Raw genomic sequence first — 55822 nt, 5'->3', positions numbered from 1 at the left:
TATGTGATTAACTTTAAATAACAATACAGAAAGATTGTTTATTACTTGATAAAGCATTTATTTAATATTTACTATCATCATTTTTGGAATTACGGCTCTGGAAAAAAATTTTTCATGATTATATTGTAATAAAACAATTCTACTATCCGATTGTTGATCATTTTTAGTTCTGGAAAATTATGATAACTGAATATCATAATAATAAGACAATGATAATGAAATTTTACCATTTAGTTGTTGTTTATTGTTTTGTTTCAAAATAAAAAATTACTTGATATAACATTTATTTAATTTTATCATCCAATTGTTGAGAAAAAAAATTTTATGATAACATTATAATAAAACAACAATCTTATTATCTGATTGTTAATCATTTTTAGAATTACTACCCTGAAAAAATTTTCATGATAGCATTATAACTAAAGTTGCCTGCCAAAACTCTACAGGCTATTGTCGAAATGTCGAAACTAAAACCTGTAGAAATGCCGAAATGCCGAAATAGTTTCGACATGTCAAAATTGTCGAAACCTAAAAATATTACGTTTCACGTAATAACTCGGCGTCCAATGATCGTAGAAAGATACACCATAGCTCGTTGGAATCGTCTCATAACGACGAGTCGAATGGTGGTTAGATCGTCTTTCTACGATCACTGCATGCCGAGATATTGAGCGAAACGTCAAAAATCAACATTTTGTATTTTGCGATACTGCGCCATTTGACGTTTCACTTAATAACTCGGCATCCAATGATCGTAGAAAGATGCACCATAGCTCGTTGGATTCGTCTCATAACGACGAGTCGAATGGTGGTTAAATCATCTTTCTACGATCATTGGATGCCGAGTTATTAAGTGAAACGTCAAATAACGCAGTATCGCAAAATACAAAATGCCGATTTTTGACGTTTCGCTTAATATCTCGGCATCCAGTGATCGTAGAAAGACGATTTAACCACCATTCGACTCGTCGTTATGAGACGATTCCAACGAGCTATGGTGCATCTTTCTATGATCATTGGACGCCGAGTTATTACGTGAAATGTAATATTTTTAGGTTTCGACAATTTTGACATGTCAAAATAGTTTTGACAATTTTGACATGCCGAAACTCCCTAATTTCGGCAGGGAACTTTAATTATAACGATAATGTAATGATGACGATAATGAAAATTTACCATTTGATTATTGTTTATTTTTTGGTTCAAAATAAAAAAAAAATGTATCTATATTTAAATAAGTAATACAAACAAATTGTTTATTTACATAATATTAAAATTTGTCATCCGGTTGTTGATCATTTTTGGCTAACAAAAAAATTATTCAGTTTTCACATGATTTGCTAAAAATTTTATCCCATAATTTTTAAGCAAGAAAGATCATTCTATATAAGTGCAATATCACCCTATGGGTGGGTGGGTGGCGCGTCACGTTATTGTTATGACTTGAAATGATTGACATGTCATGATAGGTTAACGTTAACTTAACGTTAACATAAGATTAGTTTTTGAGTGATTTCCATTTTAAGATGCTGATCCCCCATCTTTGGTATTGATTTGCTGATTATATAAATACATTTCAAATCAAGCTTTTCTATTTTAGTACGATCGGCAACCAACAAATCTTTTAGTGTTTTAATAAGGACCAATATTTGGAGAATTGCTGTGTAAGATGTGAAAAATATTTTACAAATATGAGGTATAAATGGTGTAAACCATGTGAAATAAGTTGGTTAAAAGAAAATTTCACAAAATGGACTAGCGAAAATGAACAAATTGATAATCTAATTAAAAAAATGCAGTTGGGAATTAGTGATCACAAAGATTTAATATTTGAATGGATACCATATTATCAGTTTAATGATATTAAAGAATTAAGTCATACAGCATATTCGGCAAGATGGAAGAATGGTCCATTATTATATAATTGTTACTTTAAAAATGAGTATACAAGAAATTCCACAAATAAAGCAGTTATTTTGAAATATTTAGTTGATTCACAAAATATTTCTGATGAATTTCTAAATGAGGTATGTAAATTTTTTTATGAATTTAATTCAAGTATATTATAATATACTGACATTCATTTTTAATAGATTATAATATATTATAATAAAGTTAAATTATATGGTATATCACAAATTCCTAATACAAAGGATTACATTATAGTGTTTGATGAATATAAATACTTGGAAAATTGCTGTATAAGATGTGAAAAGTATTTAACAAATGCAGATTATAAATGCTGTAGACCATGTCAAATAGATTGGTTAAAAGAAAATTTCACAAACTGGACCAGTGGAAATGAACAAATTGATAATCTAATTCAAAAAATACAATTAGGTATTAATGATTGTAAGGATGTAATATTTGAATGGATACCATACCATCAGTTTAATAATACTGAAGAATTACTAAGCAACAAAACATATTCAGCAATATGGAAAGATGGTCCTTTAATGTATGACCACACATACAAAAGTGAGTACATAAGAAATTCAGAAAATAAATCAGTTATTTTAAAAAATTTACTTGCTGATTCACAAAATATTACTGATGGATTTTTAAATAAAGTATGTAAAATTTTTTAAACTTAATTTCACTTAATTTTATTGTATTTACATTTTTTTTTAATAGATTGTAGCGCATTATAAAGAATTTCAAATCTACGGGATATCACAAAATTCTAGTACAAAAGATTACATTATAGTCCTTAATCAAGATCAATATTTTAAAATTGTTTGCAATAAATGTGCTAATAAATATGTAAATGCAGAATATGAATGGTGTAAGTTATGTCAAAAAAGTTATTTAAAAAACAACTTCACAAATTGGACAAGTAAAAATAAGCAAATTGATAAATTAATTCAAAAAATGCAATTAAAAATTAATGATTATGATGATACAATATTTGAATGGATACCATATAATCAGTTTAATGATATTAAAGAATTAAGTAATACAACACATTCAGCAAGATGGAAGGATGGTCCATTATTATATGACTATCATTCTAAAAATGAGAATATTAGAAATTCAGCAAATAAAGCAGTTATTATAAAATATTTATTTTGTTTTCAAAATATTACTAATGAATTACTAAATAAGGTATGTAAATTTTATTTTTAATTTGGATTATTTTTTATTATATTAACACTTTTTAATAGATTATAGCATATTATAATAAATTTCAAATATACGGAATATCACAGAATCCTAGTACAAAGAACAATTACATTATTGTCCTTAATCAAGATAAATATTTTAAAATTTTTTGTGATAAATGTGGTAATAAATATGCAAATATGGAGTATAAATGGTGTAAAGTATGTCAAAAGAATTATTTGAAAGAAAACTTTGCAAGCTGGACTAGTAATAGTGAACAAATTGATAAATTAATTCAAGAAATGCAACTAAAAATCAATGACTATAAAGACATAATATTTGAATGGATACCATATTATCAATTTAATGACATTAAAGAAATAGGCAAAGGTGGTTTTGCTAAAGTATATTCAGCAAAATGGAGGAATGGCCTATTATATTGGGATAAAAAAGAATACAAAAGGGATTTAAACAAAATAGTGGCTTTAAAATGTTTAAATAATTCTCAAAATATTTCTAATAAATTTTTAAATGAGGTATATAAAATATTTAATTATTTGAATAATTTTCTTAAATATTATAATTAACAGGTTTTCTTTCTTTAGGTTAAAGCATATTCAATTAATGATTTTAATAACTTTGATAATTCTGGTGAAATTCTAAAAATATATGGTATATCTCAAAATCCAAATACAAAAGATTATGTTATGGTTCTTCAATATGCAAGAGGTGGAAATTTTAACAATTGGCTAAATAATAATTGTAAAAACTTTAATTGGCCAAACAAATTAAAAGTGTTAAATAATATTATTAATGGCCTTAATGAAATCCATCAAAAACGGATGGTTCATCGTGATCTTCATACGGGAAATATATTATTTAAGGATACTTATTATTGGGCTACTTCAAACTATATTTCAGACATGGGTTCATGTAGCATAGCGGACATCCCTATTTTATCACAATTTTGATGATCATTTGTCGATCATTTATTCAATTTTATCTCTTCGCTATAATTAAATTGATTGGCTTTGGTTGAAAATTCTACATAATAATATATACTCAAATTCTACAGACAGCTTAATATTCATTTAGATTTACTGCATATTAAATTTTATCAAGATTGCATCATTATTGGGCAACTTTTACTAGTACTAACTTTTTAAATTCTAATAAAATGAGTATTTCTTCACAAAATTTTAAAGACTATTTATAAAAAAATGAACAATATAATTTTTAATGATCAAATTTGTTGTTTAAATAAATAAAACAAAAAATAATTCTTTAAACAGTTCATAAAATTTTGCCAAAATTTTTTCCTAATATTCCTAATATATATTTTAATAATATTCATAAACATTCTTTTAATGATAACTTTTGGTTTATCTAAAATTCTGCTGGTTTATTTTAACCATTGATTCTTGAATACCTAAATAATACATTTTAAAAATTTCAAGTTTTGCCCGTAAATCTGTGGCTTCGCCCGAAGCTTCAAAATCAGATTAGCAGATGATCGGCAAATGATCGGCAATTATCAAATTATTGGAAATTTTGGTTCAAGGCTAACTTTGGAAATACATTTTTTTTTGCCATAATACTTTTATAGTATATTTTTCATAAATTAAACTGACAAAAAAAAACAATTAGTATAATTTGCCCGAGCATTTATGGCTTTACCCGATGCTTCAAAGTAGAAGTGATATGATATATATATATGATCGACAAATGATCGGCAAGGTGATAAAAGCATGTCCGCTATGCTGGTTCATGTGGAGAAGTTGATAATATAGACGAAACAAAAATTTATGGAGTTATGCCTTATGTAGCTCCTGAAGTATTAAGAGGTAGTCCTTATACTAAAGCAGCGGATATATATAGCTTTGGAATGATTATGTATTTTGTAGCAACTGAAAAACAGCCATTTGCAAATTGTGCTCATGATAATTTATTAGCATTAGATATATGTAATAAAAGAATTAGGCCTGAAATAAATGAGCCAGAAGCACCTAAGTGCTATATTGATTTAATGAAGAATTGTTTAGATTCAAATCCTATTAATAGGCCTAATGTTGCTGAAGTGGAAAAACTCATTAAACAATTTTACTCAAATAATGAAGACCAATTCAAGGAAGCAGAAGAATATAGATTAAACAATAATGATAGAATAGGTAAAAATAACTATTCAATAACTCATACTGAAGCTATCTATACATCTAGATTACTTAACCCTTTTACAAAAGACCTTCCAAAATATGCAGATGATAATACTGATTGCTTAGACTGTGCAATCTGAGGTAAACTTATAATTAAATAAAAGTCTAGGTTTTCAAGTGGTTTACAATATGTCACAATTTTTTAAAAAAGTAATTTTTTGATGTTATGATTAACAAAGTGTCATCTATAAAATACAAAAAAACTCTGACACGTTTAGATTATCGTCTGTATAAATAATTAGCTGCCAGAGTTGTGTACTTTCTGTCGAATTTCTAAAATTTTCATTGCTAATACAGTTTAGTGAAATATTTTTCTTTGCAAATTAATGAAAAAAACTTAGTTTGTATTATTAATGATTTTTCATTTTCAGTCATGCGATCTACCAAAAAAATATTATTATTTTGATATCTTTGAACAATATTGATAAAATGTTCATACATTCTTGAATAGTAGTTTTATTAGATAATTGTGACTTTAATTTTAAATGAAGCATCACAAATTGAATCATTGCAACAGATTTAGTGAGGAACTTTTTTGTTCATAATAAATTTATAAATATTAAATCATTTTTAAGGAATGGACCTGGTCCGGTTTCAAGTGCGAAGGACTATATAATTTATGAAAGGTGAAACAAATATCTGGAAACATATTACACACTATTAATCAGCATGAATTGTATGACAATATCGAAATCATATATAATTTACCTATTTCAGATACTTCCCATAAACTTCATTTATACTCGTGCATTTTAGTTAATAAATTAATTAAAATTGATTTATAAATTGATAAAAATAAATTTCTTCATATTAAAATAATATTTTTTATAATTTTAAAATTATTATGTGTTTAAATAAGTCAATAGCAAATTTTAGCAAACCTGTGAAAGAGTTTACGTGCTAACATAAGGAGTTTAGTATCAAATCATAATTAGAACATGAGTTTTCATAATTGTATTACACCTTTTATATTTTATATTTATTGCTTTTTTTTTAGATGAACTTTCATAAAATGTATTTCATATTTGGTGCAAATGCATGTTCTAATTGACTTATTTTTCATTTTTGTTTGATAACCTACCTATAAAATGATTTATAATAATTTAATAAATTTTCAATAAAAATAAACAATAATTTAAGTAAATGTTACATACTCTGTAAAATCAGTAAAATCAGTAACTTCTGCTGAAATATTGTAAGTATCATTATGTTTTGGAAGTTCTTTTGTAAATTGATTGAGTAATCAAGAAGTATAACAAGAATGTGCCCTATAAGAAATATGTATATGGAAAGGATACGTTTTGTATATATTTTATGTACGTTTCTATAGATTCCGTATACAAATTCCGTATATTTAATAAGCAATTCATTTTTGAACATTTTTTAAAAAAACTGATGTATATGAAATATATACAGAAAAAATTAATCATACGAAATGTATACGGAATTTTTAAACTTAATATTTTTAGAAAATAATTTTACAAAAATCTCATATCATAACACGAGATCACGTGATTGTTTATTGTTTTGTTATGATACGTTTTTGTTTTTTATATATAAACCCTTACTTTGATGAGTTTGATCTTCTGATCTTCCTTTCTATCTTTCCCTTCCTTCTCTTTTCTCTTGTCTTATTTTTGTTATTTTTTTTCTTTTTTCATCACCCCCTTTTATAGTGCTTTGATCCGTGCATGGATAAAACTGCGGTATCCGGATATCCAGAAAAAAAAATAGCTATCCGGATACCACGGTTTTTATCCGAATAAATATCTAGATAGAAAATATCTGGTTTGACCCGTTATCCGGATAAAAAAAATTATAAAAAATTTTTTTTGTCATTTAAATTACATATTTATTGACATTATTATCTATTAAATTACCATTTATTAAAATCATAATCTATCTTACTAAAATTACTAGTAGAACATTCGATGGTCAGTATAATTCAGGCCATTTATAATGCCAGCCCGAATTTTGCGAAATTGCTTGATATTTGTCAAGAGGCAGCAGTTTCCAGACCAGCTAAACAAAATTTGGGATTTTTGTAATTATGGCCGCAATTATATGTTTGGCCCAAATTACTGTCGATACATGATTTAAAAAAAAAGATTTTTTTTTTTCTAATAGATAGGTTGAATTGATTAATTTTAAGTACAAAATAGTAAAAATATAATAAAAATAATTAGTTCATGCTAATCTTCCATTATTTTATAATTTTACTGTATTTTTTATATTTGTAATAATGTATTTATTGCAAAATTTTACATTTTTCAAATTTTCAAAAAATTGTCATAATTCAGGCAAAATTCGTAGTGCTAGCTAAAATTAAAATTTATTTTATTTAAAATTAATAAAATATCACTAATTTAGTTAAAAATATCAAGTCAAAATTTAATTAAGTTAATGCGACTGATATTATTTGTTAAGATCGATTAATGAAAAAAAAATTTTATATATAATCTTATCCGGGTTTCAGTTTCTATCCGGATATATCCAGATTTATATCCGAACCGGATAATTTGGATAAAAACTGGATAATTTTTTTAATTTATCCGGATAACGGTTTCTACCCAGATCGAAGCACTACCCTTTTAAAGGTATTGTGTATCACGTGATAGTTTCATATTGATTGACATGGCAAATTTTATATTATATAGTAACACAAATTTCTGTGCAATATAAACTTTTGTTATACTTAATATAAAAGGATAAAAATTATATGGTTAGAAAGCCACATTTTCAAACTTTATCTATTGACTTTAAAAAATTTTATTCCTTAAAAAAAATTTTCAAAAACCCTCATATGAAATTGCGAATAGGCAATCTTAAATTTTATTGGTTGTTTATATTAAATGTAACACGCGGTGATATATAAAATGTAAACAAATGATCGGCAAAAAAATTTGCCATACAATATATATTTAAAAATCACGTGCTACACACTACCTTTAAAAAAAAATTTTTTTTTTTCGTACCTCACTTTAAAATTTTTTTTTTTTTATCACTCTCCTTTAAAAAAAAATTTTTTTTTTGATTTTATTCTTTTATTCCCACTCTTCTTTTTTTTTTAAAAAATTTTCTTCTATTTCCTCTTTATAAAAAATTTTTATTTTTTCTAACTTTGACGTTCTCCCTTTAAAAAAAGAATTTTTTTTAACTTTCCTAACTTTGTTACTCTCTTTTTAAAAAAAAATTTTTTTGATTTATTCTTTATTCCTCTTTCTTTTTTATTTATATTTATCTATTTTTTTATTTCATAGGCCAGCAGATTTTTTTTTGTGAGAAGATTCAGTTTCTTTTTTCTTTTTTGTAGATCAGTTTAGGAGTCCTTTCCTTTTTGTAGGATTGTTTAGGATTTTTTTCTTTTTTTAGGTCAGTTCAAATTTTCTTTTTATATATTCTTTACAATTATATATTATACATTCTTAGATTGAAACAATTATATCTTTTAAATCATTTCACCTCTTGGAACTACTAGAGTAAGAAGCTTAAACTTTTTAGATGAATATTTGCTCTTTAGATGGATTTAGACGTTTGGTATATCGATCATATCCCTTATATTTGGCTATAACAGTATAAGTCGGAGGTGTCAATTGATATCATGTGATTATAAACAAAAACGAAAGTATTTATTTATTTTTTATTTTATATTGATGAATGTTTACTAATTGCTCATTTATTTATTTTTTTCTTTTTAGAGATTCTTTGAAGTACCTTAAGTATACTTTTATTAGAAACATTCTGGATTTATTAGTATGAACAGACTTGAGGTTAAAGGTCATAAGCTATCCCACCAGCTGTCAAAGTGTATGAAATTTCTTTTAATTCACAAAGAAAGCCTCACTAAAGTCATCTTTAGTGTAGGTCTAGTAATACATTGCCTTAATTGAGCGTGGCTACGAAGTTTATGATTCTTAAGTAAGCTCCAACTATATATATATATCAATATATCTTATGTTTAATTACGTTTAATTATACAAACTTTAATAAATTAATGTTATGATAAATGGCAAAGCCAATAATGGATTAATAAAAATTATTGTATTAACATTCTTATTGCTTCTATATTGCTGAGTTGAAGTGAAAGGATAAATTTTTTTTTTAAAAAAGTAGTCATTATTTAAAATTAAAAAAAATTAAGGCTTCCGGACGATCGACCCTATAGTCACATGATAGTCACATGCTAGAAGCATTAAATGTCGCTAAATCTGAGGTTTCAGCAAATAAATATTATAAAACTCACTAATTAAATAATCTTATTAATTTTATATTACTATACAGTATATATATTTGAAAATTCTTTATAATAGAATAATTATTAAGCTTGATATAATAAATGCACTTTATTTCGTCTGAAAAGCCTTAATTATACATAATCCTAAATATAGAATTATAAAATCATATATTAGCAATATAAACGTAATATAATATTTGCATAAATATAATGAAATTTTAACAAAATTTTAAAAAATATTATTTGACTATTATAGACCTTTATTACGACCTATTTTAAGGCTATATTTGTAATTTTATATAATAGATTCCTTTATTATGCTTTTAATAGACTATTATATTAATAGCTTTTAATTAATTTAGCATATTAAAATGCTAATACAAAATTTCAGGATTTTTGCAAAGTTCCATGCAAATTCCATATCCAAATTGTATTTTAGTAATACATAATTGTGCATTTTTCTGTACCCCATCAACGGACCATTATGATACATGTTATTTCTAATGAAAAAAATGAAAAAAAATCATATAAAAACATTATTAAAAATATATCGCTTTTTTATAGAGCTGGAGGCTGACTAACGGGATTTACTAATAGGATTCTTAGACGATTTGAATTGGATTAATGTTTTTTACTTTTATTTCTCAAAGTAAACAGTATTACAGTAAAAATTACAAAGATCCTCATAATATAGGTAATACAATTGATAATTATGAAGTGCAGTATATGACCAGTAGATTTATTTCTGTAAGTCAATCAAACAATCCGCAAATAAATCTATTTTCATAACTCATAACATTTATAAATTAAACTTTGAAATTTATTAAATGATCGCAAAATCATATTCCTGAACTTTCCGGTTATAGAAATTGATCATCATAGAATAATATAAAAATGGTTTGTACTCAAAACTTAAATTTTTTAATTTTTTACCGCATTTTCTGCATTTCTTGCTTATTCTTATTACTACGTTTATAAATTAAAAACAATGTCTTCAAAATTTTGGGCAGAGTTATCTAACGATTACGAAAAACTTTTTGAGACAGAAATTGGATATGATGTTATTATTTACGCTGGTGAAGAGCAATATGTTAAGGAAATTCATGCTCATTCAAATATTTTATCTATAAGGTCTCAATACTTTCGCTCTGCTTTTTCTAATGAATGGGCTGAGAAAAAAGATGGAAAATTTATTTTCAAAAAACCAAATATTTCTCCACAATTATTTAATATTATTCTTAGGTATTTATAATGTTTATAATAAATTAATATATATTATAAAAGGAAAGTTTAATTAATATTATATTATTTAAATTAGATTTATTTATTGTGGAAATATTGAATTAAAGAATTTACAAGGTCCTGATGTATTAAAATTGTTAATTGCAGTTGATGAGCTTAATATTCATCCTTTAGTTTCTCATATTCAAGAATTTTTGATTGAACACGAAACTGAATTTTTATATCAAAATCCAACTGGAATTCTTGAAACTGTTTATCAACATGAAACATTTACAGATTTATGGAATTTTTGTCTTGAAAAAATTTGTGAAGAACCTAAAGTTTTATTTGATTCTGATAAATTTATTGATTTAAAAGCTCCTTTATTAGATTTATTGCTAAAAAGAGATGATTTAAATATGAAAGAAATTGAAATTTGGGAAAATTTGTTAAAATGGTGTTTTTCTCAACAAAATGTGAAGAATGAACCATCAAAATGGAATAAAGAAGATATTACAAAGATTGAGAGGGCATTGTACAGATTTATTCCTTTAATTCGATTTTATGATATTGAACCTACAGATTTTTTCTATAAAGTTTATTGTTATAAAGATATCTTACCACAAGATTTAATTCATAATCTTTTAGAATTTTATGTAGTTCCTAACATGAAACCTAAAACTAATTTAGCACCAAGAAAACCGAATTTTAAATATCAACTTGATTCAACTTTGATTGAATCAGACCATGTTCCCATTTTTGCTTCATGGATTGATAAAAAAGATTCTTCACATAACAATAGAAAAAATATCCCTTATGACTTTAAATTATTATACCGCTCAAGTCAAGATGGAAATGATGCTTTATCTTTTCATAGAAATTGTGATAATAAAGGAGCCACTATTTGGATTGCAAAAATTAAAAATTCTACACAATTAATTGGTGGGTACAATCCACTTGATTGGAAGGGCAATTGTATTTGGAAAACTACAGCAGATAGTTTTTTATTTAATTTTACAAATGGAAAAGATATTTCTACTGCAAAAAGAAGTTATGTTAGTACACAGAATTTGGCTGTTTTTTGTGGCCTTAGATATGGACCAACTATGGGTAATTTATTCTGTGATCAACATGTTTGGACTTATAATGATTATGATAATGGGAATCGTTATCCTAAAATAGGAATCCCAGCAAATTTTGAGGTAGAAGATTATGAAGTATTTCAAGTAATTAAAAAATAGAAAAATCAGTATTTATGCTTTTTGTTAATTAATTAAAATTTTTACAAATAAATTTCTTGACTATGTTGAAGAACTAGTTAAATATAAAATTGGGATGCTTTATTATGAAATTTGTGTGGAAATTTTAAACATTCGAATTTAGTTGTTATAAAGATATCCTACCACAAGATTTAATTCATAATCTTTTAGAATTTTATATAGTTCCTAACATGAAACCTAAAACTAATTTAGCACCAAGAAAACCGAATTTTAAATATCAACTTGATTCAACTTTGATTGAATCAGACTATGTTCCCATTTTTGCTTCATGGATTGATAAAAAAGATTCTTCACATTATAATAGAAAAAATATCCCTTATGATTTTAAATTATTACATCGATCAAGTCAAGATGGAAATAATACTTTATCTTTTCATAGAAATTGTGACAATAAAGGAGCTACTATTTGGATCGCAAGAATTAAAAATTCCACACAATTAATTGGTGGGTATAATCCACTCAATTGAGATCAAAGTTGGTCTTGGAAAAATACAGCAGATAGTTTTTATTTAATTTTACAAATGGAAAAAATGTTTCTACTGCAAAAGTAAGTTATGTTAGTATGCAGAATAGGGCTTTTTTTTGTGGAGATAGTCATGGACCAACTATGGGTAATTTATACTGTCTTAATGATGCTTGGTCTTATAATAATAATGATAATGGAAATCGTTATCCTAAAATAGGGATCCCAGCAAAATTTGAGGTAGAAGATTATGAAGTATTTCAAGTAATTAAAAGATAAAAAAATATCAATATTTGTGCTTTTTGTTAATTAATTAAAATTTTTACAATCAAAATTTTCTTTATGTTAAAAAAAACTAATTAAATCTAAAATTGAGATGCTCCATTATGAAAATTGCGTGAAAATTTTAAACATTCATAAATGTAACAATATATAATAAATAATGTAATTTTAATGATTTAAATTAAACTGAACAACTGATTGTGTGTCTAAAAATTATCTTTCATCAAAATAACAAGCACATTTTACAATGATATAAATAATAATGTAGATAATTATTTCTGCAAATAAATCTATTTTTGTAACTCAGAATAATTTTATTGAATGATCACAAATCTGCAGTAGTTAATGTCACCAGTAATGCGCAGTAGCAACCATAGCAACCGAAATGATATTCCAAAGTCAGTACTGCAAATTTCTATGTTAATTAGTAGTACAGTCAACTCTTCTTATAACGAATTTTGATATAACGAATTTTACAATATAACGGATCTTCAGTATGGTACAGATTTTAACATATGAAAAAAATCTCATTATACTGAATTTTACTAATTAAATGCTGTATACCATTTAACGAAGTAAATTTTATAAACCATATATGAAAAATGCCCCTTTTAATAATGAATTTTCTTTCATAACGAATTTTTTTTCAATATAATGAAGATATTTTGTGTAACTTGCATTTTTGCATTATAAGATACAATTATTATACGACAATATACCATAATATACAAAAATTTTCTGGGTTATACCAGATTTTCCCATCATATTAACGAATATTCCTATAACGAAAGCCTGATCAACCCGGACGCCAACTTCGTTATATTAAGAGTTGACTGTACTAGGACTATTATGGAACTGCAATATTTCCGGTTGTAGAAATTGATCATCATAAAATAATATAAAAAGTGTTTGTACCCAAACCTTAATTTTAACTGCATTTCCTGCATTTCTTACTTAACATTAAAAACAATGTCTTCAAAATTCTTGGCAGAATTATCTAATGATTACGAAAAACTTTTTAAGACAGAAATTGGATATGACGTTATTATTTATGCTGGTGAAGAGCAATATGTTAAGGAAATTCATGCTCATTCAAATATTTTGTGCATTAGGTCTCAATACTTTCGCTCTGCTTTTTTCAATGAATGGGCTGAGAAAAAAGATGGAAAATTTATTTTCAGAAAACCTAACATCTCACCACAATTATTTAATATTATTCTTAGGTATTTAAAATGTTTATAATAAATTTATGTTATAAAAGGAAAGTCTAATTAATATTATATCATTGTACATTAGGTTTATTTATTGTGGAAGTATTGAATTAAAGAATTTACAAGGTTCTGATGTATTGAAATTGTTAATTGCAGTTGATGAACTCAATATTCATTCTTTGGTTTCTCATATTCAAGAATTTTTGATTGAACACCAAACTGAATTTTTATATCAAAATCCAACTGAAATTCTTGAAACTGTTTATCAACATGAAACATTTACAGATTTATGGAATTTCTGTCTTGAAAAAATTTGTGAAGAACCTGAAGTTCTATTCAATTCTGATAAATTTATTAATTTAAAAGCTCCTTTATTAGAATTATTGTTAAAAAGAGATGATTTAAATATGGATGAAATTGAAATTTGGGAAAATTTGTTAAAATGGTGTTTTTCTCAACAAAATATGAAGAATGAACCATTAAAATGGAATAAAGAAGATATTACAAAGATCAAGAGAGCATTGTATAGATTTATTCCTTTAATTCGATTTTATGATATTGAACCTACAGATTTCTTTTATAAAGTTTATTGTTATAAAGATATCTTACCACAAGATTTAATTCATAATCTTTTAGAATTTTATATAGTTCCTAATATGAAACCTAAAACTAATTTGACACCAAGAAAACCAAATTTTAAATATCAACTTAATTCAACCTTGATTGAATCAAACCATGTTTCTATTTTTGCTTCATGGATTGATAAAATGGATTCTTCACATTATAATAGAAAAAATATTCCATATGATCTTAATTTATTATATCGTGCAAGTCAAGATGGAAATGATACTTCATCTTTTCATAGAAATTGTGACAATAAAGGAGCTACTATTTGGATCGCAAAAATTAAAAATTCTACACAATTAATTGGTGGATATAATCCACTTGATTGGGATCAAAGTTTCTCTTGGAAAACTACAGCAGATAGTTTTTTATTTAATTTTACAAATGGAAAAGATATTTCTACTGCAAAAAGAAGTTATGTTAGTATACAGAGTTTGGCTGTTTTTTGTGGTTCTAGTCATGGACCAACTATGGGTAATTTAATCTGTTATAATAATATTTGGTCTTATAATAATCAAGATAATGGAAATCGTTATTCTAAAATAGGGATCCCAGAGAATTTTGAAGTAGAAGATTATGAAGTATTTCAAGTAATTAAAAAATAATTAAAAAAAAGATTAAATTTATGAATGAAAAAGAATTTAACAATAACCATTTTTGTGCACTTAAGCAATATTCGTGTTAATTAGAGTCTAAATTTGATATTATAAACAATTAAGTTTATATCTAAACATGTACTATAGTATTCGTCTATTTTGGTACAATCTATATTGAATGTTTGTTTAACTTTGTAATATCAGATGATAAACTCATCTCAGATTAAACACAGCATTATTTCAGTTCTTGTTAATTAGTACCAAAGGATTCATTGTTTGTTTTCTCATTTATACTTTTTAACACGTCATTCCTTTTTTTTATTTGAAAATAATAAACGCGAATTTAAACGATTTCGTTCATTTTGAAAATGGCAGTAAATTTTTTGTTCATGTTGGAGATGTATTCAAAGCCATCAATTCATTAGATGACTAAACAATATTGATATAGTAATAAATAATATGACATGTAAATCTCCTTATCAAGCAAAAGATTGTCTTTTATACAATGATCATTAAATAAATTGTAGGTAGATTATATTGTGAAAATATCAAGAAATAAATAGTTGTTGGATGAGAGAATATAGATATAAATCTTCGATTATCTTAATAACTGAATCAATAGTTCGATCATTATAAATACTGCGGCGACAAATAGGAATTAATTCCATTAAAACTTGATTTTGATATTGGATGTCTCATAAAAATATTGGTCATTAAAGTCTCGTATATCCCTATTTTATTTCGTCTATTGTTATTTACTTATATGGTGAGTTTTTTTAAAATTTAATATGGATATCCTTTACAGATAGAGATTATCCATAGCTTTTTAAATTAAAATATGAAATATTTCTAGAAAACGTCATAAATGCCTAGGAATCAGATTTCATCTATTCGGATTATAATTATATTTCAAAGATTACATTTTAACAAATGTTAGAGCAATATTGATAATTACATTATAAGATTATTATCGTAAGTTCTATTATTGTATGAAAAATTTGACAAAAAACGTATATAATAGTAGTAGTGATATGGTAATGCTTAAAACGATAAAGCCTTAAGGATAGTGAATAAATCTATATGATGGCTTAATTAAATACATAATCTTTTTTAAGAGATTGAATCTATAAAGAAATCTAAATCTAATATTTGTATCAAATCACAATATTACTAGTTATATAATTTCATTTTTCGATTAACTTGAAAATTCCATAATTGATCGTACACTCTTTCACGGGTTCGCTGTAAAATTTGCTATTGACTTATTTAAACACATAATAATTTAAAATTATAAGAAATATTTATTATAATATGAAGAAATTAATTTTATCAATTCATAAATCAATTTTGATTAGTTCCCAAGAGAACCAGATTAACTACTATACTATGGGATCACGAATTAGATCTTAATTATAAAAACTCTTTGTAATAAATAATAAGGTTTATAATTTATTAATGTATTGAATGTTCAATTCTTCTGTACTACCTAATGCGAATAATATATGTTGCGAGGGCTGTATAATCGTGCTCTTATACGTCCAATTTTAGTTTATATTTTAGTTAGATTAACAAAAGTATGTAATTAATTCAATTAGAGTTGATGCTTTTATATTTTATTTGAAAGGTCTAATAACAATTATGGGAAATTGAGGATTAGTTAATGTTTATTTTGAAATTTATTATTATTGATAGCCGCAAAATGAACTGTTTCGTAATATTTTTGATTAAACTTTTAAATAATATTCAATATTTTATGAGATTTAGATAATTCATTTATTACTGAAATTGACAGGATTAGAATTGTTGTAAGATAATAAGTAAATAGAAGAGTTTAGAATATTTATCATTTCCTTCTTTACAATTTTAAAACTTGATAAATTTCCTGTCAACTATTTAATAAATTTAATTTAAAATACAAATGGATCACTTGTTATATAGAACTTTATGATGAAAAGAATGATTCTGGTTATTTTATCAAAATTGTCCAAATCCTAAATATCTAATATTTTCACCTCATGATACCGATATTTCAGGAATATTAAATTTATAAAATAATTAACAACAATTTAAATGGATTACATATTATAATCAAAATAATATTGATTGGAGTAATTTATTCAAAATACCAACTATAAATATTACAATTAGTTTGTATAAGTTTAACATCGAAAGTAATAGGCCAATTAAACTAGAATTCTTAAAATTATTTGTGTACTACTAGTAGCTCTATTTTTAGAAACCTTATTACAAATGAATGATGTATCAATATCATAAAGACCACCGTATAGTACTGACTAAAAGACACAGCGTACCATTATAATATACCCGGGTATAACTAATTCCGGTAAATTTTCCCATGATCCATACAAAATACCCTGAATTGGCAAATTGAATTATGCCCTTTATTGATCCAGTCCATTTCTGGAAATGGATTTAATATTTATAATTTGTCATGAACAAAAAAAATTTCTCATTAAGTCTCTAGAATTAATTTTTTTTTTTAGAAAAGTAAACTTATCAAGAACTTTAATTAATCAGTTGTAATGGTTTTTACAAATATTAAATATGATTATTCATCTTTATAACAATAACTACTAATCAAATATTCTTTAACTAATCAATATTGTAAATATTATTTACAAAGGTATGATCCATAATAACTAAATCATTTCGAACTTTAATATTATATATTTCAAATTCTTTTCTTTCACTTCATCTTTCAAATCAAACAATTCTTTATTTTTAATATCATCCCGAATATCCAAATACTTGGCTCTTTTTTTCTTCATAATATGTTCCTTTATGCAATGTAAAATATCATCACTACAACTTTGTATTATTATTAATAATTTATTAATGAGAATATCTTGAGAATTTTCTAAGAATATTTTAAAATCACTTTTTTTAATAGGAAGATTCAAGCTTACGTAACCTAATTTAGATGTCCTAGGTTTTGTAATATGATTGAACTACAATTTGTTAAATGATCATTTCCGATTGAACTAAGATTTTGTTTAATATTTTCAATTGAATTGATTATTTGATAAGTAAACTATTTTTCATACATACCAAAATAAAGTAATTTGATATTCTTACAATATTTTAATAATTGTTGATTTATTGATGCATTATAGGAAAACCAGAAATTTTCTAAATAATCACCAGATATTTGTAATGATTGTTGTGCTGCTTCAATTTGTGATTTCTCAATTACAATAAATAAAGATTTTAATTTAAATGGTTTTGTTAAATTAATAATTTGTTGAGTAAGGTTACTATTCAAGAAAGAACAAAAAAAAATATGAACGGATTCTAAAACATTTGATTGTTCAAATATTTCGCCAAGATTGTTTACTAATTTAAATTCGACGTGATAGAAAATGATTGTATTTAAGGTATTTGAACAATTATAATCTTTCGATAATAACAATGATAATTGATATAAATATATATCATTACTTATCAAAATTTTCTTAAGATTTTGATGTAAATGAATCATTTGTGATGTAAGATTATAAATTCTCGTATTTTCATCAATAAGAAGTTTCAAATTTCTAACATTGTGAATGAAATTTTGATTTTGTAAAATTAACTCAAGAATATCATTAGTATAATTAGTCATTGAGATCTTAAATTTCAAGAGTATGTAAATTTACTCATTTTTAATAAAAATTTTAAATAGTGACCTTTGAATTAAGCTCCTGAAATTCTTAGATTTTGTATTAATATTAGCATCAGCCAACCACTGTTTAATAGAGGAAATAAACTTATTTATATTCAAATATCTAAAAAACTTTGGATAATTAAACAGTATATTCTTAAATAATATTAATAATTTTATATTCATTTAATTTCGTTTTAAAATCATCATTTAAATTATGCAAGTAAATTTCGATAAATCTATAATTCTGGATAGGAAGATTTTCCCATAATAATGGAATCACTAGACGACACCATAATTTATTAACTAAAATACATGGTATAAAGTTGATTCTTAGAATAATTTATGACATCATAAGATAATTCAGGTAAATCTCCTAAAAATACATTTGAACATGACATGTTGTAAATATCAAATGGGAAGTATCAAATATTGAAATGGGTAAATTATATATGATTCCGATATTGTCGCACAATTAATACAACTTATACTGATTAATATTGTGTAATAAATATGTTTCAATAATTAGTCACAGAGTTAATTAAATTAATAATGTAACATGCAGATATTTGTTTCACCTTTTATAAAATTATATAGTCCTTCGTACTTGAAACTGGATCAGGTCCATTCCTAAAAATGATTTAATATTTATAAATTTATCATGAACAAAAAAATTTCTCACTAAATCTGTTGCAATGATTCAATTCATTTAAATTAAAGTCACAATTATATATCTAATAAAATATCAAGATTGCTTATTAATTTAAATTTGACGTAATAGATAAAAATTCAGCCTAAACACAAATAATAATACTTTGTTTGGATAACCGCATGACTGAAAAATGAAAAATCATTAGTAATACAAACTAAGTTTTTTTCATTAATTAACAAAATAATATTTCGATAAACTGTATTAGCAATGAAAATTGGAATAATTAATGATCATGTGATGTACGTACACATGACTGTTACAAAAGTATCAAATCATTATTTTGATTTTTAAAGTAACTTAAAATATAAACAATTTAATTGACACTTATATAATATACTTGAATTGGGCAGGTATATGTTTACCAAATTGCATATGAATTTCTTTAACCGTTTAGGAAAAAGTTATCACCCTAAATTTATGACGTCATGCCGATTACTGACAATTTTTGACGAAATTTTTTCTTTCTTTTTTTTTTTTTTAAAATAAAACTTAATACAAGCTCCAAAAGATAATTTTATCTGTCCTACAAAATTTACTTCAACCATTTAACAAAAGTATAAAGATTATTTTTGGCATTTTTGGGGTGAGTAGTAATATCAAATCTTACCCAAATAAATTCACCCAAAAGTTTATTATACTAGGAAAACGATAACCGTTGGAGCTTATCACGTTGGAAATGATACAACAACATGAAGGGTCAACAAAGATAAAAAAGGCAAACTGATGTATTTAATTTATTTTTTGATTCACTTTAATCTATTTCACAATTTGCACAAATAATTATTTTGTTTCATACTTGCTATAGCATTTTATAAAGATAATAGTTTGAATGCGTTAAAAACTTTATATTGAAAAGCTAAAAAATATAACCCAAAATAGGTAGAGTATTTGTTATTTATGAAAGAAGCAATTACATCGACTCAAAGGATGAGCGAGACAACGGGACATTTTTGCACCACCTCATCTAAACACATAGTCCTTCGCTAAGCTCCGGACTAAGATTTGGGTTAGGTCGTTAAGAGTTTACAAAATACACATTCAGTTTTTCAAATATCTATTTATGATCTCAGCTGTGATAATTAAATCTCACTTTGCAAAAAACACCAAAGCTAATTAAATAATAATACGAAATAAAAAAATATGCATACACAAATTAAAATTAAAATACTGGATTAAAAATCAAATATAATACGGATAACCGGACAAATGTTATCGTTTCAGTTTGTGAAAGAATTCCTTTAATAATTGGTACTAATTTTAATGTATTTTCCTATATTTAAATTTAAAAAAAAAATGGATAAATAAGTAAATAAAATATAAACATTATAAATTTAATCAAATAGAATATGTACCATTACTTTCACATGAATTAATGTTTAATTCGCCTGGTTCTAAGAACGTTGGATTCAGTTTTAATATAAAATTGTATTTTTTGAAGATTTTATTTTGAATTATTGGATTTGAATTATAAATAATTTAATAAATATTTTTTAACTTTGAATACTTTTCAATGTCTATGTCAAATTCAAGTTCTTTTGAATTGTAATCTAGAAAAAAAAAACTATATTTAATTTAATTATTCAAAGTTAACTTTTATTAAAATAGTATAATACATACATACCATTTGATAAAAAAGTTGATAGATGAACATTAAGAATTTAATGATCTGCTTGTATAAATAATAGCTTTTGGATGAGGCTTTTCGGCTTTTCAATAAAATTGTGACCAAGCTTCTTTGAATTTATTAACTTTTTCCTTCTAAGTTCAGCTTGATAAAATTGATTATCACAATACAATGTTTTCACAAATATTATTAATGTCACTTATAGAAGGCCTTTTCGGGGGATCAGGGTCCCAACAACTTTTCATTAAATTAGCATAACATTCCAGTGTATCTTCTGTAATGATTTCAGGCCGCTCTCCATCAATAATTTGTATAATCAGATGAATATTATCTTTAACGTTAGCAAATGGCTTACAGCCTGTCGTAAGTTCCCACATAATCATACCCAAATTATAAACATCAGATTCTTTTGAAAATGCAGACCCTTTAAATATTTCTGGTGCAATATAAGGTAGTATTACTCCATAAATTCCATTATCCGATGAGGTATCATTTGCAGGTCGAGATAATCCTAAATCTCCAATTTTACAATTATAATTTATCCATTCATAAATATTTTTTAGCATATTCAGTTGATGATTTTAAATCTTTTTAAAATGACAACCGTATCATACATTATTACATAATGATGTTCTTTGTATATTGAACTATCTAACAAAGTTGCTTGATAAATAATACTACTAAATCCTTCCTTTTGCTATTTCTTTTATATTTGTAAATTGAGAATATGGTATATATTATATAAATTTTCCTGGAACATATAAAGGAAAATGACGTATACTATCTGATAAAATGAAACACTTATCAATATTTTTTAACTCGTATTTTATTTCAAATTGATATGATCATCTTATTAACGTGAAAATCATCTAAAACACTATTCTCGCTGTTAATACTAATAATCTTTATGGTATCAAAAATAATAGTTGATTCCAAAAATAATAAAAATAATGTTTATTGTTAAACAATATCTACGTCCAATGAAAAATGTGAAACAATTTTCAAAATATTTTTGACAGTCTGATGTAAATACTAATTTTCATAACAATAACAATAAGGTTTTTTTCTCACCATGTCAAATAGATAATTGAAATAGGCTTTTTAATTAAGGTTGATTCTACACAACCAAGAGAGATTTTAATAATATCTGGTCTGTTCCTTGGTATTGTAATTTTCCACATAGTTTACAATATTTTTCACTTTCAATCACGTTTTTAATTATGAAAGGATTCAAATTATAACTATCACTGAGTATTTGGTTTATAATATAATATTTACATTCTAACTTTTTTGTGAATAAGTATATGTCCAATCAGTTATATATTAGTTAAATAATACAATAAAGATTTTTTACAATATTTTTGAGCATAAATAGTCGTTGTTATGTACAATGAATACAATAATTATCATCCAATTAAAAGAAACAAAAAAAATTGGTACGAGACTGGATTTTAATTTTGGTGTTGGATCAAAAAAATTTTCATGATCATTTAATTTTACAAGTTCCATTTTATGATATTACAGTATGAACAAATATTAAAAATGTGATATATTTATAGTTTTTCAAATTTTTATATAATGAATTGTTGAATAAAATATAGAATTTTCTGTTAGCGACCATAATACAACGGAAAGTTCAGTTTGAATAGTACTTTAATGTTTATCTATATCCCATTCCCAGTAAAAAGTCCTGTACTGAATTCATATTAGGTTTGTATTGAATTTATACATGAGCCCGTTTGGTATAAAAAATTGGACCATAAATGGGATAAAATTAAAATAAATATGGCCAAATTTTATACCGAATGGGCTCATTTCATAATTGGCCTATATTTGGTACAAGAACTTTTTACTGGGATTGTATAACGTTGTTCTGCATAAGTCAAACCATATATAGCTATACTGTCATAAAATTTTCTACTTTAGTATTTTGATCCGGATAGAAACCGAAATCCGGATAGGATTGTAGTTAAATAAAATATATAATAATTAATGGGTATGATATTACTAAATATCACCAGTAGTGACGGTTACTAGTTGTGAATTTATTTATGATGTAATGACGGCCAATATTTTATTAGATTTTTAATTCTGGCCAAAGCATATCATAATGTTGGTCTGATAACTATCACCACTGGTGAGCTTTATACCCATAATTAAAATTACGAAATTAAATAGTGCATTCAAGTTAAATTATAATTTTGGCCAGCATTACACGAAAATTTGAAAAAATGTAAATTATTTTTAGATGTTATACACAATAAATATATTACAATAAATATAAAGCCAATCAAACTAATTGAAGCATAATAATGGAAAATAAAGTACAAAAGATTTTCCGTTGAATTTGTTATCATCAAAATTGCTGCGCTATTACTATTATGGTGGCCCAAAATCGATTTTTTTTAAAAAAATTTTATTATCCAGATTCCAGGTCAAATCCGGATATTTTTAACCGGATATTTATCTGGATAAAAACCGCAATTATCCAGATATCTGGAAAAATAAAATTACCCAGGTTCATCTGGTCATGGATCAAACCACTATTTCTACTTAATGATACTGCCATTATTTTCTTTACTTTTGTATGTTATCAAAACTAATAAATCCCTATATCCATATTCCCTAATACCATTTCAAGTCAATCAATATAATACTAATAATATTTCTAATTTTTGGCTTTTGTATTATTTAAATATGATCATTTATAAGTTATTTTTACATATTCATTCTTTATATCAACGGATCATAAATTATGAACAAATCGAGAAAAAGTGAAAATTAAAATTCATTATCTTTCGAAATTAACTCGCAATAGGCTAAAATTTATTAGGTGTTTCAATGCTTTTTTCGAGATATTTATCAAAAATATAAACATGAGTAAGGAATTGAATGTCAGTTGGTTTAGATACTTCATTAAATCACTTCTCTTTTTTTTTGTAATAATATTTAAATTAAAGTATTTTAAGATTTTCTTCAAGTTATGTACAGTATGTAGTTCAGTTGTTATGGCATCAATTAAAGGGAAGGTACTTAACAAAATTAACGAGTGAATTGATAAATTACTATAATTTTGAATTTTCTTCATTAAAATTCAAAATTTCTGAGTTATAAAACTTATTTGTCAATTTGTTTTAATAATTTCATTAATATATTTAATTAGTATATTATTCATAAAATAAAAGATACCTTCGGAGATCAGTATAGAGGATTTAAGATAAAAGTTACAGACAAAGGGGATCACAAAATTTTGATTCAAATTCAAAATAAGTAGGTAGGCAATTTTTTCTTTATTATGCAGGTTTAATTAATTTATTTTTTTTTGCAATAGTTTGGTTATTTAGATAGATTTAATTTATTATGTTAATTTTGAATCAACTGTGAAAAATTGTTTAAAAGTTGCTTTGATTTTATTCACATAAACTTCAATCGTTGGAAAATAACAATAAATTTAGCCAGGAAATTGTTAAAATAATATCCATTAAAATAACAAACTGTGGACATTTAGCGTTTGGTGAATCATTTTAATATCAAATTATTTTTTCTGAAATTGGTAATTTTGTAATTTATTTAGAGTTTAATTTGAGTATAACATTTAATATTACTCACTTAAAATCGCATTATAATTACAGTACGTCCATACATTTAATTATTATTATGAACTCAATTACTTTATAATATCAAATTGAAAAACAATCTCGCTTTTAATGAATATAAAATGGTATTAGAAGATGAAACAAATATTTATAAACTTTTATTTTCATTTTTTAATTACTTGAAATACTTCATAATCTTCTACTTCAAAATTTTCTGGGATCCCTATTTTAGGATAACGATTTCCATTATCAGAATTATTATAAGACCAACTATTTTTATAATGTTGTAAATTACCCATAGTTGTTCCATGATTGGGACTACAATAAACAGCCATATTCTGCATACTAACATAACTTCTTTTTGCAGTGGAAAAATCTTTTCCATTTGTAAAATTAAATAAAAAACTATCTGCTGTAGTTTTCCAAGAGAAACTTTGATCCCAATCAAGTGGATTATATCCACCAATTAATTGTGCAGAATTTTTAATTTTTCCAATCCAAATAGTGGCTCCTTTATTAACACAATTTTTATGAAAAGATGAAATATTATTTCCATCTTGACTTGAGCGGTTCAATAATTTAAAGTCATAAGGAATATTTTTTCTATTATAGTATGAAGAATCCATTTTATCAACCCATGAAGCAAAAATAGGAATATAGTTCGATCCAATCAAGGTTGAATCAAGTTGATATTTAAAATTTGGTTTTCTTGAAGGTGTTAAATTAGATTTAGGCTTAATATTAGGAACTATATGAAATTCCAAGAGATCATGTATTAAATCGTATGGTAAGATATCTTTATAACAATAAACTTTATAAAAGAAGTCTGTAGGTTCAATATCATAAAATCGAATTACAGGAATAAATCTGTACAATGCCCTCTCAATCTTTGTAATATCTTCTTTATTCCATTTAAATGGTTCATTCTTCATATTTTGTTGAGAAAAACACCATTTTAACAAATTTTCCTAAATTTCAATTTCATCCATATTTAAATCATCTCTTTTTAACAATAATTCTAATAAAGGAGCTTTTAAATCAATAAATTTATCAGAATTGAATAAAACTTTAGGTTCATCACAAATTTTTTCAAGGCAGAAATTCCATAAATCTGTAAATGTTTCATGTTGATAAACAGTTTCAAGAATTTCAGTTGGATTTTGATATAAAAATTCAGTTTGATGTTCAATCAAAAATTCTTGAATATGAGAAACCAAAGAATGAATATTGAGTTCATCAACTGCAATTAACAATTTCAATACATCAGGACCTTGTAAATTCTTTAATTCAATATTTCCACAATAAATAAACCTAATGTGCAATAATATAATATTAATTTAGAAGTTCCTTTCCTTTAACATATAAATTATTATACATATTATAAATAGTACCTAAGAATAATATTAAATAATTGTGGAGAAATGTTAGGCTTTTTGAAAATAAATTTTCCATCTTTTTTCTCAGCCCATTCATTAGAAAATGCGGAGCGAAAGTATTGAGACCTAATAGATAAAATATTTGAATGAGCATGGATTTCCTTAACATGATATTGATCTTCACCGGCATAAATAATAACGTCATATCCCATTTCTGTCTCAAAAAGTTTTTCGTAATCGTTAGATAATTCTGCCAAGAATTTTGAAGACATTGTATTTAATTTTTAATGAGAATAAGTAAGAAATGCAGTGGAAATTTAAGTTTGGAGTACGAACACTTTTTATATTATTTTATGATGATCAATTTCTATAATCAGAAACATTGCAAGTTTGCAACTTAACTTAGAAATCTGCGGGTGTTACTGCACACATTAACTACTGCGGGTTTGTGATCATTTAATAAAATTTCAGTTTAATTTATAAATATTTTGAGTTACGAAAATGGATTAGTTTATTTTAATTATTTACATGCTCTCATTATTTACGGTTTGTTTGTTGATTTTGTAGAAATAAATCTATTATCATATACTACACATCATAATTTCATAATTTAATATCAATTATTACACGCTCATTAGGATTGTGCGGAATTCATTGTACCGATATTTTTGTTATCATGCCCGATATTTTTAATGATGATCGACAATATAATTATATTAGCACACGCACTAATCCTAATATCACGTATAATAATATTGTTATTGAACGGGGCTATATCGGCCTTCGGCCGATATTTTGACGCCCCGTTCAATAACATACAATTATTGTAGAAAACCATTATTTTTATGGTAGACAATTTTTAACTACAATAATAGTTTGGTTCAGTTTATCTAAGTTAGAAAAACTTATAATAAATTACATATTATTATATTTAAATTTGAATAATTGTATATTTTAACAAAATTATTTTGGGATTTGCAGCAACATACATATAGAGCCTTTTTTGCCCTTTTTTAATAAATAATTTTTTATTTGGTTATTTTTATGAATAAAATAGTGTGAAAAGATAATATTTACTTTCTCGTTTCAAACATAATTATCTAATGATCTCATCATTTCTTCCATTTAAAATTTATTAGAAATATTTTGAGAATTATTTAAACATTTTAAAGCCACTATTTTGTTTAAATTTCTTTTATCTCTTTTGTATTCTTTTTATTCCAATATAATGGACCATTCCTCCATTTTTCTGAATATACTTTAGCAAAACCACCTTTACCTATTTCTTTAATGTCATTAAATTAATTATATGGTATCTATTAAATATAATGTCTTTATAATCATTAACTTAACTTTCAGTTATTTTAATTGCATTCCTTGAATTAATTTATCAATTTGTTACTATTACTAGTCCAGTTTGTCAAGTTTCTTTCAAATAATTCTTTTGACATACTTTACACCATTTATTCCATATTTGTATATTTATTACCACATTTATCACAAAAAATTTAAAATATTTATCTTCAATAATGTAATTGTTCTTTATACTAGTAGGATTCTATCCATATATTTGAAATTTATTATAATGTTCTATAATCTATTAAAAAGTGTTAATATAATAAAAAATAATCCAAATTAAGTTTAAAAATAAAATTTGCATACCTTATTTAATAATTCATCAGTAATATTTTGAAAACAAATAAATATTTTAAAATAACTGTTTTATTTGCTTAATCTCTAATATACTCATTTTTAAAATGATATAATAATTGGACCAACTTTTCATCTTGCTGAATGTGTAGGGATTGGAATCGATTTTACAATAATCGAATTTATCGAAAATCGATAAGAATCGATTTTAAATCGATTATCGAATAAAAATCAAATTTACTTATAGTGGCGCAGTAGCGTTAATAAGATTTCCCTACAAGTATTAGTTTTATTTCGGTTGACAAAAACCTATTTGTCACACATTATTTGTCACATAGTTAATTTCTTAATTTCTTAATGCCGGCCGTTTCGTGACATTTTGGGGTAGTCCGTTAATAAGAAGTTAGGTCGTTGTCACGTGACATTAACAAAATTCCAAAAAAGGAAATTTTGTTGTCCAATGAAATTCAAGTTATGTTGTACAAAATTCCCAAAAAGGATATTTTTATGCCGATCTTAATAAATTTAATAGTCACGTGACCGAAAGTAGTATAATTTCGATTAACGATTAATCGACGATTAATCGATTCTAAAATCGATTCTAATAATGATAATCGATTCCAATCCCTATGAATGTGTTGTATTACTTAATTCTTTAATATCATTAAACTGATTATATGGTATCCTTTCAAATATTGTATCATCCATAGTCATTAATAATTTATCAATTTGCTTATTTTTACTGGTCCAATTTGTGTTGTTTTTTAAATAACTTTTTTGACATGACTTACACCATTCGTATTCTGTATTTACATATTTATGTAATAGGATTTTGTGATAACCCTTATATTTGTTTATAATCTACTAAAAATATATATATATAAATACAATAAAAAATAATTGAAATTAATTTTAAAAAATTTTATATAATTTATTTAAAAATTCATTGGTAATATTTTGTGAATCAGCTAGTAAATATTTTAAAATAACTGGTTTATTTTCTGAATATCTTATGTATTCATTTTTATATGTGCGGTCATCATACATTAATGGACCATCCCTCCATCTTGCTGAATATGTTTTGTTGTTTAGTATTATTAAACTGATGGCATGGTATCCATTCAAATATTACATCGTTTATTGAAATAGATTATCAATTTGTTCATTTCCTGTAAAAAAAGTTGATCCGTTTTTTATATTCCATTTTTTTTTCGTAAAAGGCTCATATTTCCGGAATTAATAACCTTCTATCACAGGATCTATCGAATTATTTTCATTTTCCGTTAATGAATCCGGGAAAGGTTCATTTTTACTGAGTTTTACAGAAATAACGGATAAAATTTTTTTATAAGGTCCATGGTTCAGCCCTTCTTCCTTTTGGTAATTATGTAATCATTTTAAAGCGGCATAACTAGCTAAACTGCTACAGTAAAATGGTAAATGGTCACAGTCCCAAGTTATGTTGAAAGTGTTCACAGCCTATACTACCGCAAGACTGCAAAGTATTCCTGGTCAATCATCAATAATAGGGTAATTGTATTCAGCCTTGAAAAATTATGCCAATATTGATTGCAAATCTCATAGCAATGATTTTCATATTCCTTATTTTAATTTTTAGATTGTAATTAAAAAAAATGATTATAATTGACAATTAAAAAATAATTTTATACTAAAATAAAAAAAATATATAAAATTACCGTTAATATTGTAATTTAAAATTATCAGTATAATTATATATATTAGGATAGTGAGATTTTGGTTGTCATGGATATGATTTGATGCCTGATGGAATTGTGATTGTCAAAGAACCGGGACTCGGGATTTCGTAACAGATCCTAATTAAAGTAATACTATAAGATTACGTCTCTATTATGCGTTAAACGATGTTTAAGTATTTTCATGTTAATTATTTCCATATTTGTAATATTATAATCACTTTGATGTGTGTGGTACGACTTTTTCAATTTTTTTAAAAAAAATAATATTTATTATTAACTCATTGGCAGATATTTTATCAAATTTATATTAATATCTCATTTTATCTAATATAATATTCGGAATTTAGACGTTCATATAACGTTAAATTTGTATCTGCACTCGTTAAAATAGGGAATAAAAACGTAAAATTTATGTTTCGAGTATAAAACAGTTAACAACTATATACGTATAATCGTATACTTGTTGACGTTCAGATGAAATACACCGATTACCGAACGTTACATCATGTGAAAATTTAAATTAATAAAGCCTCGCATTCTTAGGAATTTCAATAAACTAACGACTTTTATTTACAATATTGCTTATAATAATAATATAATTGATAATACATTAAAAAAAAAATTCTTTTAATATATCATAAAAAATTTCAAAAAGTAAATTATTTTTGATCCTCCTCAAAAACAATATTTTTAACATCACTATCCCACATCATATCAAAACCTTCATCACTACCAAACCAATATTCAGTATCTTCATGATAAAATACTTGATGAATTTGAGTAGCAGGTGTATACAAATAACCACCAGGACGTAATTCATAATCAACACCTGTTGTAAGATTCTTAACAGTTTTATGACCACGAATAACAAAAACGTCATGACCATGAGTATGATGATGTGGTGCTAAAAAAAAAGAGAGAAATTCGTTAATTCGTTGATTTGATATAATTCTCTCATTCTTTGATTCTTCCCACTCTTTTGATTAAGAAAGAATAAATAACAGACTTACGCTCCATAGACCCCTTTGGAAATCTAACAACAGCTCTGAGTCTTTCAATACTATCATCATTACTATCAGAAGTGTTTACATGTCGTTCCTGTCTTAAAAGGCACCATTTACAACGTTCGTCCAACCCAGGAATAGAAACAAATGAAGCTTCATTATTTGCATCCCCACTTAATGCTTGAGTTGAATAAGGAATATGTGAATGATTATTAATAAGTTTTGGAATTTCTTTCATCGAATTTTCAAGGAAATCCTATAAAAAAAAAAAAATGATAATATGATATATGTGATAGTTTTCAAATTTCAAAGAACATTTTTATGAACTTACTTTAACATCCTGTTTGTCTTCCCATCCATTAGTAAAACTTGTTTTAAGCCAAGTTTCGATGATTTCCTTCGCATTATCATTGTTTGTAACCATACTTCCTAAAGTTAAAACATTTGAATTATTAATTCCACGAGAATCAAAAGCAGTTTTAACATCTTGACATGGAGAAGCATAAACTCCAGGAACTTTATTCGCAATAATTGACATTCCCTACAAATAATAATAATAATAATAATAATAATAATAATAATAATTCTCAAATTAAAAAAAAAGAAAAAATTTACAAAAATTTAAATAATTATTTAAATGAATAAATTCATACCATTCCGGTACCACAAACTAAAATTCCTTTTTTTTCTTCTTCAGAATTTTCAAGTTTTTTTCTTTCGCCAACTAATGACGCAAGTTCAAAAGCAATATCATAATATTTGTCTTGTGTTCCTAAATCAACAATTTCTAAGTTTGAAAATTGATCATTAGTCGATAAAGATGTTAAATGATTTTTTACTACATCTTTTAATTCTTTTCCATATGGATCAGAACCCAAATAAATTTTGATGTTTTTTTTTTTCATAACAAGCAATTTTTGTGTAATGGAACAAATTCGAAATTTCTAAATTCTTTTTAAAGGGGTCACTTGATTAGTAATCATATCACGAGATCAATATTAAAATTATCATTGATCCACAAACAAATTTATCCAAATTTGGTTAACAAAAATTTTAAGGATCGTTAACATTTACGTAATATCAGATATATCAACTTGGAGATCATGATTTATTTCTTATGTGAATATTTTACGATATCTATCTGAAAAGATGATTCAGGCATGAATTTATAAAAAACGAATAAGAAACCACGAGTTTAGTGTATAACTTCTGAAAAGATAATCATAGGATATTATTCGAAACGATGATATCTTGCTTGACGTTCTTAATATGATATTGAATTCTAGTCAAACTATTTTAATTTCGTGATAGATGAAGTGCAAATGGGAAATATTAAATGTTATACAAAACAATAATAAAAGATTTGATGTCATTTTGCAAAATACTGTATGATTTTTCATAATGTCGTTAAAAGAAAAAGAAACCAAGATTCAGCTCATAAGACTCCTATTAATTTTTTAATTCGAGTATATTAAAATTTAAATCACTAAAATTTAATGAATTTCTACAAATTTTATTATTTAATTTCTTAGTAAATTTTATAAAGAATAAGTAACATTAAATTGTTGTATAATCTTTATATAAATTCACCGTTTAGAAATAAATTGTTTTAATGATGAAGATTCAAATCTATCGTAGCGTAATTGAATTACGTAAGATGATAATTCAAATAAAAAAAGTTAATAATAGTTGATAATATTTAATTACATTCTTAAAAAAGAATATCATTTTTTTGATACATTTTAACGTTAATTTTTTTTTTAGTAAAAAGTCTGAAATTTTAAATGAAATTTGCGTTAATAATAATAGTTCTTTCTTTACAACCATTCTAGCACTTTTTTAAAACAAATAGTTATGGTTAAACATTATTATACAACAAGCCATCTTCAATCTCTAGATGCCGAAATAATTGCAAGTTTCAAAAATCATTTTAAGAGAAAATATTTCACCATACGTTGAAACTTGGAAAAGACATTACTAAAGAAGCTATTAATTGTTCAGCAGATTCGTGGAAAATGTGACTGAAGAAACAATCTTCAATTGCTGGAAAAAAACTGGAATTTTGCCTTCTTCAACCAATGAAGATATAACCAATACAAGACAGAACACAGTAATGAATGATGAAATAGAAAATATCAATGAAATAATCAAAGAACTTGATGTAATATCGGATTCTTACACTGCTTTATTAGCAGATGCATTAATCCAGGTGAAAATGAAATTAGTGAAAATGATTCTGAACAAGTGCAAATACAAATGTCTTTGAGAGCGATGTATTTAAATCTATACAAACTTGGCTAAATTTTATTGAACAATAAAACATAAAAAATATCTTAAAAATTACATGATAACAAGCTGAAACGTAAGTTCTAATAACTCATTATTTCTAGCTTATAATTTTTTAAAATTATACTTTGCAAACTATCTTAAATTTTTTATTTTTTTAGGTTTCGGATGTATTTGATCAGCACTAATGATTTATTGATATATCATGACCGAACCATTCGAAATCACAAAAACTGTATACTCATAAAATTTTCTGGGTTTAAGCAACTTAAAGCTTTTTTTTATTTTTATCATTTGTTTATTTATATTTTAATTTTCAACTTTTATTATTATTATTTTATTTATTTATTCAGTTTCGTAGTTCTACGGACAAATTTAATTTTAAACCTCTATAAGTTTACATTGCATAATCAGTACTTTATATTATACTATAATTTTCACTTCGAATGTGGTAATTAGTATGTAGAGGTCTGACTATATATAAAGGCTATTATTGTCTTTGCCGATCATTTTCGATGCGGTTTTTCAAAAAATATATTCAAAACTACTTTTGCCACCCAAGTAAACTTGCAAAGTAGCCAAAGATACATCTACTTAATGCCATCGGTATATTATATTAAGAAAATTTTCTCTGTCCGCGCAGCAACGACGCTCAATAATTGATAATTGACAAACCATTCCGGACGCGCAAAATTTGTCGTACATGTGATCAACATTTTTGCATTTATTACCATATATACCCATATCAATAAAGACGTAAAAAAAAAAGTTTTTTACATTATCTTTTCCAGTTAAGAAGAATTTTAATATAATTATAATAATGGCCAATACTGAAGAATTTGGAGGAAATAGTACCGAAGAATTTGAAGGAAGTACTAGCACCAAGGAATCCAAAGGTAAATATAATATATTAAACAAGCTGATATATTAAACTTTTTATTTAATCATTTTCTATTATTATACCTTATAATATACACATATAAACTAACTATATTATATAACAATTATATATTAAATAATAATTTAGCTCGTAAGTTAATAGATTATCTTATAATTGAATAATAATGAGAATACTTATTTTTGTTATATTTCATATTACCAAATAATTCGTTTAATGATTAATAATATTATAGTTTGTAAGCTATCAGTTATTTAAATCTTTAGTTTTTTATTTTATTTCACATAATATTCAAATAACTAAATTCTTTGTTTAATCAACTATTTAATATCACAGATGGTAAGTTACAATATTTGAAAACTATATTTATTTGTTTAATATTTCGTATAACTCAACTAATTATATTTTTCATAAATAATTAGATTGCAAGTGATATATTTAATTTACAGTATATTCTCTTATATCCATATTTAACTAATTAATAATTAATAATACTACAGGGTGTAAGTCCATATTTCTATTCTTTATATAATATAACCTAAATAAATTCTTTATTTAAAAAATTATTTGGTAATTTCTTTTAGATAGTAAGTTATAAAATTATTAATTTATATTAATTCTATAATTAAATGTTTATATTTACATATAATTTAAACTAACTAAATTCAATTATTTATTAAAATAGCTCGTAAGTAATTCCATTAGTATATAATATTTACATATAATTTAAACTAACTAAATTCTTCATTTAAAAAATTATTTAATAATATAGATTGTAAGTTGTTTATTTAATTCTATTATCACATATTTATATAATATAATTTAAACTAACTTATAATTCTTTATTTAAAATAATTTTTTTTAGATGGTAAGTTATAGGTTAGTTATCTATATAATATTACATACAATTTAAACTAACTAAATTCTTTATTTGAAAAATTATTTAATAATATAGTTCGTAAGTTATTTATTTGATTCTATTATTACTCATTTATATAATATTTATATATAATTTAAACTAACTAAATTCTTTATTTAAAATATTATTTAATACTATAGAGAGTAAGTAATTTATTCATTTAATTCTATTATTTCATATTCATATAATATTTGCATATAATTTAAAACTAACTAAATTCTTTATTTAAAATAATTTCTTTTAGACGGTAAGTTATAGGTTATTTATTTATACCTTTATTTACATATAATTTAACCTAACTTAATTCTTTATTTTAAATATTATTTAATAATATAGGGAGTAAGTTATTTATTTAATTCTATTATTACATATTTATATAAACTAACATATTATTTAAAAAAATTATATTGTAATTTCTTTTAGATTGTAAGTTATAGGTTATTTATTTATATAATATTTACATATCATTTAACCTAACTAAATTCTTTATTTAAAATATTATTTATTAATATAGGGCGTAAGTTATTTATTTAATTCTATTATTACATATTTATATAATATTTACTTATAATTTAAATTAACTAAATTCTTTACTTAAAAAATTAATACTATAGAGGGTAAGTTATTTTTTATTCTATTATTTCATATTCATATAATATTTACATATAATTTAAAACTAACTAAATTCTTTATTTAAAGGATAAATCTAATTGTAACAGCCTGTTACGTGTCTTATTTGTAACAACCCCCAATTTTATCCAATTAAAATTTAAGATCAGGCGTAATGTAAACAAAAACAAAAGATCAGTTGTGTAACTAAGACAAAAGAATTTTTTAAAAAATTTCAAGAAACTGCTTATAACTTAAAATTTTGTCTATGAAACTGTCTTAAATACATTAAGTAAAAGTTTTCCAAATTAAATTTTGCATATAAAAATTTTATTTGTGAAACACATTAAACTTATTATAAAAAAAAAATAAAAAAAGGATGTTACAAATAAGATATGTAACAGGCTGTTACAAATACATTTTTTCTTATTTAAAAAATTATTTAATAACATAGGGAGTAAGCTAAAATTTGTTTAATTCTATTATTTTATATTCATATAATATTTACATATAATTTAAACTAACTAAATTCTTTATTTAAAAAATTATTTAATAACATGTATAGGGAGTAAGTTATTTGTTATTCATATTCATATAATATTTACATATAATTAAACTAACCAATTACTTTAATTAAAAAATTTATTTAATATATAGGGAGTAAGTTATTTATTTAGTTCTATTATTACATATTTATATAAATTTAAAATAATTAAATTCTTTATTTAAAATTTATTTGGTAATTTATATAATTACATTAGATGGTAAGTTATAATTTATTTATTTAATTTTATTATTACACATTTGCATATTATTTACATATAAATATATAATTTAAACTAATCTTTATTTAAAAATTATTTAATAATATAGTTCGTAAGTTATTTATTTCCATTATTACATGTTTATATCATAATACTTACATATAATTTAAACTACTAACTAAAAAATTATTTGGTAATTTCTTTTAGTTGGTAAGTTATAAGTTATATATTTAATTCTATTATTATTACATATTTATATAATATTTACATATAGTTTAAACTAACTAAATTCTTTATTTTAAAAATATTTAATATATAGGAAGTAAGTTACTTATTTAATTCTATTAATACATATTTGTGTAATATATATATGATTTAAACTAACTAAATCCTTGTTTTAAAATTATTTAAAATTATTTAATAATATGATAGCGAGTAAGTTACTTATTTAATTTTACATATTTATACATATTTATATAATATATACTGTACATATAATTTAAACTAATTGAATTCTTTATCTTAATAATATAGCGTGTAAGTTATTTAATTCTATTACTATTACATATTGTATATTATTTAAACTAACTAAATTCTTTGTTTAAAAAAATTATTTATTAACATAGGCACATAGCTTGTAAGTAATTCTATTATTATATAATATTTACATATAATTTAAACTAATTAATCCTTTATTTAAAATATTATTTGTTAATTTATATTAGATTGTAAGTTATAATTTATTTATTTAATTCTATTGTTAGTACATTTTCATATAATATTTACATATAATTTAAACTAACTAAATTCTTTATCTTAATAATATAGCATGTAAATTATTTATTTAATTCTATTACTACTACATACTGTATATTATTTAAACTAACTAAATTCTTTGTTTAAAAAATTATTTATTAATATAGATTGTAAGTAATTCTATTATTATATAATATTTACATATAATTTAAACTAATTAATTCTTTATTTAAAAATTATTTGTTAATTTATATTAGATGGTAAGTTATTTATTTAATTCTATTATTACATATTTATATAATATAATTTAAACTAACTTAAATTCTTTATTTTAATAATAATAGTTGGTAAATTATTTATTTAATTCTATTATTAGCTGTTAGTACATATTTATATATTATTAAATTTGAACTAATTAAATTCATTATTTAATAAATTATTTAATAATATAATGTGTTAGTTTTTTATTTGATTCTTTATTTGATTCTACTATGTAATAATTGCATATAATTTGAATTAACTAAATTCTTTATTTAAACAATTATTTAATAATAAAGCATGTAAGTTATTTCATTGCAGAAACCCGTGATTTGTTACTATGCGGTTAAGTGATCGCCAACATTCCACATCAATTTTGGATCGATCACGTGACGATAAGTTTTGTTACGATTTCGTTATAAAATCGAATAAAAATATTTTCGAAATCGTAACAAGATTCAGTATTAATCTTTAAAAAGTAGTGAAGAAATCGAAAAAATAGCCAAAAAATCTAGTTTAAGATATTTCTTCGATTTTTTTTCAATGCATTAACAACAAATTAATGATAAATAGGCGATTTTAAGATTATCGTAAAATTTTAAAGTTTTATTAGTTTAATTATAGTAAAATATACCTTATAAAAAATAACTATTATAATAAATTGCCAATTATAATAATAAAAGGGTTTTATATTACAAATATTATTATATTATCATTGTAATCATAATTTAAAAAAAAGAAACCCAAAGGAAAATTCGCGCAAATTTTCTTCAGTTATTATTACTAATAAATTCACAACTCCAAGTTGCTGGCAATATTTTTACCATTTCGAGATGGCACCGCTATTTTTTTTGTTATTTTATCCAAAGATTTCATTGCATCAGTGTCTCTTGAATCATAGTTTACAATTAATAATGATCCTCGGACGAATCTTTGTAAAACCCGTAAGGAGTTTTGATCTCTCAATTTAGCCATGTTCGTCGCACTTAACCATCTTTGCAAGATGTCTAATGTTAAATTTTCATTGACAAACGAAATTATCTCATATTCATCTAAAGAGCGAGCTGTAGTATCTTTATTTTCTCTATAAATCAACGTAAAAATAATCAATATACCGCAAAACAAATAAAACAAAAAATTAAAACGAAATGATCTGCTTACTGAGCTCTTTTTTCTTTGAATATCTCAATCGCTTCCTCAACACTATCCAGGAATTTATTTCGGAAATCACTAAAATTTCTATTCGCCGCACGCAGCCAATCGATTCCTTCGGACGAATTTAGATCGCAATTAAATATTTGCTGTACCAAATCCTCGAAAACGCTCTTCTTAGGGTTTCGAACCCTAAGAAACAAACATTTCAATTCTTTGAGAAAATCTCGATTTGCTTTCACCTGAATTATGCAAATAATTTAGCAGATATTAACATAGTAAATTAATGACAAATTATATCAGTTATATTTACCCTGTCTTCTTGCTTTGGCATTTGTGGTACACCAGATGCCAACGTTGATGAATTAAAGTTGGGTGAAATAATGTTGAATGTGTTGGCAGCTGGCGTTTGCATAGATAGATACATATTATAAGCAAGTAATAAGATGTCCGAGTTTACACATAACCACGAACAGATTTGGTGAACGTTCACCATATCGCGAAATGGTGCTGGAGGTGCGGATTCTGGATTATGTGATTTCCGAAGAGTCGAACGAATCTTGTTACCATTAGCAAAAAAAGAAGTATTCGAACGAGATGTATTCAAACGAGGTGTATTCGAACGAGGTGTATTCGAACGAAAAACGTCATCATTATCGATATTACGTGTACGAGAAGAGGAATATGTGTTATTAGGGCGATTAGAACAAGGTGTAGTATTCAAACTTAAACGAAAATAAGATTCAGATGTCTCATTTGAACCATCACTACGAATCTTATTAATGTTCACGTAAGATTCAGTCTTTTCATCCGGTATGCCGTTATGAATTTTATCGTTGATATTTGTAATCGGTGCAAGAGGTTCACGTCCGATATTTATGGCACTTTCATTGAACTGACTTTCATCTAAAGAAATAAAGCGAGGAAGGTAAGAATATATAATCTGAGTGATATTACGTCAAAATATGATGATTATAAAGTGAAAGCAACCTTCTGAAAGATCATCATCATCATCGCTTAATTCTAGAAGTTTATTAATCAAAGTTGGTTCTTGAATTGTATCATCATTAGTGATGGCCTCCTTACGCCTACGTTTAACAGTGGTCTTCGGAACTGGTGTGGCAGTTTGATGTTTATTGGCCTTTGAAGCTGAGTCCATGGTTTGTTGACCATTATCGTGTATATGTTCATTATCTTCAATAACAGGATCCTTTTTCTTTCGACCTCATCTTTTAGCAGGGGGTTTTTAGGTTTGAATCGCTTCCGGTCCTTGATTTTCTTTCAGAACTAAAGAGAAAGTTAAAAATCTGATACAATTTCAGTTTATTATAGGATACGAGAATTACTTGAAGTTCTGACAACATCATCTTCGTCAACAGGAATAATTTGTTTTTTCTTTTAACTTCGGGTAGTACTTCTTCTGGAAGGCATGATAATGATAAGAAGACTAGAGAAAAATAATAACAGAGAAAGAGAAAGGGTTTATAAAAAAAAAAGAAATTGTTTCTCTAAATAATAAAACAATTAAACTTTATTGTGATTGTTTGATTGTTTTGCTATGGCGAAGTAGAAATTTTAATAATTAGACTTTTATAGACTAGACTTTTATAGACTATTAATAATCAGACTACTCCTATAAGCTATAATTGGCAGTAAATAATAATATAACACCTATTGATAATATTTATTTTGGTTTTCGATAATATGGTGTAATATTTATATATTTAACATATCGTTGAAATTTAATTAATTTTTTTTTCTCTGATCTTCTTTTAAATAATTAGTCGCAACGTGATCCAGACCCAGCTCAGGCATAGATCATCATAGATTTTATTCACGCCACACAAAATTCTTAATAATAAAATATACAATATTAAATTATTAATATATCCCGAGTTCACGCTTAGTTAGACAAAATAATATACAAAATAAATATAAAACAATTAAAACATCATAATTCTAATAATAAAAATATACTTCTATATTCAAAATTTCAAATCTTCCTTTTTCATTAATAAAATCTTCCAATTATTAATCCTAAAATCAACTTCGATAGTTTCCCTTAATAAAATAATACTTCGCATTTCATTCTTATTAATCCATTAATAAAATAATATCGGAACAAATAAATCCTTAATAAAATAATTCTTACTATTATTATCAAAATTTTCCCCATATGCTTCTGAAATACTACGCCCAATTTTATTAACTCCTTTTATAACTTTTAAGTTACTCGATCCAAACGATGCCCTTTTTACTCAATTTAGTTATTTTGGGCCGAGTCACTTTCATCTTGTTACAATTAATTTCCTTTTTCATTATCTCAAATCCGTTCCTCTACAGAAATTATCCTTTCTTTTAAATTCTTTAATTCCGATGTCATTGTCATAATGTACATCATTCCGTAGTTCCGATAATAATAAACAAATAAAATAAAATAAATATTACAAGAACTATAATCTAATAAATCAGATTATATGGTACAGTTTAATGTTATATGCCAGGACGTCATTTCATAATCAAATAAAAATTTCTGAATATCTAAACTAATTATAATACTGCGCCCACATTTAATAAATTCATTAGATAAATTCTGGCATTACAATCAAATCGATAAATTAGAACAATAACAAATAGTTTAATTATTTAGACTTATAGATAATGAAACAATAGTAAATTAGACTTTTATAAAAATGCGAATACAAATTAGACTTTTATAATAATGAGTCTAATTCCATAAATAGAAATATACACGATAGTTTACTCTGGCCTCCAAGCGATAGATAAGCAATTATATAGATTATAGAACGAATTTTATAAAATGTATATTATTAAATTCATAATTGTAATATACTTTAATTTTTTGAGTATTTTTTAAATATTTTTTAAATTTCTTAAATACTAGGAAAAATGAGTATAAATTAATATATCGAAAATGTTCTAGCTATAAAATAAATTTAAGTGATATTTTTAATTGATTATCTTTAAGTGATTGATTTTATTTTTAAGTGATATTTTAACAAACTTTCTCTTTGACCTTTATTCGAATCCTTTTTCTTGAATTGTTTTTCTTGTATACTTTTTTCAATAAAATCTTGCGTGTCGTGTCACGTTTTTAAAAATGTTTCGAAATCGATATGCTTCTAATAATCAACGTAGCTATGTTAGACAATGGTATAACACATTTAATATAATTTCACAAGTACCTTCAGTAACGAACGAAAGAACTTTCATAACAGATGGTAAATAATGTTACTTTGTTATTATAATTTATATTTGAATGTATATTTTTCAGTGATATTTATAATTTCTAGAAGATGTTATGGCTACTACTAGAAATGATGGTAGTACCGAAATGGAAAATTATGATGACGAAGATGAAGAAATGACAACAACTATCGATATAGAAAATGAAGAAATAAGCGAAGATGAGCTCGAAAGTGAATATGAAAGAATAATGATGGAATTTAATGAAAACGACGAAGATGAAAATGAAAGAGGAGGGATTCAGATGAAGAAGTAATCATTGATCAACCGGATGAAGAAGTAATCGTTGATCAACCTCTTAGTAGCGAACAACTTTCATATTCCTCTGGTGAGTTCGCCCCATATTTCAAGAATGTCACTGAATCGCTGTTTTTTTGTTGGATGCAGAAACATCACATATGTAAGTTATATTCTTTTAAGGCTTATTAATGAAAATATAACAATAACTTACGGTAATTCTTCACCAGCTACCCAAGCATATGATGAACTAGTTGATATAATCTATAATCCACAGTTCAGAAAAGAAGACGTTGTGCCAAATAGCCGACGATTCAGGAAAGATAGATAGAGACTACCTCTACTCCCAATAAGATCTCGAAAAATCAATATTACTAACATGAAAATGCTATCAACGTCTAAAAACATCGGAGAGGCGTATTATTTATCCATTACGGATATCATTTGTAACATTTTGAATAATCCTTTATTATTTAGCAACATGTACTTCGGACCCGGCCAAGAAGTCACAAAAAACAAAGAACTCTGGCACGGTGATATTTGGAAAGAATCGGCAAGGTTTGGTAAAACGTCTATCACAATTGCTCAACATGTGTATTACTCTGGGGATTTTGTAGTATACAGAGAATCAAGCGATGCGAAAAGATTCGGCCGTATATTGCGATTGTGCAAAAAGATGACAGACTGATAATTAAGATCTAACGTATTATAAGATTCGAAGAGTTACCAGGGAACCTCCAAAGCAACAATCGCAAAGAAAGATCGCAGGATAATGAAGTCTGGTTTCTTGATTGAGAAATGGAAGATGCGGTCATGAATGTCGAATTGCACGCGATTGTTAGCCACGCACCGATTACTATTCATTATGATAATAGTAATAATAGACATTCAATTAAAATTCAGGAAATTCTCTACAAGTACAATGGACGCTGGAAGCTAAGAGATGTCAAGTATTCATATCAACATCCTTCGGAATTCGCGCCATTAGATGAACCAGAAACACATCTTCCAATCTACAAATTATTCATTGATCTGTATTACGATGACTTTGGGACATTCAGAAACATCTATCATTCTTTAGGTGGCGTTTACGTTCAAATAGGTAACATGCTTTTTACTGAAAGAAATCGTCTTAAGAACCATTTTGTTCTAGGATTTGTTCCTTTCGGTGGTTCTTTCGACAAATTTATCAAACCCTTCATTACAGAAATGAAAGTATTGGAGAGAGGAAAGATTTTGAATATTCAAGGGAACAAATGCGTCATAATTGCAAGCCTTGGTGATACTACTGCCGATTTGCCGCAAGGCAATGATATGGCTGGAGTAAAGCGACACAGCGCTAATAGAGGATACCAGACATGCAATGTAACAAAAGAATCTTTAACATCCAACGATCTTGATTTACACTTAATCTCTCGTTATCATCATCTGTCAGATAAACAATTCAAAGAGATATCTGAGGCGTCAACGATTACAGAACGCAAAGCAATTGCGTCCGAATTTGGCCTACAATTATATCCGCCTTTACTTGATCAATTGAAAAGGGAAAGACACTTACAGTCTCCCCAGGATGTCTACCACCTTACAGCTGGAAAAGCGCCAAGACTTTTCAAGATCACAATTGAAGCACTTTCGCCAAAAGGAAAATCAGAATTCATTAGGAACTGGAAGTATTTTGAATACCCGAAGACTTGGCGAAAATTGCCAAATCCGATATCCCACATCGACAGTTTCATGATGTCGGACTGTCTAGAATTAACCATGATGATTCCATTTATCCTCAATAGGTTCTTGAGGAATACACATTTCAAAAATTCGGAACTTGCCTTGTTTCAACGTCGAACAGGAGTTACTAGAAGCGATTTAGCCATCAAACTTTGGTTGAAATGTTGGGTCGTAATGGCAAAAATGATGGCAATGGTTTTTAAAGATTCTTTTACAAAAGAAGAATATTCCGAATTGCGCGAATGCTTATGTAATGAACGAGTGCTTTTATCGCAGGTATTATTCTTTAAATTATAACACTAACTAGTATTAGGTAATACATATCGCAAATAGGACGCAAAAATCAAACGCAAAAATCGATGAAAGTCAAGAAAACAAAAAAAAATGCATTCGAAATTTATATATAACTATAACCATTCTTTATTTATTTATAATAATATTACACAGCAAAGTCTAATTATTTTCAATTATTTACAAATAGGCATTCAAAGATTTTGAAAATTTACCGAATCTACATACCAACTTCCATCTGCTATTGCATGCAAAGAATTACGCGACGTTATTGAACACTAATGCTGGAACAAAGGAGATGATACATCGGATATTCAAAAACATTGTACCCCGAACGAATCTGAAAAACGTGAGTTTAGATTTACTAAAGCATTACACCACCTTGTTTGCGATACGGCATTTATTAGATGGTGGCATAGATCTGAGATTATCTACATCAAACGGTGGATTTATGAATTTACCAAAACATTTGCGACGATTGATGAGCAATTGGTTCATTACGAAAGATAATGTTGATATTAAGAACGATGCAGAAGAAGGTACAATTTAATATTATAATACGAAAAATATATATTGAAATATGAAATTTGCTAACTCTTAGTATGTAAAGTTTGCTCGCCAGATGATCGGATTTCTAATATATTGTTAAAGAAATGGGTACTTCGAAGAAACGTTGAAATGCCACTACTGGTGAATATCAATGAAGAATTGAAACTGGCATACGAAGATTTCAGAGACAACTCTGCAATACCTAACAGCATGCCATTATTCTTTGAGTATGCGAGTTTTATCTTTGAAAATGAAAGAGATAATACTATTCTACGCCGTTTACGTATCGGGATGTTGTATCAATCAATATCGAAAATGGAGGCAATTTTGCAATTATAAGAGCGATATTTTGTCATCAAAAGGACAACCTTCGATTTGCATTTGTTGTCGTTGATTGGTTTGAGGAAACAAATCGAACTATACTAGGCTGTCCAGTATACAGGTTACAAACAACAAATGCTAATTTGCGAAGGGTTTTCTCTATCTGTTTAGTGAATGCGATTAACGTCATGCATTTCATTCACAATTGTAGAGGCGAAGAATGTATCGACAGCGATCACAATTCTAGCAATGATTTGTATATACGAAACTTATATTTTTTCAAAGCCGTTTGATGTTTATTATTTGTTTATTAATCACCGTTCATAAAAAAATTCATTTTATTCATGATTTAGAACAACAAACTTGGATTTAGAATAGAGTTTTTATGATTTATTTGCGACATTGAAAATAAAAATTAATTTGATCTTTAAATACAATTTTACGATATGTTAAATATAACTTTTATATAAATCAAATGCAATATTACGATACGTTAAATATAATTTATATATAAATTAAATGCAACTTCACGATATGTTAAATATAAAGTAAATGCAAATTTACGATACATTAAATATGACTTTTATATGCATTAAATATAACTTTTATATATATTAAATACGACTTTAATATATTTCTAATATATATTGAATATAACGTGACTAATCTCGATACGATATTTGTATGACCCGGTTAAATCAGGTGACGATCTCCTTAATATGCATCAACTTTATACATACGATCAACTTAAGCTTATCGTGATGATGTGAAACCATATTGTGGCCAAATCTTGGTTATAAGGTCTACAATAAATTTTTGACTTAGTCACGAATCACGATATGGTTTCGATTATAAAAATTTCTGCAATGTTGTTATTTCATTTTATTATATATTTTATATAATATTTATTTGTTAACTGAATTCTTTCATTTAAAAATATCTATTCCTTTAGTTGGTAAGTTGTGAATTATAGGTTATTATATATACTTATTCAATACCAAGATTTATATTATATTAAATTCCTATTTAAATTTTAGAGTAAGTGTTAATTTTTAATTTTAAATTTTAATGTAAATTTCAATATAAATTTTAATATAATTTTAATTATAGATTCGGAAAAAGTGGAAATGTAATTATTGATAAAGTTATTGAAAAAAATAATTTAAAATGGTTTCCTTATAATAAATTTAAAAATGTTAAATATCTTGATAAAATAGCTTTGTATGTAGTACCAGATCCTCCTTTATTAACTATTGACGAAGATGAAGAAGTAATTCTTAAATATCATAATAATTTAAATGATAATTTAAATGAATTTTTAAATGAAGTATAATATATTATTATTTATATTTATTTTTGATTTAATTTTATCATTTAAATTGTTATTTATACTAATATATTATTATTTTTTTTTATAGTGGAAATATCCAAAAAGTTCATATAGTATTATTGATTTATATGGATTTACAAAAAATCCAGATACTTCAAAATATATGGTAGTAATGGAATATGCAAATAAAGGTAATTTAAGAGAAAATTTAATGAGAATAGTCAAAAAGAATTGGAACCAAAAATTATATATGATATGAAATTATTACTGGACTTAATCAGATACATAAAAATAATCTTGTTCATTGTGATCTTCATGATGGCAATATTTTAAATTATAATGATAAAGTGAAAGAAGAGATTAAAGCAGATAAAATTTATATTAGTAATTTAGAACCTGTAAAATCATCTTCAAAAAAAGGTGACATTTTTGGTGTTTTACCATTTATAGCACCTAAAGTTTTAAGAGGAAATTCTTATACTCCAGCTAGTGATATATATAGTTTTTCTATGATTATGTGGGAATTTACATCTGGAGTGTCAACATTTAATGATAAAGCACATGATCTACAACTTTGTTTAAATATTTGTAAAGGTGAACGTCCTGAAATTATTGAAAATACTCCACAATGTTATGTAGACTTGATGAAAAAATGTTGGGATAAAAATCCATCTAAAAGGCCATCTTCTGAAGAAGTTTCGGATATTATTAAAAAATGGGCTTATATCCCTTACAAAATGAATATTGAAGATATTAATGAAGAATTAAAATGTAGTGTTATGGAATTTATAAATGCACCAATTGGGCATACCAATTTTGCTACTGAATCTCATTCACAAGCATATTATACAAGTCGCTTACTTGATCTTACTAGTAAAAAATTGAATGAAATTCTTGAATCACAAGTTATTAGTGTATAAGTGAGTGAAATGCTAGTAAGTGAAGAATTTAAGTCATTTGGTATGTAATATAATATATAAACAAAATCAATTTTACAAATTATTTATGCAAAATTAATTTTATTTATTTATTATTTAGATATTATTTAGTTTTTTAATAAGTGATATTACTGCATTCAGCAGAAATTGATTTTATTTTATTCTTTTTAAATTTATTTAAACACTAAGGCTAGAATAGTAAAATATTTTACAAGATTCTTAGTTTGTAATTTAAATAATTCCCATTTTTTATATTTTATCCAAATATTAAGATTTATTTAAACACTGAGGTTAGAGTAGTAAATATTTATAAATTTCTTAGTTTGTAATTTAAATAAATCTTTTTTTTTATAACTTTTCCAATTATTAAATATAAACTATTAATATAATACAAGCATATAAATCCATTTCTAATGTATAAAATTAAAAATAAAATTATTTTTTTATATTTTATTTTAAGAACTGATGATATTGATGTCGGTTTTTTTAAAAAAAAATTACATAAGTTTTAGTTTTTAAGCATAAAGAGCTGTAATGTAAAATTGAAATTGAAAGTTATAATTTTATGTATTACAAAAAAAATATTGAAACTAGTATAGTAAAAATTCATATTTCTTATAATAAATATAATCATATAAGACTTTAACACAGTCTAAACTTTTTTGGTAGTTTAGATTTTTATAAATTCTAAATTTATTGAGTTTTATTGATTTTGTAATTGATTTTGCAATAAAAAAATGTAAAATTTAAAATTTTTTTATTTCTCTATAATAATAACCCAAAAATTTTAATTTATTGAAAATGGTATCTTATATTAATAAAAAATATATTAATAAGATCATATAACTATAATGATTAATTCATATTTTATATGAATTATTTTCACATTCTCAAATGAATTTCTGGAGACTTTCCACAGAAGCTATCCCCCGTGATCTTTTCAGAAGTTATTATAAAAATAATTTTAATTCTCCTGCATTACGCTCAACAGCTCTTCCAAATTGTCATCCTTTTTTGTTGTGTGGATTGAATACAGTGAATAATATAATTCTTTAAATAAACTCGGTTATATTTCTTGTGCAGTAATGATAAAATTTGTAAAAATTTATTTTTTTTGGTCATTAATCCATTAATCAAAGTTATCCCCTAAGGACTTGATTTTACACAAAATTAATTATTACAAAAAAAATAATATTAAAATCTATTTGCACCATTAGTTAATAACAAAAAAAGAAACAAAAAAGAAAAGGAGTTTTAGTTTGTGGTACTGGAATCGTATGAATTTATTCAATTTAAATTACTAAATTTTCGTAAATTTTTCTTTCATTTTTTAATTTGAAAATTGTTTCGCATAGAAAAACCTGGAGTATAGTTTGTGCTTCTTCACGTAAAGATGTTAAAAACTACTTTTGATTCTCGCGGAATTAATAATTCAAATGTTTTAACTTTAGAAATATGCTCACAAACAATGATAATACGAAGGAAATAGTTGAAACTTGGCTTAAACCAAATTTTACTAGCAGATGAACAGGAAGAAAACCAACAGGAAGTTATGTATAGTCATGACGTACCCTCCGGTTTTCACGCAAATTTGCTATAGGATTATTGCGAAGAATTTAAGACATTTAATTGTCTGAAGGGTATTTAATGTACTATATTTGATTGGCTAAATACCATGTGTTGGGAAAAATTTGTTATAAAGGGAGTTCAGAGCTCACTGTTTTATTTTCGAATTTCCAAGAATATTTTACAATATTATACATCTTTTTCTTATTTTAAAATTATGACAGAATTTCTTTGAGAATTAATTATCGTTCGCAGCATTTATTCCTTATTTAACTCAAGCATTAAATGAGAATGCAATTAACGCAACTTTATTTGTTCCAATCTATTGGATGAACGTTGTCTTTATATCTTGCCTTTTAAGACAAGAATGACATAAAACCACATCTGATAGTATTGATAAAGGGTTACGGTACGTTTTGCAGAATCCTTTCCCCCAAAACTTCCATTTCATCGAAGAACATTTCGCTGAAAATGTTTTTGATTAATATAATATTTCCTTTAACAGTTGATCATTAACCATTTGATAAATTCGATACAAAGAAATAAAAATTGTTCAAAGAACAAATTCTCTTTAACTATTTTATTTTCCATTGTTTCGAAAAATTGATGAACACAGATGAATTTGTCAAATAAAACAAATTTTCTTTTAATTAGAAAATAAACAAACGCGATTTAAAATAAAATTCGTTTACCTTCTCTAAAAAAAGGAAAATTAAAAAATTTCATATCTTAAACAAAAATGGCCATTCGATAAAATATCGGCGAAATGGCACTTCGGTGAAACATCCCTTCGGCGAAATGGGTTTCGGTGAACTGTGACTTCGGAGAAAAGTTGGATAACTTGATAGAGACCTATGGAGTCTCTTTAACCGAATAGTGGGAAGATTATATTAAATTAACGAATTAATGAATTTCTTTTTTTTTAGCACTACATCATCATACTCATGGTCATGTCATTTTTGTTCTTCGTGACATACATAAAACTGCTGGTGGTTATATATTCACACTCCCTACTCAAATTCATCAAATATTTTATTATGAAGTTGCTTGAATATTGGTTTAAGATTCTGATATGATGTGGAATAGACTCGAGTAGTAGTAAGGATAAAAAATAATTCACCAAAATTATTATTTGAAGATTCCTAAAGTATATAAATTTTTTTATGTTATTAACAAATTGTATTTTTTAATTATTGATATTTTAAGCAACATTAAACAAAAGTCGTTAAGAGCCGATCCGCCTACGAACGACAGAAAATTACTATATAAATTCGGGGCGAGGTTATTATAAAAATGCCAAAATTGGCTAAATTTTATGGGCTATAAAAACCGCAGATCATCATGCTGTGGCACCAAAATTCACATGATGATTCCTTAAATGTCAAAGATGAAAAAAATAAAAAAAAATTGAGAAATTTATTTATTTGTTCAAAACTTTACTTTGAGGCAGCGTCAGATTTGACAGGTATGTATATATATATATGTGAGAATTTCAAGTCGTATATTACGTTATTTTAACATATATGAACACTTAAAATTATGTTCTCATGTATTTTATATGTTTGAAACTACTTGTTTTATATAATTCTAATATTTTCTCTTGCTTTTAGTTCACATGTTACTATGATCTCTTTCTATTTTCATGAGGAGTAACCCGTAAATTAATTTCAAATGGTGGAAGTTTTGGTATATGTATTCTTATCTAGTTTTTCAATTTGAGTGCATCACACAAACTCTTAGCATTAGTTTGCAAAATATTATTAGCTTTTTGAAAGTGTTGTAACAATAATATAAAAAAATAACATACAATTACCAGAACAATAGGTAATAATGGCTTTTAGAAGGATTTATATAGCAGATAGGTTATTTTAGGTTGAATTTTTCATTTTTAGATCTTTTCTATTTGTACGTTAGTTACGCTTGTTTTTAGCCAAAAAACCATCCCTTTGACAATAATATTTGAGTAATTTTCATGCGTGAAGCAATTTTACTGAATAAATGAATATTTAAGACACGGTAGGTGTCAGATTTTAGCGTTTATTGTGAGTTTCTATGTGAAAATATTTTTCTCGATATTTTTCTTGGCATTTTTAAGTTTCATCACATGACTTGGTATCACAACATGATTTGTGATGATTTTGATTGGCAAAATTTTGCCTATTTAGTTTATTTTTTGCAATAAAATTTCCCCCGAATTTATATAGTAATTTTCTGTCGATTATAGGCGGATTGAATCTTAAATTTATCTAAATTTCAAGCACCACACGATGTAATTTAATTTTGAAAATAATAAACATTATAAACATAAAGTTTAAAGCCAAAATTCTTTAGTAATCGGTATTGCTTTGATACTTTAAATCTAATCTATAGAATGGTACAACCTTGAAAATTCAAGAAATGAACATTCAAATCAATAAGTATATTAAAATAATTTTTGGACTGTTTAGACGCAAAATACGCGAAATATAAATTTTTTACGACAAGAAAATAAAAATAATTTTTACTATTATCATTTGTTTTAACGGTACACAGATACAGTATAAATTTAACGTGTTACATAAATGATTTCTAAATTTTAGATGAAAATGGTATCTCAAGACTCAAATATTTTTGATAAGTTCTCTATTTTAAAAGTGATTTGATCAATTATTTCTATTTTCATTGATCCCGGATTGTTCCCAGATGGGTCGATTCATGTGATCTTTCAAAATAATCGGGTTGGATCATTTTTTATTTTAATTCTTTTTTTATAACCAGCAGTTTTAATAAGGATTGTTTTTAACAATCTATATAACAAAAAATTTGTCTGACATTTAGAATAGTCTCCATATGGGTGATTTGGGTTGTGTGGCGTGAGAATGATATAATATTTATACTGTATGTTCTTTGAGTCATACAGTCAACTCTGGATATAACGAACCCTCCGTTCCAGGAGGTTTAGTTCGGTATATAGTTATATAATATACCGAACTAGTTTTCTTTATAGGTAATTTAGGCCAAATTTGTAATGCTGGCCAAAATTATAATTTCTTTTAACATAAATTTTCGAAAAAATTACTAGTAATTCTGGCCAGCACTATAAAATTGGCCTGGACTACTATATAGTTACATGACCGTTCGTTATAGAAAGTATAAAGTTATTATATAGCTGATATATAGGGCTGGTTAAGTTTGGTTCGGATGCGTTATATAGTGTTTTATTATAAAAGTTCGTTATATCCAGTGAAATTATTTATAAAAAATCGGTTCTGGAAATTATGATTCGGTATAGCGAGGTTTCGGTACAAACAGGTTCGTTATAACCAGAGTCGACTGTAGTTAGTATATCGGAAATTTCGGGTCATGTGCACAATCAAAATTTTGGCAGATCGCTAAGGGCTTTACTTTTATCGTTATTTTTTAATTTTTTTTTTTTTTTTGCTCCTATAAATCAGGAAATTTATTAAATAGCTTTTTTCTTATAAATTGGTAAATTTATTTATTATTTGGTACCTTTTTTTCAGTTTTTATAAACCTGGAATTTAATTACTGTAATTAGTTTTATTTTCCGGTTTTTCTTTTCAAACCAAAAAAAATTGATTTTTAATTTTTTTTTTTTAATTTTCTTTAAGGATTTTCTAACTATCACCGGATTTATGATCACCGGTGACTGAAATTATGATGATCGACCAGCATTAAAAACCATAGTGCCGGTAAACATTTATAATTCTGGCCAACGGTGATGATCACCTCCAGTGATTTGAAGTAAAAAACTTTTTTTAAAATATTTTATTTTTCAGTTCTTTTAGTTAGATTTTTTTTTTTACTTATTAATTATTAATTTATTATTCGTTTTTTATTGTATTTAACTAACTAATAAAAAGACAAAAAATTTCTTTCAGGTATTAAATAAATAACTATTCTTTTCACTCTTTTTATATTTAAAAAAACTTTACAGAAACTTCAAGATCGTAGCAATGGCTTAATGCGCAGTAACTGCATATATGTAATTTCCTTACGATTACATAATGTGGTCACTATGTATTTATAATGCAGTTACTGCGCATTAAGCCATCACTACGATTTTGAAGTTTCTGTGAAGAATTACTTATTCTTAAATGAGATTTTTTAACTCGCTCAAAATCTTTTTACATATAGTTGATAAATTTTTTTAAGAGAAAAAACATGGTTAAAGATGAAATAATTGACAAGACGATATAATAAAAAAGTTAAACATATAATCTTTTTACATAAAAATACAGGTTACCGTTAAGAAATACTGTATCTTTCTATTAAAAAAACATTTAATAATAACTAATTTCACAGCAATTTTGATGAACTGACGAAACCGACGCATAAAATTTTTGGTAGATTTCATTCCCGCACACATAATAGGCAATATCTGCATAATTTATCATAATTCATAAAGTCCTTCACTCCTATTAAACTCTACTTAACAAACAGAGTCTTTCATTCCTGCAGTCCTGCTAAATGAAAGAATTCCGTTATTTAATCTATTATTTAGCTGGTTAAATTTTTTGCAAAATTTCAATTATACCAGTATTATACCTAACCCACTGGAAAAATCATTTCCCATTTATAATACTAGTATATGACGATTTAGCAACCTTAGATTTCGGACACTGAATTTTGGTAAAATCGCAATTTTTTATGATAAAAAGGCAATAGAATTTATCAGTTATACAATTAATTAAATAATTTACAATTATAATTACAATTTTTAATATAAAAGAATTCAAAAGTTTTTTATTCCAAGTTTAATTTATTATTCCCAATATATTGTATTATTATTATTAACTCTTGCCACGTTTTTGGCATCGTTCTTTTATTTTCTAGTGCATGACTCTCAAATAATGACTTATTTAATTCATTTATTTTATTTCATCTTTTCATTTCATTTCATTTCACTACATTCCATTTTATTTTATTTTTTGGCCATGTGTTAAACTATTAACTTTCTTTTTTCCTTTTTTATTAACAAACTTGCAAAATATGAATCGAATCTTACCTACATATTTTTTGCACTTCTTTCAAGATCCCTATTAATTTAAATTAATAATTATAGTTGGCAAAGGATAAGCCGGATACTATTATTAGAGAAATTAACTACATTTAGCAATTATAGTTTCTCGATCAACTTATTTAAACTATATGTAGGGATGGGGACGGTTCCATCAGTTCCATTCCGGTTCTGCTGAGCGGCGGAACCGGCTCCGAGCTCAGTTTCATGGAACGGCTCTAGTCGGTTTGAGTCAGTTTGAGTCGGCTCGAGTCGGTTAAATTTGATCTATAATTAATGACGATCCAATCATCTACATTCGTTACTAATTTAGTAATAGCCTTAAAAATATTGCCAATTTAATTGGTTTTTTAAAGTTGCACACTTTGTTTAAATAAACGCAACTGAAAATAAAAAAATTATTGTAATTTCGGTAATCGCCTCTTTTTCTTATGCCAAATAAATCAAGACACTTATTATTTACTATTATATATTTGGCTAACTTTATATATTTATTTATTAAAATGTTTTTTTTTTGACATCAGTGAAAAATAACGAAATTCGAGTTAGTGGCATTGTAAAGTAAAGTAAAAAAAAACCGAATAACAGCTAGGCTAACTGGCTAAGTAAAAAAAAATTATTATTTGACTAGCTTATTATTAATCCAACTTTTCATACACAGACAAACTCTTGCAGTTTCCGGCAATAAACGATTCCGGGTTTTAGTGATTGTATTTCCAGCTACCGAAAATGCTTGTTCTGATGCAACGCTCGTTGCTTGAATACAAAGAAAATCTCGCGCAATGTTACATAATACCGGGAATTCGTTAGAATGCGCTTGCCACCATGTTAGAGGATCAGTCCCCTCATCAATCGGTAGTTGAAGATACCGATTCAATTCTTCGAATTCTACTGCTGGAATTACTGGAGAAATTTCGTCGCTGGTTTGGTCAATTTCTTCATTTATTTGTTGCAATCGTGCAAAATACTGGCGTGTACTATTAGGAGCATATTGTTTTGTATTCGTAGGTAAGGACCATTCTTTATATGTATTGTATGTGTCTTGAATATGTTGGAGAGCGCTTAGTCTTGACTCATCCGAGAATATTGTAAGTTTATTTTGAGGGTCCAGAATTGCAGAAGTAATCGAAGATTTATCCATAATCATCCAATATTGTCTTATTTTCCGGTGTATCAAAGTTGCCATTTCACGTTGCGTAAAGGTCTCATTTTCCATATTTTTCGTTAGATGTGCCTGGATTCCCGAAAAATAAAGCGAGTCTCACCCATCGTTGGATAAGATGATGCCGACAAATATTTGGTAGCTTTTTCTAGGGGTTCAAGAAGCAAAAGCGTATCCTATTTAAAAATAAGTAATATTAATTTTTTTTTAAAAAAAAATTGGTGCATTATTTTTTTTTTAATAATATTAAATTTTCTAAAATTTAATAGAAATTATTTACTTTGATAGCAATCCAATCATCATCATTTGGGTAAAAAGCATGAATTGATCGATTATCAGCTACTAGTAAAACTAGTGCTGGTTCAAGTACCTCCAAACGCCTCAACATATAATAGGTAGAGTTCCAGCGTGTCTCTACATCAATAATAGGTTTAAGGTACTTAATTTCTTTTAAGTTGCACAAGAGGCGAAGATTATCACATAGACGGGTCGAATTTTTAATGCTATTCATTAGTTTACGAGCCTTTTTAATGGAATCGTTAACTAGTTTTAGTCCCTCTTTCACACCTAAGTTTAGGACGTGTGCAGCGCACCGGTAGTGAGAAAAAATCATGGATGAAAACCCATCATCCATATCTAAAGCAATCTCTCTCCCGCAAACTATCATAGCAGATTCATTATCTGTTGTGAGCGCGACGATTTTATTGGAAATATTGAACTCCTCCAAAGTTCGCATTATTTCTCTTGCCATATTTGCTCCAGAATGGCTAACTGTAAAAGGGACGATATCAAGAAGAAAATTCTGGAGTTTCCAGTTGGAATCCACATAATGTATAGTGAGTCCTAAAAATGCCTCCCGATTTATGGTAGACGTCCACATATCTGCCGTTAACGTGAATTTTCCTTCGATTTTATGGAGTTTGTTGATAACTGCGTCTCTTCGGTTTGTAAATGTAGCGATTATTAAGTCTATTTAAATAGAAAGAAAATTAGATGTTATTATGTGAGTTTTAAAAAGTTTTTTAAAATAAATTACCTTTTGCCTTATGTCTATCAGGAATAATATATCGCGGGCAGAAAAAATTGATGAACATTTTAAAATAATGGTTTTCAACAACCGTGAATGGCTGAAGGTCACAGATCAACCAATCAGTAAGGTATTTATCGTGAATTTGTTGTTCTTCTTTATCAAAAGGATCTCTTTTTT

At 25.5% G+C, this 55822-nt stretch overlaps 7 protein-coding genes across 7 annotated transcripts; 5 read left to right on the top strand and 2 right to left on the bottom strand.

Moving 5' to 3' along the window:
• Positions 1-4915: 4915 nt before the first annotated feature.
• On the top strand, positions 4916-5395 carry OCT59_026963 (uncharacterized protein; the record flags this gene model as incomplete). The annotated part of the gene is made up of 1 exon (XM_025326111.2): positions 4916-5395. One exon carries the CDS (start codon positions 4916-4918, stop codon positions 5393-5395), a length of 480 nt encoding a protein of 159 aa, XP_025177818.2.
• A 24709-nt stretch (positions 5396-30104) lies between these two features.
• On the bottom strand, positions 30105-31490 carry OCT59_026962 (uncharacterized protein). Its single transcript, XM_066136615.1, has 4 exons — positions 31221-31490; positions 30899-31108; positions 30574-30823; positions 30105-30467 (listed from the first exon to the last, which is right to left on the bottom strand). The coding sequence occupies exons 1-4, from the start codon at positions 31470-31472 to the stop codon at positions 30223-30225; spliced, it is 957 nt and encodes a 318-aa protein (XP_065993085.1). The 5' UTR covers positions 31473-31490; the 3' UTR covers positions 30105-30222.
• A 6359-nt stretch (positions 31491-37849) lies between these two features.
• Positions 37850-39368, bottom strand: OCT59_026961 (uncharacterized protein; the record flags this gene model as incomplete). Its single annotated transcript, XM_066136613.1, has 4 exons — positions 37850-38141; positions 38219-38451; positions 38523-39115; positions 39200-39368. 4 exons carry the CDS (start codon positions 39366-39368, stop codon positions 37850-37852), a joined length of 1287 nt encoding a protein of 428 aa, XP_065993084.1.
• A 1962-nt stretch (positions 39369-41330) lies between these two features.
• OCT59_026960 (uncharacterized protein) lies at positions 41331-41732 on the top strand (the record flags this gene model as incomplete). The annotated part of the gene is made up of 2 exons (XM_066136612.1): positions 41331-41451; positions 41524-41732. The coding sequence occupies 2 exons, from the start codon at positions 41331-41333 to the stop codon at positions 41730-41732; spliced, it is 330 nt and encodes a 109-aa protein (XP_065993083.1).
• Positions 41733-42922: 1190 nt separating this feature from the next.
• OCT59_026959 (uncharacterized protein) lies at positions 42923-43735 on the top strand (the record flags this gene model as incomplete). Its single annotated transcript, XM_066136611.1, has 1 exon — positions 42923-43735. The coding sequence occupies one exon, from the start codon at positions 42923-42925 to the stop codon at positions 43733-43735; it is 813 nt and encodes a 270-aa protein (XP_065993082.1).
• A 475-nt stretch (positions 43736-44210) lies between these two features.
• Positions 44211-44617, top strand: OCT59_026958 (uncharacterized protein; the record flags this gene model as incomplete). The annotated part of the gene is made up of 2 exons (XM_066136610.1): positions 44211-44268; positions 44331-44617. 2 exons carry the CDS (start codon positions 44211-44213, stop codon positions 44615-44617), a joined length of 345 nt encoding a protein of 114 aa, XP_065993081.1.
• Positions 44618-45118: 501 nt separating this feature from the next.
• Positions 45119-46849, top strand: OCT59_026957 (uncharacterized protein; the record flags this gene model as incomplete). Its single annotated transcript, XM_066136609.1, has 4 exons — positions 45119-45147; positions 45710-45926; positions 46018-46120; positions 46278-46849. 4 exons carry the CDS (start codon positions 45119-45121, stop codon positions 46847-46849), a joined length of 921 nt encoding a protein of 306 aa, XP_065993080.1.
• Between the last annotated feature and the right edge of the window lie 8973 nt (positions 46850-55822).

Source organism: Rhizophagus irregularis, chromosome 7, assembly GCF_026210795.1.
Source record: "Rhizophagus irregularis chromosome 7, complete sequence".
Classification (NCBI taxonomy): Eukaryota; Fungi; Glomeromycota; class Glomeromycetes; order Glomerales; family Glomeraceae; genus Rhizophagus; species Rhizophagus irregularis.
The sequence above is the reverse complement of the archived record's forward strand: the minus strand, read 5'-3'. Positions and strand labels throughout refer to the sequence as shown.

What these genes read in the sequence shown, in the direction of transcription:
- OCT59_026962 (XM_066136615.1), bottom strand. Translation starts at nt 31,472, where the DNA reads ATGAAAAAAAAAAACATCAAAATTTATTTGGGTTCTGATCCATATGGA. An exon ending in TAGTTTGTGGTACCGGAATG is followed by an intron (nt 31,109 to 31,220) that starts GTATGAATTTAT and finishes TATTATTTGTAG; the next exon opens with GGAATGTCAATTATTGCGAA. An exon ending in TCCAAAGGGGTCTATGGAGC is followed by an intron (nt 30,468 to 30,573) that starts GTAAGTCTGTTA and finishes CTTTTTTTTTAG; the next exon opens with CACCACATCATCATACTCAT.